Genomic DNA, 72089 nt, shown 5'->3' with positions numbered 1-72089 from the left:
CCACCTACTAAACACAGTGTATAATCAATAAAACATTTTTATTAAATGACATTAACATTCCGGGATAACTGTAACCTCTTTGTAAGGGGTCTGCCCACCCCTTACACTAGTAACTGTGCCTATACGTCCTGGTCTTGCTACCAGCCTGAGCCTTCCCGGTGGTCCCTGTCTATACTAGTAACTGTGCCTGTCCGTCCTGGTCGCGATACCAGCCTCAGCCTTCCCGGTGGTCTCAGTCCATACTAGTGCTCACTTCAGTTATCCTATTCAGTTATATGTAGTTTTTTTTCTGAATGTGAACACAGCTCCGCCCCTTTCGGCCATGTTTTTTCCATCTCCTATATAAGAAAGTCCTTAGTTACCCCTCTCCACCCACAGCAGTTTTTAATTGCAATGAGATGACACACAGTTAGGGTCACAGAGCTAGGGACCCCAATATAGAGATATACCTTGACGAGGTAGTGGGGCTCAGTTACATTGATCAATGCGATTGCTAAATATCTCCTTTTTCCTAATATTCATGGCAGGTATGCAATTCATTATTCACATGTTCAAGTTAGCAAGTAGCATTTTTCATTGTATTTTTCCAATATTTTTCCATATGCTTGAGGCATTATACCATTATCTAAGTTTGATGTGCAGCCTTATCCTCCTTCAGTCTATACTAGTGACTTTACTTGTCCTTCCTAGTCTTGATACCAGCCTCAGCCGTTCCGATGGTTACTGTTTATCCTAGTGACTGTACCTGCCCGTCTTGGTCTTGCTACCAGCCTCAGCCATCCTGATGGTTCCTGTCTATACTAGTGACTGTACCTGGCCGTGCTCCCTGCCTCAGCCATCTTGGTGCTTCCTGCCTATACTAGTGACTGTGCCTGTCCATGCTACCTGCCTCAGCAATCCTGGTGGTCCCTGGCTATACTAGAGACTCTGCCTGTTTGCATCTCTGACTGTCCTTGTCCTGGTGGTCAGCTGCCTCACTTCTGGTCACTGCCCTGGGACTGGCACCTGGCGTCTGCCTTTCAGTGGGAGGTTAGTCAAGCCCCTCTAACTAAAGGGTAAGCTCGGGTCCCATTTGTGGTCCAGTGGGTCCACTTCAGCTCACCGCTTTACCATCTCAGGCAGCGAGCGTTCCACCAAACTTGACACTATTTTTTTTATTATTATTTTAGAGGTTAAAGAAAAAATGTGAAAAATTATAAAAAAAAAAATAGTTTTTGATGTCACCATTTTCTGAGACCTGTATCATTTTCATCTTTTCAGTCGGTTGGGCTATGTAGGGGCTCTAGCTCAGATTACCAGTTGAACCATGACCGATCCGAGTACTTTCACCGTACCAATATGTGACCTTATTACAGGCATGAGAATGGGGCTTTAATTTATTTTCTAGATTTTTTTTTTCTGCCCATTACTGTACAATATAATATATTCGCAGATATTCCTCTTGAATCACAAGATGTATAATGCAGCTGTGCTACCAAGTCCATTAAAAATAAAACATATTAAGATTAAACAATTCATCTTGTATAATTGCCGTTCTTCCGCTGCCACTTTGCTAATTAGCGCGTATCAAGCAGCGAGAGCAAATAAACCCTGAACTTCTTAAAAACGTGTAATTGACTTGTAGGACGAGCCGCCTTGATGTTCCAACAGTTTCCTGCTAATAGTTTTCTGCTGCTCGCGTTGGCCGTATGACATCTTTTCGGAGAGCGACTGTAGACGGCAAAAAAAAAAAACCTGAACTGCCTCTGCATTAATCATCTGCTTGAGGTGTCCTGCTTCTTCTCGAAGAAAATAATAGTATTTGGAAACCCCAGAAGAGACCAAGTGCAAAGTGCAATGGAAATAAAAAAAAAATGGAAGGTAAAGTTTAGCAAAGTGAGAGGAAACTCTGGGGAAGAAAACAAATGTGCTTCATTTATTTCACCTGACAAAAGTATATATACACATATATATGTATATATATATATATATATATATATATATATATATATATATATATATATATATATATGCACAGTATGTACAGTATGTGTGTATATATAGATATAACGAATAGATATAAATGTAATTATGTCTGTCTCCCCCTCTGTATATATCTCTCTGTCTCTCTCTTTATCTGTCTGTCTCTTTCCCTGTCTGTTTCTGACTGTCTCTTTCTCCATCTGTCTCAATCTCTTTCCCTGTCTGTCTATCTCTTTCCCTGTCTGTCTGTCTGTCTATCTATCTCTGTCACTTTCCCTGTCTGTCTCTTTCCCTCTCTTTCCCTGTCTGTCTCTTTCCCTCTGTCTCTTTCCTTGTGTCTCTTTGTCTCTTTACCTGTCTTTGTCTGTCTCTTACCCTGTCTGTCTCTTTTCCTCTCTTTCCCTGTTTGTCTGTCTCTTTGTCTGTGTCTGTCTCTTAACCTGTCTCTAGCTGGGTTTACACACTGAGACTTTCTAGCGATCCAACCTGCGATCTCAACCTAGCCGGGATCGCTACAAAGTCTCTGGTGAGCTGTCAAACAGGCAGACCCGGCCAACGACCTAACAGCAATCCGGACCTGCAGAGCGACTAGCTGGTCGTTGGGAACGTTTGAAAAAAGCAGGTGAACTTCACCCGACTTCATTTAATGCCGCGCGGCTCTGTCTGTGTGCCGTGTAAATAAATAAATAAATAATTAAAAAATCTGGCGTGCGGTCCCCCCCTATTTTAATACCAGCCAGATAAAGCAATACGGCTGCAGGCTGGTATTCTCAGGATGGGGAGCCCCACGTTATGGGGAGCCCCCCAGCCTAACAATATCAGTCAGCAGCCGCCCAGAATTGCCGCATTCATTATATGCGACAGTTCTGGGACTGTACCCGGCTCTTCCCGATTTGCCCTGGTGCGTTGGCAAATCGGGGTAATAAGGAGTTATTGGCAGCCCATAGCTGACAATAAGTCCTAGATTAATCATGTCAGGCGTCTCCCCGAGATTCCTTCCATGATTAATCTGTAAATTACAGTAAATAAGCACACACACACGACAAATCCTTTATTAGAAATTAAAAACACAAACACATTCCCTCATTACCAATTTATTACCCACAACAAAGCCCTCCATGTCCGGCGTAATCCACGGTCCTTCAACGTCGCATCCAGCTCTGCTGCATGCAGGTGACAGGAGCAGCAGAAGACACAGCCGCTCCGGTCACCTCCACGCAGCTAATGAAGACAGCCTTGTGATCGGCTGAGCTGTCACTGAGGTTACCTGGATCCAGCGGTGGATGCAGCGGTGGCCGCGGGTAACCTCAGTGACAGTTCAGCTGATCGCGCTACTCACCGCCGCTCCTGTCAGCTCCACAATGAGGTGAGTAGCGCGATCAGCTGAGCTGTCACTGAGGTTAATCGCGGCCACCGCTGGATCCAGTGGCAGCCACCGGGTAACCTCAGTGACAGCAGCTGATCGCGTTACTCACCTCATTTGCTGGTGATTTTCCCCCCCTCTCTCATACTCACCGATCCCCGATCACCGGCGCTGCACAGCGTTCACACTGCTCCGGCGGCTTTTCCTTTTTTGAAAAAGCCGGCCGCTCATTAAACAATCTCGTATTCCCTGCTTTCCCCGCCCACCGGCAAATGTGATTGGTTGCAGTGAGACACGCCCACACGCTGAGTGACAGCTGTGTCACTGCACCCAATCACAGCAGCCAGTGGGCGTGTCTATACTGTGCAGTAAAATAAATAAATAAATAATTAAAAAATCCGGCGTGCGGTCCCCCCTATTTTAATACCAGCCAGATAAAGCCATACGGCTGCAGGCTGGTATTCTCAGGATGGGGAGCCCCACGTTATGGGGAGCCCCCCAGCCTAACAATATCAGCCAGCAGACGCCCAGAATTGCCGCATACATTAGATGCGACAGTTCTGGGGCTGTACCCGGCTCTTCCCGATTTTGCCCTGGTGCGTTGGCAAATCGGGGTAATAAGGAGTTATTGGCAGCCCATAGCTGCCAATAAGTCCTAGATTAATCATGTCAGGCGTCTCCCCGAGATTCCTTCCATGATTAATCTGTAAATTACAGTAAATAAACACACACACCCGAAAAATCCTTTATTAGAAATTAAAAACACAAACACATTCCCTCATTACCAATTTATTACTCACAACAAAGCCCTCCATGTCCGGCGTAATCCACGGTCCTCCAGCGTCGCATCCAGCTCTGCTGCATGCAGGTGACAGGAGCAGCAGAAGACACAGCCGCTCCAGACAGCCATGGATTCCCCCTTGGGGAGGAGGGGCGACATGACCAAGGGGGAGTTAGGGAGTGATGGGGTTAATAGGGACAGTTTGCTTGGCAGGCCTAATATGGCATTAAGGGGTGGTTTTAGCTTGGGAGGAAGAGGAGGAGTAGGGAAAGGGTTAGTCTGGGAGAGGAGGGGGTTACCTCCTCTTCTTCTTCCGGACGCCAAGAGATCAGCAGCACGAGTCACCATGGCTGATCTCCAGGAACTTCAGCGCCTGATTGCAGCAGCCATTGCAGCGCACGGGCCCCTGGCAGTGCAGACCCACATCAGGGCTGCCGGGGTTAACCCGTCGGCGCTTGCCCCTCGCTCCCCCAGCCGTGGTGTGCGCCAGTCGCGGCCCCCCCGCAGGTATTCCCCGGGTGCGGGGGGGGCGAGGAGGAGATGCCAGAGCCCCTCCAGGGACCCTCCGCAGCGGGCCGAGCAGCAGCGGATCTGCGTTCCAGCCGCGGTTCCAGCAATCTGCGTTCCAGCCGCGGTGGTCGGGAGGTGGGAGTGGCCAGCGTGGGGCCTACTTCCGGTCCCGGCCTCCGGGCTGGATTTCCAGTGACAGCAGCGGCTTCAGGTCGGCAGCGCGCTCGGCGAGGGATGGAAGCCAGCAGTTCCCCCTGCAGTCGGCGGGGGGACCGAGGGGCTGCAGGCGGCGGTAGGTCCAGCGCCAGGGGGAGGTCTGTGGTGCCTGACCCTGGCGCGGCAGTGAGCAGGGGTGACGGCGTGAGCCATGCGGCGACCGCCCGGTCACTCAGGACCGCTGTGCAGCCCCCGGATGTGGCGGTGTCCCGTGGGAGCGGGAGGACCCAGCGGCAGGAGGCCTGCGGCGGCCCAGGAGGGCCAGAGGCGGCGACGGCTGGGATCCAGAGCCGGGCGTCCATCAGTCCGCGTCCAGAGTCCCCTGGCAGTCGGCGAGGGGGTGGGCGCGGGCGCAAGAGGTCGAGGCCTGGGGTGCCGGCGCGGGGGACAGGACGGTCTCCTGGGCTGTCGCCCCAGGGCAAGAGACGGAGCGGGGACAGTACTGCCCACGCGGCGGCCCGGTTTGGCGGCCGTGGTGGGGGGGGGTGCCGCGGCGGCGCCCCCCGGATGTCGGATGGAAGAAGATGTCAGCGGCGAGGATGAGGAGGTCGTGCTGTCGGAAGAGTCGGATGGTCGGCAGACGGAGGACAGCGAGGCTGCGGTATCGGGGGACGCTGAGCCGCGGTTGGGTGAGACGGCAGCGGGGGCGGCAGGGGCTGCGCTGGCGGGGAGTGTCGGGGGCGGGAGGGCGGCTGTGGACACGGCAGCGCCTGGCGGAGTAGCAGTGTGGAGCCAGTTGTTGGGGCTGTTGCAGGGGTTGGCGGCGGTTGCCGGGGCTGGGGGGGGGGCGGCGCAGGCGCCGGCGGCGGCGTGGGTGGGGACGACAGGTCGGGGGGCGGCGGTGGGAGGGGGGGACGGATCGGGCGCGGCGGAAGGGGGGGGCGCAGGGGGGAGTGCGGCGGAGGGGGCAAAGGAAAAAGAAAAGGAGAAGGAAGATGAGGTGGTGCGCCTAGATGATAGGGCTAAAAGCGAAGTTTATGTTTGTTTTGAGGGCCCGCTGGGGGCTCATTTAAAGAAGGAGGTGCGGGAAAAAATTTGGAAAGGGGAATATGTGGAGATTTTTTTCTCTGCTTCCCCTGGAGAAATTTAATTTGGATAGGGTTAAGCCGAGCGACTCCAAAAAGGAGAAGGACGAGGAGGAAAAGCGCCGTTATAGGCTTATTCCTCGGACTTTTGCAAACTGGTTGCAAGCGTTTGCGATTTTGGCGAGCGTGGTCGGGGAAAAGGAGTCGGAGCATTGTTCGGCCTTGTTTGGTTACATGGATGCGATAGGGGAGGCTTATCGGGTTTATGGCGGGCTGGCGTGGCTGCGTTACGACGAGCAATTCCGGCAGCGGAAGGCGTTGCGGCCGGATATGCGATGGGACCATAAGGATATTTCCTTATGGATGCGACTGATGTCGGCACCGACTCAGCCCTTTCGGGGGGGTGCCGGGGGACCGGGGGCCGGGTCCCCGGCAAGTCAGAAAAAAGGTTTCTGTGGCAATATAATGAGGGGCAGTGCAGGTTTGGAGCGGCATGCCGGTTTAAGCATGAATGCTCAGGTTGTGGGGGAGGCCATAGCCTGTCCAAGTGCTTTAAAAAGGGGAAAGGAAAAGCGGGTGACGGGGTTGGAAAAAGGGATGACGCCGGTGAAGGTAGAAGCGATGGCCCCCTTTTTAAATAGGTATCCGGACGGCGAGGCAGCGGCGTTGTTATGGTTTGGTTTTTCTGACGGTTTCCGTATCCCGTCGGCTGTTAGTCCATCGCCCCCGCCGTACCGTAATTTACGTTCTGCTCGGGATCATGCGGATGTGGTGGATGAGAAGCTGAGAAAGGAGGTGGTTTTGGGCAGAATGGGCGGTCCTTATGACGCCCCGCCGTGTTCGAAGTTGGTGGTTTCGCCGTTGGGGGTTGTGCCGAAGAAAGAGCTGAACAAATTTCGGCTTATCCATCATTTGTCTTACCCAGAGGGGTTATCGGTGAATGATGGCATTGCACCGGAGTTAGCGGCGGTATATTATGTGTCGTTCGACAAGGCGTTGGACCTGGTCAGGGCTGCGGGTCGGGGTGCGTTGATGGCAAAGGCTGATGTGGAAGCGGCGTTTCGGTTGTTACCGGTTCATCCAGATAGTCAGCATTTGTTAGGTTGCTGGTGGGATGGCAGTTATTATGTTGATCGCTGTTTGCCAATGGGTTGTTCAATTTCGTGTTCGTATTTTGAGGCGTTTAGTTCGTTTGTAGAGTGGGTGGTTCGGGATGTGTCTGGGCTTATGTCCATTATTCACTATTTGGACGATTTTCTTTGTGTTGGGCCGGCGGGTTCAATGGTTTGTGCGGGGTTGTTATTTGCGTTGCAGAAAGTCGCAGACAGCTTCGGAATTCCCTTGGCCCCCGATAAGACGGAAGGCCCGGCGCCTGTGATGCGTTTTTTGGGGATTGAGATTGATTCTATTGCCATGGAATGTAGGTTGCCGGAGGAGAAGGTTCGTGATTTGAGGGCCGCGGTGGCAGGGGTGAAGGCGGCAAAGAAGGTGCGGCTTAAGGTGGTGCAGTCCTTGCTTGGGAAATTGAATTTCGCTTGCAGGATTATGCCGATGGGGAGAGTTTTTGCGAGACGTTTGGCAACGGCGACGGCAGGTGTGCGGTCGCCGACACATTTCGTGCGAATCACGAAGGCGATCAAGGACGATCTTTTGGTATGGGATCAATTTTTGCAGTGTTTGAATGGCCGGGCCCTGGTGATGGAGAAGGTGGCGTCTAACGGGGCGTTACAGCTGTTCACCGATGCGGCTGGGTCGGCAGGGTTTGGGGCCGTGTTTCGAGGTCACTGGTGTGTGGGTCGGTGGCCACAGGCGTGGCGGGAGAGCGGTTTGGTCAGGAATTTGGCTCTGTTGGAGCTATTTCCTATCGTGGTAGCAGTGGAGCTGTGGGGGTCGCGTTTTGCCGGGAGGAAGGTTTGCTTCCATTGTGATAACCAGGCGGTGGTGTTTGCTATTAACAACTTGTCGGCTAAGTCGGAGCCAGTGGTGGTGTTTTTGCGGCATTTAGTGTTGAGATGTCTGCAGCTGAATGTACAGGTGGTGGCAAAGCACGTTCCGGGAGTTGACAATGGGGTGGCTGACGCTTTGTCTCGTTTTCAGTTCAGCAGGTTTCGGGCGCTACTGCCTTGGGCGGACGAAGTCGGAGTGGAGTGTCCCGTGGATTTATGGAATCTGGTGAGGCGGTGATCTCAGAATTGATTCGGAATTCGGTGACTGAGGTGACTTGGTGCCGATATGCTAAGGTGTGGGCTGAATGGGAGGAGTTGCTGGGTCGGATGTTTGATGGGGTAAGCGTGGATTACTTGGTGGCATTACTGGCGTTGGTGAGTGTGGATTTCTCGGCCGGGCGATCGGCGTCGGCCGTGGCGCATCGGGTGGCGGCGGTGGCGTTTTGGTTAAAAATGAGAGGGGAACAAGATGTTTCGCAGGATTTTCGGGTTCGACGGGCCTTGCGGGGGTTCCGCCGCGGTGTGCGGGAGAGGGACAAGAGGCGTCCCGTATCGTTTGGTTTGTTGAGGCGGTTGGTGGGGGGCCTGAGCGGCATTTGTGAGTCGGTTTACGAGACTGTTTTGTTTACAACAGCTTTCGGTCTTGCTTTTTATGGGGCTTTCCGGATCGGTGAGTTGGTAAGCCCGTCCAGGGTGACAGGCGGCGGGTTGCTGCTTGAGGATGTGCGAGTGGGCGGTGATCAGGTGGAGTGCCGGATTAGTCGGTCGAAAACGGATCAGCTGGGTCGGGGTAGGTTGGTGGTGTTATACGCGGTCCCGGGGGAGGAGTTGTGTCCAGTACGTTTGGTGGAGCAATTCATGGCCGTGAGGGGGGGTTTACCGGGCCCATTTTTGCGGCACGTGGATGGGTCCTTTTTATCAAGGTTCCAGTTTGTAGCGGTTCTGCGGCGAAGTTTGCAGAATGTGGGGGAGCGCCCGGAGGATTTTGGGTCGCATTCCTTTCGGATAGGGGCAGCTACGGAGGCCGCTCGTTGGGGGCTTGGAGATGAGGTGGTAAAGCGTATTGGTAGATGGGAATCTTCTTGTTTTCGGCGGTACGTGAGGCCGCAGCTGTTGTAGCATTATGGTAACTTTGGTCTAGGTACAGGTGGTTTGGCGGTTTGGAAGTGGTTTATATATGTAAAAAAAAAAAAAAAAAAAAAAGAGGGGGTAATGTACAAGTGTTAGAGGACGGAGGTAGAATGGGTTTTTTCTGAGAGGCGTTGATGGTGGTGATGTTATTGGTTTTTAATTTCTGTTTTCGTTGTCTTTCTTTGTTGTAGGGATGTGCCTAATCTGGATTCTGGGGCATTCCTTCGTGTTCTGGGGTGCTCGGCGGGCGGCGGTTCGCCCGAATGGTCGGCAGCTAGGGCTGGATCGTGGGCAGGCGACTGTTCGGTGGATCGGTGTTCGGGGCATGGAGTGGGGCAGGGTGGTCCCAGAATTTGGTCGTTATTGTAAGGTTGACCGGCCTCCGGATGTGCTGGTATTACACGTGGGAGGTAATGATCTGGGAGTCCGGGCGTCACGGGATCTGATCCGGGATATAAAGATTGACTTACTGCGGTTGTGGAAGCAGTACACGGGTTTGATTGTCGTGTGGTCAGACATAGTGACCAGGTTGTCATGGAGGGGGGCTCGGTCGGTGGAAAAGGTCAATAAGGCCAGGGCCCAGGTGAATCGGGTGGTTGCCAGGTTTGTGATCAGGAACGGTGGGATTGTGGTGAGGCACAGGGAGTTGGAGCCGGCAGATTGGCGGTTTCGGAGGGGTGACGGAGTGCACCTCAACGACATTGGAGTGGATTTATGGGCATGGGGCCTGCAGGATGGTGTTGAGCGAGCTTTTGGTGTGTGGCGGGTCCAGGCCACGTAAGGTGTCACGTGGTCTGTCCTGTGGCGGGGGGGTAGGTCTGGTCCAGAGGTTGGAAGTGACTGGTAACTGGACCGGGAGTCATTGTCTCGGTATGGTGGCTCTCGGTTCCGGGATGTGGCAGGCACGGGGTTCTGCCAAAGTGTGGGGGTGTTAATCCGTGGGTGATTGGCACCTCGTCTCTGGGTCGGTGTGTTGCGGCCAGGGGCAAGGGGAGTAGTAGTTATGGACTGGGCCTGCCCCCGGGAGGGTCATGTAATTGGCATTGTCTATTGTTATCTGTGTGTTGTTTTGGGTCGCCCGTTGGACGGCGTCCCTAAGGTGCTTAGTTTGTGAACAATAGGCAATAAAAGGCTGCTGTGGCCATTTTGAACCAAGTCGCATGCAGTCCGTGTGTTTATTTATAGTATAAGGGGTTTGGTAACACAGACATCACGACCGGAGAATACTCCCTCAGCTGGTCATGTTACCTCCACGCAGCTAATGAAGAGAGCCGTGTGATCGGCTGAGCTGTCACTAAGTTTACCTGGATCCAGCGGTGGATGCAGCGGTGGCCGCGATTAACCTCAGTGACAGCTCAGCCGATCACAAGGCTGTCTTCATTAGCTGCGTGGAGGTGACCGGAGCGGCTGTGTCTTCTGCTGCTCCTGTCACCTGCATGCAGCAGAGCTGGATGCGACGTTGAAGGACCGTGGATTACGCCGGACATGGAGGGCTTTGTTGTGGGTAATAAATTGATAATGAGGGAATGTGTTTGTGTTTTTAATTTCTAATAAAGGATTTTTCGGGTGTGTGTGTTTATTTACTGTAATTTACAGATTAATCATGGAAGGAATCTCGGGGAGACGCCTGACATGATTAATCTAGGACTTTTTGGCAGCTATGGGCTGCCAATAACTCCTTATTACCCCGATTTGCCAACGCACCAGAGCAAATCGGGAAGAGCCGAGTACAGTCCCAGAACTGTCGCATCTAATGTATGCGGCAATTCTGGGCGGCTGCTGACTGATATTGTTAGGCTGGGGGGCTCCCCATAACGTGGAGCTCCCCATCCTGAGAATACCAGCCTGCAGCCGTATGGCTTTATCTGGCTGGTATTAAAATAGGGGGGGACCGCACGCCGGATTTTTTAATTATTTATTTATTTATTTATTTATTTTACTGCACAGTATAGACACGCCCACCGGCTGCTGTGATTGGGTGCAGTGACACAGCTGTCACTCAGCGTGTGGGCGTGTCTCACTGCAACCAATCACATTTGCCGGTGGGCGGGGAAAAGCAGGGAATACGAGATTGTTTAATGAGCGGCCGGCTTTTTCAAAAAAGGAAAAGCCGCTGGAGCAGTGTGAACGCCGTGTAGCGCCGGTGATCGGGGATCGGTGAGTATGAGAGAGGGGGGGACACTTCAGTCACTCGGGGGATTAGCGGTCACCGGTGAATCCTTCACAGGTGACCGCTAATCAGGACGCTACACAGACAGAGCCGCGGAGTCGCTGTAAAGTCCCCTTTACACACTGAGACTTTCTAGCGATCATGCTGCACAGCGGGAAACAAAAGACCAAAGAATGGTCCTGAACGATTTGTAGCGATCACAACTTAACAGCAGGGGCCAGGTCGCTGATATGTTTCACACACTGCAATGTCGCTGGGGAGGTCGCTGTAACGTCACAAAACCGGTGACGTTACAGCGATGTCGTTTGCAATGTTGCAGTGTGTAAAGCCACCTTCTCTCTTTCCCTGTCTGTCTCTTTCCCTGTCTGTCTCTTTCCCTGTCTGTCTCTTTCCCTGTCTGTCTCTTTCCCTGTCTGTCTCTTTCCCTGTCTGTCTCTTTCCCTGTCAGTCTGTCTCTTTGTCTGTCTCTTTGTGTCTGTCTCTTTGTGTCTGTCTCTTACTCTGGCTGTGTCTGTTTCTTACCCTGTCTGTGTCTGCCTCTCCCTGTCTGTGTCTGTCTCTTTCCCTGGCTGCATTGGGACACGCCAACATTCCATATAAGGGCGTGGCTGCGCATTCTTCTGAAGTTCTGGCTGCATTGTGGCTCCCCGCTCCATTCGCTTTAATGGAGTCAGGTTTTTTGGTGAATAACTGTAAAGCGCGGGGTTAAAATTTCCCCTCAAAACATAGCCTGTGACGCTCTCGGAGTCCAGAAGTGTGAGTGTGTAAAATTTTGTGGCTGTAGCTGCGACGGTGCAGATGCCAATCCCGGACATACACACACACACATATTCAGCTTTATATATTAGATATATGAGTGTGTGTTTGTATATACACCATGTGCAGAATTATTAGGCAAGTTGTATTTTAGAGGATTTTTTTTACTATTGATCAACAACTATGTTCTCAATCAACCCAAAAGACTCTTAAAATATCAAATCTTAATATTTTTGGAAGTTGGAGTGGGTTTTTTTTTAGATTTGGCTATCTTAGGAGGATATCTGTTTGTGCAGGTAACTACTACTGTGCAGAATTATTACGCAACTTAATAAAAACGAAATATATTCCCATCTCACTTGTTTATTTTCACCAGGTAAACCAATATAACTGCACAAAATTGCAGACTGCAAGACATCTCACAATTTTGGACTTTTCAGAGCCCGTCTCAAATCTCTCTTCTGACCCATTTTTGCCAAAGGAAATGAAGTTGCCTAATAATTAAATGGAACCTGTCACCAGAATTTTCGCTATTAAACTAAAAGAATCCCATCCGGCAGCTCAAGGGCTGCATTCTATAAAGGTTCATCTTACTACTGGCCCCCTTTCAGACCTAAATAACAACTTTATAAAATATTACCTTTTACTATGGGAATGAGCCTTGCTGGCCCCTTGGGCGGGCTGTATCTTGTCTGTTATCCCCCTCCTGCCGCTATTCGCCGCCCCCCAGTGTTCATTTACATAGATGAGGCCGCCACCCTCATGTGCCTAGGTGCTCCTGAAGTCTCGCGCATGCGCAGTGGCACTATCGCGGGACTGAGCACTTTTCAAATCGCGAGCACCGGTGATGTTATTGCACAGGCGCGAGATTATGGACGGCGCTGTGAAGGTCATCACCAGCGTCATCCAAGTACCCACCCATAATCTCGCGCCTGCGCAATAACATCACCGACGCTCACGATTTGAAAACTGCTCAGTCCCGCGATAGTGCCACTGCGCATGCGCAACACTTCAGGAGCACCTAGGAAAATGAGGGTGGCGGCCTCATCTATGTAAATGAACACTGGGGGACAACGAACAGCGGCAGGAGGGGGGATAACAGACGATATACAGCCCACCCCCTGGGGCAAGCAAACTTCATTACCATAGCAAAAGGTAATATTTTATAAAGTTGTTATTTAGGTCTGAAAGGGGGCCAGTAGTAAGATGAACCTTTATAGAATTCAGCCCATGAGCTGCCGGAGGGGATTCTTTTAGTTTAATAGCGAAAATTCTGGTGACAGGTTCCTTTTAATTAATAGGCAACTTCATTTCCTTTGGCAAAAATGGGTCAGAAGAGAGATTTGAGACGGGCTCTGAAAAGTCCAAAATTGTGAGATGTCTTGCAGTCTGCAATTTTGTGCAGTTATATTGGTTTACCTGGTGAAAATAAACAAGTGAGATGGGTATATGTTTGGTTTTTATAAGTTGCCTAATAATTCTGCACAGTAATAGTTACCTGCACAAACAGATCTCCTCCTAAGGCTAAGTTCACATTTCCGTTGTTTTGCATCAGTCACATGCGTTGCTTGACGCATGTGACTGATGCGCTGTACAACGGATGAGAAAGAACAGAATTCTTTGTCGGACTCCATTGTGTGCGGGGGGCGGAGCGCGAGGGGGCGGAGTTTGGGGTGGGTGGAGCCGAGCGAAGCCGTGGCACTGAAGGCAACAACTGTTGGAGTAATTATTTGAAAATGGAGGAACCACAAGATGACTGTCAATCTTACTTGGTCTGGAGCTCCATGCAATATCCCACCTCATGGGGTAAGGATGATTCTGAGAAAGATCAGGACTCAGCCCAGAACTACACAGAAGAACCTGGTCAATGACCTGAAGAGAACTGGGACTACTGTCTCAAAGATTACCGTTAGTAATACACTACACTACGCCATCGTGGATTAAAATCCAGCAGGGCGCACAAGGTCCCCATGTTCATGCTAGAAGATGTCCAGGCTAGCATTGAGAGCAAAGATTTATGGGACTTTTGTCTGGTGTCCACATTAGTACTCCATGGAAGCCAGATGAGGGCAGTGTGACCTTACTTGACTGGCTCTCAAATGCATCTTGGATGCCTCTTGTGATTACTAAGCTTCATGTGACATCATGATATGCGTTGTGCCTTGAGATAATCATAAGAGGATGTCAGAATTGAAGTACTAGATGAAGAAGATGGCACCATCCTGGTTCAGCTGTCATAGGGTATGAGGGTCTTGCAAATATTTGTGCTTCACTCTATTTGCAACCTTAGTTCTGTGAGAAAAATTCAAGGTGTTCTCCAGGCCGGCACAGGTGCAAAAGAAAAGCTCCCAAAAATAATAGATTAGTAGATGGATATTGGCAAAAATTCAACACTCATCCCTTGACCTGTGTGTGTACAAAGGAAGAGACCTGTTAAGACTAAGCCCTACCACTCACATAAGGACAAACAAACCAGGAAAGGTGTTTAAAACTGCATTCAACAGGACTCTATTCAGACTAGGAGGAGCCCTAAAACTGACCTTGATTTGTTCCTACCTGACCGTGGAGGTTGGCACCCTAAGATTACATAATGGCACCCCCACTCAACGTTGGCTGACCCGAGTGTCCTAATTTACACCCTCAACTATAAACAAAGTGTAACACAAAACAACAGTAACCATAAAGGAAGTGCACACAAGCAGAGGGTGAGACTCAAGGCTAAGAACGTATTCACACAGTTATACAGGGAAGACAGAGGAAAATGGGAAGAAACCCAAAAGACTTACAGAATATGTGAAAACCCACTAAATCATATAAGTAACAGAATGGGAAGAGCTCACGAACAAACTGCAGGGAAAAGCAAGATAATCCTTAAATGAAGAGTGGGGAATCCAAAGATCCATATATTTTGAAAAATAGGCAGCAATGAGGCATGTGCATGGTAAGTATAAATAGCCCCTCTCAAGATGTGATAGGGCAAACAAAATGAGGAAGGGAAACACCGCAATAGAAATAAAAAGTAGGGCAACAAAATGAGGCATTGAAACACTTCAATACAAATAAAAAGGAAAGACAAGAGGACTATCTGCAATAGGACAGAGACAAAAGAGGCTGTGGTCCCACAGTGATGGAAAATGACCCCAAAATGAGCAAGTGAAATACCTCAATAGAAATAAAAAAGGAAAGGAAAGACCTAAGAACTACCAGCAATTGGAAAGAGACAAAATAGGCTGTGGTCCAACAGTGTGGGAAACTGACCATAAAATGAGGAAGTAAAATATCTCAATAGCAATTAAAAACAAAACACAAAGGAAAGGAAAGATAAGAGAACTATCAGCAATTGGAAAGAGACAAAACAGGCTGTGGTTCAACAGTGACGGAAACTGACCATAAAATGAGCAAGTGAAATACCTCAATAGAAATAAAAAAGGAAAGGAAAGCTAAGAGAACTATCAGCAATGGGACAGAGACAAAACAGGCTGTGGTCCCACAATGAGGGAAACCGACCAATAAAATGAGGAAGTGAAATATCTCAATACAAATATAAAATGAACTTAAAGGAAAAGAAAGATAAGATAATTATCAACAATTGGAAAGAGTAAAAACAGGCTGTGGTTCAACAGTGAGGGAAACTTACCATAAAATGAGCAAGTGAAATACCTCAATAGAAATAAAAAAGGAAAGGAAAGATAAGAGAACTATCAGCAATAGGACAGAGACAAAACAGGCTGTCGTCCAACATAGAGGGAAACCGACCACACAGCCAGAGGTCACTGGATCGATCTCCGTAGTTGACCCATGATAAAACCAAAGAGGTCAGTGTGGGAGAAGCCGGTGGTGAACCGCATCAGCCTAGAAACTTAGTAAGTGGCCAGCTTTTCCTCTTAAAAGTCAGTGTTTTGGGGTATAACATGCCTGGCTGCAACAGTGTCTGATTCTTATTTCCCATAGTTTGGACGGCAAAAATCTAATGACCGGGTCCAATTAAATCCATAGTTTACACCCGCTCATAAATGGTGCTCTAAGCAGCTGCCTACTTTGCCTACCCCTTCTTCTAGTTTTTATGCCCTCCCCTGATTTTAGGCCAGATTTTTAATCATCTTTGTACAATTATCTATCATTCGGATATTTTACAAATATTTTTTGTGACATTGCGGCACCATAGTACATGTTGAACGATAGCGTATATTTCCAATGGAAAGTGTCATTACGAAGGGATGCCAGACCTCTATGTAAATACGAGTTAATGAAGGCGCAGCAGATTTACATTCACCGCCTGCATTATTTATCTGTGAAATCTTTGAAAACTCAATTATGTCAATTGAAGATGAAAGAAGCTGAGAGGAGTTGATGCAACTTTAATTGTGCATTATCCACCGAGCGCCGAGCCGGAGTCGATCCACCATTAGAAGATGGTAAATAAACAAACAAATTACCAGGCGGTGAAACCCCATCAGTGGGGATTGTAATAATGACTGCTCGCAAAATCAAGTATGAACTTCCTTATAGTTAAAGGGGTTGTCTTATGAAGTAATGATGTCGCGGGATCTACTAATTAACATGGGGCCAAGGTTATTAAGCTCCTAATTTCTTAGACCACTGTCCTTACCAGGTTGTCAAACCAAAATCAACGGGACAAATGTGTGTGGCTAAAGTTCTAGGGTTGTCCAGATAAAAAAATGTATCACCTGTATATACATGATAACTTACTAATTGGTGGATGTCCTGCCGCTGGGATCCACACTGAGGGGCAGATTTGGGATTTTTACACCCTACGTGGAAATTTTCATCCCCATTAATCAAATGGTGTGGCAGGTCGGACATCTGTGGTCGCAGTCCTCTGGGGCGGATGGTGTCGCTGCTAGGATAGATCAGCTTCCTGCAGGTGAAGCTAGGCCCCAGCGAGGATGATGAAGGTGGTCATTGGCGCCGAAGCACGGGGTGACGGCGACTGCAATAATAGACTGACACAGTGGCTTCGGTTGAAGGTCTTTACTCACTGTCCTTGGGTTGCCCGGAGGTGCCAGCCTCCACCGTGATGGGCTCCAACCGATCCCGGATCCTTCGGAGGTCAGTACCGGTGCGGTAGTCTTTAGGCCCATCCCCCTTGCGCTTTTAGTGTTCGATGCCTGTGGCCTGAAGCTACTTGGTGACCCTTCTTGTAATTCGGCTCCTGTCCCGAGTGCGGGTGGCGCGTATCCGCTATGGGGCCTGACTATGATCACAACTCCGGACCCTATGTGCCACTGTGCTCCAGAATTTTGTGGTGGCCAGAGAGACCTGGAATCCCCCTGTCCGGCAGATTCTGGTTGGCTAACGTAGAGTATTTTCTACCCTAAGGCTTTGCACCCTGCACTGCACCATTCCAAGGGAGCAATGAAGCTCTCCGCTCAGCAACTGTGTTTACTCCTTTGTTCTACAGGAGCTACCGGTGATGAGCTCCTGTCCTGTCGCCTCCTGGAATTCGACTCGCTTCTCTTGCGTGTGTGTCTGACTCCTTCACCCCCCCTGGTGGCTGCTCCTCCCCTGGGTCCCTATCGCTAGTGGATGGAAGCCCCAGTGTTTGGATAGCAATCTTAAGACCCGACCCTAGCCCAGTCCCCACCTGCACCGACCTCCTTCGGACCCAGGATAAGTACCGCACCTTAAGTGAGGTGCAGTACCCTGTGGCGACTGAAGCCTCAGGGGCACCACACACACAGCTTTGAAGTTACAGTCAGTGGCACACAGCTTTGAAGTTACAGTCAGTGGCACACAGCTTGATGGTCACAGTCAGTGATACACAGCTTGGTGATCACAGTCAGTGGTCACAGTCAGTGATGCACAGCTTGGTGATCAGTCAGTGGTCACAGTCAGTGATGCACAGCTTGGTGATCAGTCAGTGGTCACAGTCAGTGATGCACAGCTTGGTGATCAGTCAGTGGTCACAGTCAGTGATGCACAGCTTGGTGATCAGTCAGTGGTCACAGTCAGTGATGCACAGCTTGGTGATCAGTCAGTGGTCACAGTCAGTGATGCACAGCTTGGTGATCAGTCAGTGGTCACAGTCAGTGGTGCACAGCTTGGAAGTTACAGTCAGTGATGCACAACTTAGTGGTTGCAGTCAACGATACAGCCATGTTACTAATTGTATAGGTGACTGAATGTGAAAATATAAAGACTTAAGTCGGGTGTTTCCCGCTAGATCCTGTTACAAACATTGGAAAGGAAGGTGCTATGGTTCCCTAACGTTTTGGACCATTAGTCACTACCAAGTTGCCCAACTGCTCACTTTTCATGGTTTCAATGTTGTCCTGATTTTTTTTTGATCCAAAAGTTACTGTTGATTGCCTTCCGATTATAAGACTTGACACGCACGTCTTAAGAAGGCCTGGTTTAAAAATAAAACAAAGCTTGCAAGCTATTATCTGCTCCACCGATGTCCCCACCGCTCGCTAATCTCCGTTCAGTTCTACTGATTCCACTGGCTCCGAATCATTCCGTTCTCTTCTCGGATATTCCCAGGACACAACTGCAATTTCATTTATTTTTGTTCCAAACCTTCAGTTTGCTTAACATTGTGTGGACTAGAAAATCATGAGCAGAATGAGATAGAGCTGTGGACATAAGGGACGATACATGCAGAAATATTGACATTGACCAAGATATTTCATTCTGTGACACTGGTGTCATGGACAGAAGCCAAAATATCAATGTGACCGATCCGGATTGAATAGGTATAATGCAAGGCTGGAATATGAATGAATGGGGCACTAGGTAGGATGCAGCCATGTAGACAGGTCGTAGGCAGCAGAGACACTCATTCCAGCGATGTCTCACTTAGCTTACTGTGTGCTGCAGTTGTGATAGAATCACAGTTTTCTCTGTTGCAGCTCTAGCAGAGCTCTGAATGCTGAGCTTTGTATAACCCCGCCCACACCTCTGGCAGCTTTCTGTGTACACTGTACATAGGCAGAAAGTTACTAATCACTGGTGGGGGGGGGGGTCTGGACCAGGAGGTACAAGAAACCTAGTACTGTTGTGATAACCTCCTGCTGATAAAACACTGATTTTTTTAAAGCAGCAAAACACAGCCTACTGTGTTTCATCAATAATAAGACACTGTCTTATATTATTTATGCGCTAGGACTTATTTTCGTGGTAGGGCTTATGTCCGGGGAAACACAGGTTGGGGGTAAGTTTACCACCCAAAAAAAGCAGAACCCTCTCCCCAGGAGAATCATACTTATCAGATCCCAGACATCTGTGTCGCTCAGAGGTCCTCCTGCGATCCTCCACGGGAGCTCCTAGGAGGTATGCTCCCTGTGGTCCTCCCCTGCTTCTGGCAGACACTCACACACACATCAGATCACACACACACAACATCAGGTAATGCTGTATTGTTCCAGCCGGCAGGGAGACCTGGGACGCAGTGCAGTAGAGCACGAGGGCCTGCGGTGGAATGCATGGAGGACCTGCAGTGGAACACATCATTATGTTTCACCACAGGTCCTCGCGTTCCGCTGTGTCCCAGGTCCCCCGAGCAGTACGTTATTACCGGATGTGTGTGTGTGCGTGTGTGCGTTCCACAGCAAGCCCTCGATGCGTTCCACCGCAGGTCCTCATTGTGATCCACCGCAGGTCCTCCCATTTGCGGTCTGATAAGTATGATTGCGGGGTCTTCTGTCTTCTTTTTTCTCTCGTTTTGGGGTGTTTGCTTTCTATAATGAAGTGTTACACAGTATTCTTTAACCTTTTTAGCTGCATGGACACTTCATTATTGAACTGCACCTAGGGCTTATATTCGGGGTAGGTCTTATATTTAAACCTTACTCCGAAAAGTTCAAAAATTCCTGCTTGGGCTTATTTTCGGGAAAACACGGTAGTAAGATACATATCACTGGAATCAGGGTCTCAGCCCTCACATCATCCTGCTCTCAGATTACATATCAAAAACCTGCTGACAGAATCCCTTTTAATATGCCATTCAGCAGTAGCCACTTCACAGGAACCTGGGCAATGGTTGATAATGAGCTCCGTATAATGCTGAACAACCAAATGTGTAACATATAGAGGACTTGATTCCAGTAAGGAGGGTCCATAAAAGTGGTTCCTGACCAGGGGAACCCTATTGTGTTGTCCAGTTGCCTTGAAGAGTTATACCCTGAAAACAAATTATCCTTCATACATAGGATCCATACTATAGCCTCGTCCTATAACGAGCCACGGATCTCAAATACATGATTGTACCGCCCCTGCAGTGGTTCAACCGCTCAGATCCGGGTGTCGCTACACGCTTGGGTTTTCAGTGGGCTGCTTTGGTTGGAAAGCCCTATCCCCCTCGTTGCTCTAGTGCCACCAATCTCTGAGCTTCGTGGGGACAATCCATAAAGGCCCTATCCTCCGCAGGTTAATTACCAGGTTGCTTGAAGCCTCTCCCCGAACTAGGCTCCAGTACCCTGAAGTGCTTTTGTGGCGCCCTGGACAAGCCAGGGGCCACAGAGCACAACACCCACACACCCCACACTCCCGGTCAGGCACACCGAAGTCAGACACAAAACCCTTGTTGCCTTCCTCCAGGGGCTGATGTTCACACCAGGGGGTGGGCCAGGCGGTTGGCCCCGCCCACCGAGGAGTTCACAGTCCTGGAGGCGGGAAAAGTAGACAGTTTAGCTTTGGAGGTGAAAGTGAAAGGAAGGAGAGTGGTAGTGGAGCAACTAACTGACAGCGTCCGGGTGTGTGGCCCGGGCGGTACAGCAAGGTTGGCAGACGGTGGTGACCGTCTGCAGGAGTGGCCTAACGGAGTCTGCCGTAAGGACCGTGGACGGGCGGTGGCCCGACGGTACCGGACCGGTACACAAAGAGAAGCCAGCACCATCTGGCAGGGGCTTACGGACCCTGGCAAGGCTAGGAGTCGCCGTGAGTTTGCCGAATTCGTTAGTGAAGGGAACCTCCTGGGTTTCCCAGCAGCCAAGTCCCGACAGAAAAAAATATAAAAATAACACCGCAGCCGTCTGTGGGACCCGTCCATCCAGCCGTGTGTTTTACCGAGAACTGTGTCCTCATCATTGGCTGAGTGAGTACCACCGTGCCGTGCGGCACAGCGCTGCCCCCGCGACCCTGCACCAGGGTCCGCGACCCCACCAGGCCCTGTAACCTGCCTGCCATCCACCCCTACCCCCATCACCGGGCCCCGGGTCAACTAACCCCCTACCCACGGAGGGGAGAACTAACAACAAGGCTGCTCCCTGTCACCGCTCCCAGGATCCCCGTCTAGAGCAGCGGTGGTGTCACCAATATCACCACAACCGTGGGTTGCGTCACGGACAATATCCAATCCCCTCAACCAAATCCCCTTTTCACTCACGGGCGAGGAACGCCGCTCGGGTCCCTGGGATCCGGCCCACCGCTCGAGCCACCACCGAGCAGCAGCAGCAGCCGGACCCGAGCAGTGGGAGAGCGCAGCGTCCCCTCCTCAGCCCGCGACACTTTCGGTCTACCGACTGTCCTCCAAGACTAAGTCCAGGTACCCAGTCCCAATACCCCGCGACCGGGTCTCTGACTCCTCTGGGTCCAGACCACTGTCTGCAACCCAATCTTCTCCTTCCCGGGAGCCACCCGCTCCCTCCTAGCTCCTCACTGCTCGAGGGCTACCATTCAACTCCCTCTCACTTCGCTCCCCTCGAGCCAACTACCTTCTCACCTTCCACCTCCCTACCTGACTCCTAGATGGGCAGCCCTATTCCAGCTTAGCAGCCCACTGGTGTGCCTGACAGGGTGTGGTGCAAGGTGTGATTGGGATTTTTGCTGCTGATGGAGGCAGTACTGCAAGTTGGGAACCCAGAACCAAGAGGGGCTGAGTCCTGCACTGGGATATAAAGAGCGTGCGGTGCAGTACCCTGTGACGACCTGACTAGTCCAGGGGCGTCACATGATCGGGGCAGATTTCAACTGGTGTCCTAAAACCATTGACTCCACTGCAGTTGCATTGTGATCTGTGAGTTATTTTTCCACTTTGTTTTTGCCTTACTTTTATATAACTTTAATATCCCTCCAAGTACCATAGAGGTCATTGGCCCAGACTACGGTGGCCCACACGGGTCATCCACCCTGCAGCAATTAACACAGCACAAACTATTGGAAAGATGTCGTGAAGCAACAGAAGGAAGAAGAATACATTAATCAGCTAATATACAAACATCAGGAAAGAAGTTCTCACCCCGGTCACCTTACACTCGAAGTACAAATGCAAATATAGCATTGATTAATGAGAGCTTATAATTAGTGTCCTATTGGCGTAATAAACTGAAAGGAGAGTCCTTCACTGCGTGACATCGTGTCAGGAGACAACCCCGGCCATACACAGTCATCATTATCCCTGAAAGTACAATTTCCTAGGTTTTAACCCTTTAAAAACTTCAAATAGCTTTATTTAGAATGTCTAATTTTTTAAATTCAAATTTGTAGTCACAAAGATTTCAAATATTCCAACCTGACTTCCCCAGTAACCACTTCCCGACTGGGCAAATTTGTTTTTTTGGGCTTTTTTTCTTACCCCTTTTCCAAATATTGATAACTTATTTATTACTGCGTCGAAAGTCTTGCTTGATGAGTTGTAGAGTTCGTTTAAACCTTCATTTTACCTTATAATGCACTGAAAAATAACAAAAATGTGGGGTGAAATGTGAGAAAAACACTATTCCGTCATTGTTGGATTTTTTCTTTTTTTTCTTTTTTTTTTTATTACTCTCATTGTGCGATAAAAACGACCTGGCGATGTGATTCTTTAATTCTGAAGTGCTGCGGAATATGTTGGCGATATATAAATAAAATTAATTATTATTATTATTATTATTATTATTATTATTCAGGTCAGGGCGGTTACAGAGATATCAAGCTTGAAAATATTTTTTTCATGTTTTAGTTGCATTTGTTTTTTATCGATGGAGCTGCAGTATGGCTGTTTTTTTTTGCATGGCGAGCTGTAGGGTTAGACATTAACAGTATCCCATGCACCACTCCTCCACCACTCGTGCTGCTTAGTGCAGTTCTCCAACAGCTGCAACTTTGTAGAGAATCCAAAAAATTCCAAGGCACCGAGAAGCTCCTCTCCGTTTATACATCTTTATTTGTCCAGCATACAAAAGAAATAGTTGAAAAAAAACCCCAACGTTTCGGCCAACAGAGGGCCTTTTTCAAGCCGTATGTAATTTTTACGGCTTGAAAAAGGCCCTTTGTCGGCCGAAACGTTGTTTTTTTGCACCTTTTCTTTTGTATGCTGGGACAAATAAATATTGAGGTCCTGCACAGGTGCACTGCAATACCTTGATCTACCCTGCTCAGTGGAGGTGCACTCGTTTGAGTATCCCAGCATTCATTGTTGATTCTCAAAGTAAATGTAATCAATTAGGAAGGAGGTAAAAGAAAGCAGGGAGAGAGACTAGAGAAGAAATGGTAAAGATTTTTTAATTAAGGTGTATTAGAAAAGAGATTAAATTATTACAATAAATAGTCACTTAGAATTAAAATCAATATTACCTTCGGACCACACCTTTTAATATCTGTTACTGCGAATCCCTGTTTGCTCCTAGCTGCAACAGTCTCTTTAGACCATGCTTGCCGTACAGAGGTTACAAACAGGTCATTTCTTTTTCAGTGACTTGTTTCCACTGTTCAAAATGTCCTCTTCTAACAGAGGAGACAGATGATGGGGTCAAGGAATCATAGACAGGGAGGGAAAGACTCAGGCGGTGAGGCCGGGGAATCATAGACAGGGAGGAGAAGACTTATGGTATGGAGCTGGGGAATCATAGGCAGGGAAGAAAAGACTCAGGTGGTGGGGCCAGGGAATCATAGATGGTGAGGAGAAGACTCAGGTGCTGGGGAATTATAGATAGGGAGGAGAAGACACAGGCGGTGGAGCTAGGGAATCATAGACAGGGAGGAAAAGACTCAGGCGATGGGGCCGGGGAATTATAGACAGGGCAGAGAAGACTCAGGGGATGGAGCTGGGGAATCATAGGCAGGGAAGAAAAGACTCAGCTGGTGGGGCCGGGGAATCATAGACGGGGAGGAAAAGACTCAGGCGGTGGGGCCGGGGAATTATAGATAGGGAGGAGAAGACTGAGGCGGTGCGGCCAAGAAATCATTGACAGGGAGGAAAAGACTCAGGCGGTGGGGCCGGGGAATCATAGACAGGGAGGAGAATAATCAGATGGTGGGGCCGGGGAATCATAAACAGGGAGGGGAAGACTCAGGTGGTGGGGCTGAGGAATCATAGACAGGGAGGAGGAGACTCAGGCGGTGGGGCTGGGGAATCATAAACAGGGAGGAGAAGACTCAGGCGGTGGAGCCGGAGAATCATAGACAGGGAGGGGAAGACTCAGGCTGTGGGGTCGGGAAATCACAGACAGGGAGGAAAAGACTCACAGCCCCTGTGCACCGAAGTTTAATAAGCAGAAAACTTCAAATGGTGATTAAAGAACAGCAAAGTGGATTTCTTCACTAAAGGTATCAATGTAACAGCGCCATCACAGCCATGTCTTTATATTACAAAATCGTGCCAACAGGTTATCTTTAACGCTGCATATACAATGCAAGATTATCATGAATGATAATCTTGCAGTCTAATCAGGCCGCCGATCACTCGATGAGTGAGCTAGTGAAATAATCTTTTGTTTCCACGAAACAGCTACATTCTCAGCAGCTCATTGTCCATGGACAACTAAGAACAATAGCAGCCTAGGTGCACAGAGTGATCTGTTACCGATTGTTCAGGGCCCATCACTAAGTGCCTGTATGATCCTTCTATTAAATAACCACTGAGCGGTAAATATATTCCAATCAATGATTGTTTAAACCTTCATTATTGGGTAATATAAAGCACCGCTCCAGCATTTTGCTTTTTCTTCTTTGCTGGAGTGACGCTTTAAATCTAGTTCCCGTGCCCCTGTCATATACTCACCTTGCGATGGTTTCACTTGTTTTTCAATGCGGCTCTGGTCCCGCGGCACCAACTTGTGACTGTAACTTCTGACTGATGAAAGTCAGAAGTTACATTTCATGCTCCCAATGCATCTCCAGTAGAGCTAGAACAAGGCCAGAATGAGACTAGAATGAGACCAGAACAAATCCAGAACGAGACCACAATGTGGCCAGAATGAGACCAGAGTGAGACTAGAACAAGGCCAGAATGAGACCAGAATGAGGCCAGAACAAGACAATAAAGAGACCAGAACGAGGCTAGAACGAGACCAGAATGAGGCCAGAACGAGACCAGAACGACACTAGAATGAGACCAGAACAAGACCAGAATGAGGCCAGAATGAGACCAGAACAACGCTAGAATGAGACCAGAACAAATCCAGAACGAGACCAGAACGAGACCAGAACGAGACCAGAACGAGACCAGAACGAGACCAGAACGAGACCAGAACGAGACCAGAACGAGACCAGAACGAGACCAGAATGAGACCAGAACGAGGCTAGAACGACGCTAGAATGAGACCAGAACGAGACTAGAATGAGACCAGAACGAGGCTAGAACGACGCTAGAATGAGACCAGAACGAGACTAGAATGAGACCAGAATGAGACTAGAACGAGACCAGAACAAGATCAGAATGAGGCCAGAATGAGGCCAAAATGAGGCTCTCGTAGAAAAACTGGAGCTGCCATCAAGTCACAAATCACAGGAGACCGACCGGAACAGCGGAGATAGAAGATGAAGCCACTGGTAGTTGAGTATATGACAGTGATCAGGGGACTTAAGATTTAAAGGGCCACTCCAGCTGTGCAACATTAACAACAATAGAGTGGTGCATTAAAAATACTTGTGTCCACAACATATGGTGCCAAAGCAGAGGACAATACTGATCAACAAGCGAGCGATCAGACAGGACAATCTCACCCTGATCATGTTACTCTGTTAAGTACATAGTACAATGATTAACAATGAATTCTGATGAGTGTCTTCTCTTATTCCTTGTGACAAGGTGACATGGCGGCGGGTGGCGCAGGCACAAAAACTAATATGTTACACAATTTAAAGGTAATTTACATTTCCTTGTCTTACACCTGGGTAACATTTCATTACCATACTAGTAATGAGCAAAAATATACAAAGTAAGGAAAATAGACCATGTTACATCTACAGAACTTTCCTGACCTTCCATTCTACATCCATAGACAATAATGTGGAGATGGTCCATTTGTAGCTATAGCAGCTTCTGCCCTTCTGGGATGGTTTTCGGCAAAATTTTGGAATGTCTGGGAGAGATTTTGCCCCTTCATCCAGAAGAGCATTTGTGAGGTGATACTCATGTTGGGGAGAGGCCAAGGTCATAGTGTCTGGTCTAGCATACCTACTTGTTGGATAGGGTTGAGGTTCGGGGTTTGTATGGCCGATCATGTTTTTCTACCAAACACCCCCAACCATGTCTTTATGGATCTTGTGCATTGTGCACAGTCATGGGGAACAGAAAAGGGTCTTCCCCAAACTGTTGCCACAATGTTGAAAACTAGAATTGTCGAAAATGTCTTGTGCTGAAGTGTTAAGATTTCCCTTCACTGGAAATAAAAGGCCAAATCCTGAAAACATCCCATAGTTTTATTCCTCCTTCACCAAACTGTACAGTGGGCACAATGCAGCCAGGCAGGGGTAGCGCCGTCGTCTCTGCAGAGATGCAAACTTACTCACCGCCCCGGCCGAGTTGTGTCCTTCCCCAAACTTCCCCGGCCATCCACATGTGCGGCTGCCTTTTTCCCCTCCCGAGCCATGTACATGCCGCACAGGGTTCCCAGGAGGGCACCTAAGACGTGCGCATCGGCCCTCCTCTTGAAGGGCTGGCATGCTATTTCCAGGAAATGCCTCTCAGCCTATGGCTGAGAGACACAATCTATTTAAGGCACCCTCCCATTAGGGGAGGTGCCTGCATTAAGTTCCCAGTTAGTGTCCTGTCTGTCTGGCTAGTTGTCAGATCCCGATACCTCTGTGTCAGTCACTTGTACCTGAGTCTGCCTTCCCATACCTATCATTCCCTGTGGTGCCTACTATTTCTGTCTAAACCCACCTGTTCAGCCTGCCTCAGTCACCCTGCCTGTACCTCTCTTTCTGAGTCTGTCACCTGTCCTGGGGGACAGCTACCACTTTCCCAGTCACTGCCAAGAGAGTGGTACCTGGCACCTGTCTCTCGGTGGGCAGTTAGTTAAGCCCTTCCCAATAAAGGTAAGTCCGGGTCCCTCCTGTGGTCCAGTGTGTCCACTGATCCCGCTTGTTACCTCTACACCGGTCGCGAGCGTTACAGCAGGTACCTTCCTTCTGGCATTCACCAAACCCAGACTCGTCATTCAGACACCAGATAGAGCAGTGTGATCCATCACTGCACGGAACATATCTACTCCAGACTCCAGTGGTGGCGGCTTTACAACGCTCCATGCAACGCTTGGCATTGTGCTTGGTGATGTATGGCCCGGCATTGTGCTTGGTGATGTATGGCTCAGCATTGTGCTTGGTGATGTACGGCTCGGCATTGTGCTTGGTGATGTACGGCTCGGCATTGTGCTTGGTGATGTATGGCTCAGCATTGTGCTTGGTGATGTACGGCTCAGCATTGTGCTTGGTAATGTACGGATCAGCATTGTGCTTGGTAATGTACGGCTCAGCATTGTGCTTGGTGATGTACGGCTCAGCATTGTGCTTGGTGATGTACGGCTCGGCATTGTGCTTGGTGATGTACGGCTCGGCATTGTGCTTGGTGATGTACAGCTCGGCATTGTGCTTGGTAATGTACGGATCAGCATTGTGCTTGGTAATGTACGGCTCTGCATTGTGCTTGGTGATGTACGGCTCGGCATTGTGCTTGGTGATGTACGGCTCGGCATTGTGCTTGGTGATGGACGGATCGGCATTGTGCTTGGTGATGTACGGCTCGGCATTGTGCTTGGTGATGTACGGCTCGGCATTGTGCTTGGTGATGTACGGCTCGGCATTGTGCTTGGTGATGTACGGCTCGGCATTGTGCTTGGTGATGTACGGCTCGGCATTGTGCTTGGTGATGTATGGCTGCAGCTGCTCGGCCATGAAGCTCCCGGCGGGTGCAATGATTGTGCTGATGCTACCAGTGAAGGTCTGGACTCTGCAGTTATGGAGTCAGCAGAGTGTTGGTGACTTTTCTGCCCTTCGCTCCTCGGCACTCGGCCCCCCCGCTCTGTGATGTTATGGGGTCTCCACTTGCCGCGGTTCCTTTCATTTCGATGTACTACAAATTGAACTCCCAGAAATGTGAAATTACTGAGCCAGCTGAGATTCTCACTATAATTTCTACCAATTTCTGCCATTGAGTATAATTTATATTTTGAATGGCACCTTCCCATCCACTTTTTATAAAAATGTAGAGTAAGTTGGAAAAGTGCAAATTGTACATTGGCTAATACAAATATATACAGTTAGGTCCAGAAATATTTGGACAGTGACACAAGTTTTGTTATTTTAGCTGTTTACAAAAACATGTTCAGAAATACAATTATATATATAATATGGGCTGAAAGTGCACACTCCCAGCTGCAATATGAGAGTTTTCACATCCAAATCGGAGAAAGGGTTTAGGAATCATAGCTCTGTAATGCATAGCCTCCTCTTTTTCAAGGGACCAAAAGTAATTGGACAAGGGACTCTAAGGGCTGCAATTAACTCTGAAGGCGTCTCCCTCGTTAACCTGTAATCAATGAAGTAGTTAAAAGGTCTGGGGTTGATTACAGGTGTGTGGTTTTGCATTTGGAAGTTGTTGCTGTGATCAGACAACATGCAGTCTAAGGAACTCTCAATTGAGGTGAAGCAGAACATTCTGAGGCTGAAAAAAAAGAAAGAATCCATCAGAGAGATAGCAGACATGCTTGGAGTAGCAAAATAAACAGTCGGGTACATTCTGAGAAAAAAGGAATTGACTGGTGAGCTTGGGAACTCAAAAAGGCCTGGGCGTCCACGGATGACAACAGTGGTGGATGATCGCCGCATACTTTCTTTGGTGAAGAAGAACCCGTTCACAACATCAACTGAAGTCCAGAACACTCTCAGTGAAGTAGGTGTATCTGTCTCTAAGTCAACAGTAAAGAGAAGACTCCATGAAAGTAAATACAAAGGGTTCACATCTAGATGCAAACCATTCATCAATTCCAAAAATAGACAGGCCAGAGTTACATTTGCAGAAAAACACCTCATGAAGCCAGCTCAGTTCTGGAAAAGTATTCTATGGACAGATGAGACAAAGATCAACCTGTACCAGAATGATGGGAAGAAAAAAGTTTGGAGAAGAAGGGAACGGCACATGATCCAAGGCACACCACATCCTCTGTAAAACATGGTGGAGGCAACGTGATGGCATGGGCATGCATGGCTTTCAATGGCACTGGGTCACTTGTGTTTATTGATGACATAACAGCAGACAAGAGTAGCCGGATGAATTCTGAAGTGTACTGGGATATACTTTCAGCCCAGATTCAGCCAAATGCCGCAAAGTTGATCGGACGGCGCTTCATAGTACAGATGGACAATGACCCCAAGCATACAGCCAAAGCTACCCAGGAGTTCATGAGTGCAAAAAAGTGGAACATTCTGCAATGGCCAAGTCAATCACCAGATCTTAACCCAATTGAGCATGCATTTCACTTGCTCAAATCCAGACTTAAGACGGAAAGACCCACAAACAAGCAAGACCTGAAGGCTGCGGCTGTAAGGGCCTGGCAAAGCATTAAGAAGGAGGAAACCCAACGTTTGGTGATGTCCATGGGTTCCAGACTTAAGGCAGTGATTGCCTCCAAAGGATTCGCAACAAAATATTGAAAATAAAAATATTTTGTTTGGGTTTGGTTTATTTGTCCAATTACTTTTGACCTCCTAAAATGTGGAGTGTTTGTAAAGAAATGTGACAATTCCTACAATTTCTATCAGATATTTTTGTTCAAACCTTCAAATTAAACGTTACAATCTGCACTTGAATTCTGTTGTAGAGGTTTCATTTCAAATCCAATGTGGTGGCATGCAGAGCCCAACTCGCCAAAATTGTGTCACTGTCCAAAGATTTCTGGACCTAACTGTACATGTTTATTACACTGCAATTGTGTCCAAAGAACCAATCATATCTGTTCCCCAAAGAAAGGTGTAAGACTCCCTCTAGTGGTAGCTGTAGGTAACAAAGAAGAAAAGTAATGGATATTATAAAAAATAATGCTTGATGGTATTAATGAGGCCTTCCTTTATTCATGTAGTAATCTGATGAGCCATTACTGAGAAATCAAGCTTCAAAGCCAAATGTAAATTAGCCTGGAAGTGCATTGGAGCCGGGTCTTTGTATTCGAAGGGCATTGACACGCCCCTAAAAACCTCTGGTCTAATTTGCATGTGACATGAAAGCTTGATTTCTCAGCACTGGCACTCTGGATTTCCATAATACAGGTACCATTTTTACAGTTAACTAGCACCTATACAGATATGCCACTACTTTCAGATGTAAAATCATCCTGACAAATTCACTTTAAATACGGCTTTGAGCAGGGGTGTAACGATCACGGTGGCAGAGGGTGGGACCATGACTGGGCCTGTGCTGAAAGGGGCCCACCGATGACAGCAGCTTTTTCAGCTGAGTCCCTGAAACCACATACCCACCACCGGCCAATCAGAGGACAACAGCTGACGCCGGCATACGAGTCAGAGGCAGCGAATGGCAGTGATATTATGTGCTGTCCATCACTTATGTACCGCCCCGCGCTCGGCTGCAGCCGAGCCGCTCGGATCCGGGCTCGTTGGTGGGTGGCTCGAGTGCCTCCGGACCCGGGGTCACTTCGCTCTTAAAGGGGGTGCTAGCGCTTTTGGTGGGGGTTATGTAGGTGCACGGCCGGAGCCGTGCTTGAGTTCGTGACGCCACCCACGGGTCGTGGTGAAGTTGGACACCACCGCTGCGATTACTGGGCACCCAGGGGAGATGGTGGTAAAGCAAGATGTTAACCCCTCCGTGGGTAGGGGTGATGGCCCTGGACCCGATGGGGATAGCTGGGCAGTGCAGGGCGGTGCGCAGCCGGAGGGCACTGTTGTACTCACGGTTATTGTCTCACACAAGTCTCTGGTAAACAAAGTTGATGGTGGTCGGTGCCCGCAGCCGGCTGCGTCTGGTCCCCCACCCGGTTCGGTGGTCTTGGCCTTTTTCCTGCACCGTGTTGTGTATCTGTGGACTGCCTGTGATTCAGCGAAGGGAGTCCGCTCCCCGGCTTTGTGAATGTCGGGAGAGCCCTTTTGCCCGCAGACGCTGGCCCGTGGGATCTCTCTGCTTGTGCGGTGGCTTTCTATCCCCCTCGGTGGGCTGTTGTCTTCAGTCGGGACTTGGGTGGGAAAGGACCTTTAGGCGGGCTTTGCACGTTGCAACATCGGTAACAATGTGTTACCGATGCTGCAGCGATAGTCCCGCCCCCGTCGCACGTTCGATATATAGTGAAAGGTGCCGTAGCGATTATTATCGCTACGGCAGCTTTACACGCACATACCTGCCGTGCGACGTCCCTCTGGCCGGCGACCCGCCTCCTTCCTTAGGGGGCGGGTCGTGCGGCGTCACAGTGACGTCACACGGCAGGCGGCCAATTGAAGTGGAGGGTGTCGGAGATGAGCAGGATGTAAACATCCCGCCCACCTCCGTCCTTCTCATTGCAGCCGGGAGGCAGGTAAGGTGAAGTTCCTCGCTCCTGCGGCTTCACACACAGCGATGTGTGCGGCCGCAGGAACGAGGAACTACATCGTACCTGTCGCTCCCCCGGCATTATGGAAATGTCGGAGGCTGCAGCGATGATACGATGACGACGATTTTGCGCTCGTTCATCGTATCATCTAGGATTTACACACTACGACATCGCAAGTGACGCCGGATGTGCGTCACTTTCGATTTGACCCCACCGACATCGCACCTGCGATGTCGTAGTGTGCAAAGCCCGCCATAGTCCAGACCGCAATCAGTTAATTAACTCAGTCCAGGGGATTCTGGACCTCGTTTCAGGGTCTGAGTACCCCCCTGTGTGCTCCGGTTTCCGAGTCGGTTCCCCGGGTCGGTATCGGCGGGCCACTACCCTGTCCCGGTCCACCACGGTTCCACCGAGCCATCTTCCCGGCTCCTGCAGGCTAAGGCCACCATTTGCCTCCTAGCCAAAGGTGCCCGGGCTCCAACCCCGGCACCTGTCAGACTGTCACAGGCCTGACCTCCTCCACTGCTCAACACTAAAACTGATCTGAACTCAACTCACTGTGTTTCCTGCCTCAGGCCCTCTGAACTCCTCGGTGGGCGTGGCTAACCACCTGGCTCCACCCCCTGGTGTGTCTATCAAGCACTGAGAGAGGTAACTAGGTTTTAATGGTTGGCTGATGACACCTTATTGGGGGACAGGTGTAGTACGGGGGTCTATCTGTGACTACCTGGCTAGTCCAGGGCGTCACACTTACACATTAAAGATATCTGATGGCTTCTGCGCTGTTATAGAAGAGAACGCCAATTGTCGTGGGAACATGCGAAGATGAGAAGAATGAGGGGTTTTTACATTCGTTTGAGAAGAACCGCAGAGCATGGACATTATTACTGGAGGCGCCCAGGATAAAGGACATTATACCAGGATGGGGGAAATTATACCTGGTAGGGGACAATATACCAGGAAGAGGCCCAGGATAGAGGACATTATACCAGGATGGAGGGCATTACATCAGGAAGGGGTCCAGGATGGAGTACACTATACCATGATGGGAGGTATTACACCAGGATGGAGGACATTATACAAAGAGAGAAGACATTATACCAGGATGGGGGACATTATACAAGGATGTGGGACATTACACCAAGAAGGGGCCCAGGATGGAGTACATTATACCAGGATGGGGGACATTATACCAGGAAGGGACGCAGGATGGAAGACATTAAACAAAGAGGGTGGACATTATACCAGGATGGGGGACATTACACCAGGAAGAGGCCCACAATAGAGGACATTACACCAGGAAAGGAAGACATTATACCAGGATTGGAACCAGGATGCAGGACATTACACCAAGAAGGGGCCCAGGATAGAGTACATTATACCAGGATGGGGGACCTTACACCAGGATGGGGCACAGGATGAAGGACATTATACAAAGAGGGGGGATATTATATCAGGATGGGGGACATTATACCAGCAATTGACCCACAATAGAGGACATTATACCAGGAAATAGAAACATAATACCAGGAATGGACCCAGGATTCAGGACGTTAAACAAAGATGGGGAACATTATACCAGGAAAGGGAGACATTATTATAAGAAGGAGGTCAGGATGGAGAACTTTATAACAGAAATGGGAGACATTACACTAGGAACGGGGCCAGGATGGATGACATTATACCAGGAAAGGGGACCAGAATGGAGGACATTACTTTAGGATGGGGACATTATTACATGGGGGGTGGGACAGAACACGTATATATCTTCAAAGGATCTGGAACTCTACAAGGGCCCATACATTTCACGAACAGGTAGGTGGGGGCCCAGGTTCAAATTTTGCACTGAGGCCCATCAGACCCTCGTTACGCCACTGGCTCTGATGGCATTTTGTGATAAAATCAGCAGTTTTCAATTGTCTATTTCCCCTCTCCATCCCCCTAGACCCTTGATAGTTTTACATAAAATCTTAATATTTTATACAATTAATGAGCATCATTTTTCCAAGGGTTTTCTACACATTATTCTTCACTTTGGGAAATTCCATTTAAAAAAAACTGCTGTATATAAAATCTCAGCATCATTACTCCACCTAGTGGTCACATTACAGCATTGCAATATTTTTCTAGCATGTTTGTGAAGTCCCAAACCAGACTGCCTACTGAAAAGCAGGAACTAAACTGTACAGCTTCATATTAGATGATTTGGTTACTTTTTTTTCTATAGTTTTAATTCCCCTTAAAAAATAAGTTTTTCAAGACTATAAGATTGGCGGCCTTTTCCTAGGATAAGTGATCTGTGAAGCCCCACAAGTGCTGTGTCGGTGCATTACCTTCAGGGACTCCACGCAGCTGGATCTTGTCACAGGTAGGAAACCTTCTTCTAGGATTGTCGTGACGCCACTCTCAGAATTGCAGTCAGTGGGGACCGCCACTGCAGATTAAGGGATGCCTGGGGCTGATGGTGGGTGCAGTCAGTTGTCATAGCCTCCTGAGAGAAAGGCAAGCCCCAGGCCCTGTGTAGGTGTGTGGAACCACAAGGCGCAGAATAACTCAACACAAGCAGAATGTCTTTCAGGGGTTTTACTCACTGTTGATGGCAGGGTGAGTAACCCGGGCGTAGCTGGGATGAACCAGGCTGGAACCAGGTATCCTTCAGGCTGACTGATGAGGGTGGCTACCGACTCGCCTTCCTTAGCCCTTTACGTTTTGGGGTAACCCCGACTTTTAGTCCCTATGGGGGTCACCCAGGGAAGTTGCTGGTGCCTCTCTCCCCTTCGTTTTGGCCCGTTTGCTTGTAGCCTGGACCAGGACACTCCGGCAGCTTGCCTCCTGTGAACTATGGGCCCTAACTGTGGCTACGTGGCTGCGGACTCTGTAGTGTGGTCTTGGGGGTGTGAAGTACCCCCTCAAGCAGGTTTGGCAAAGGAAAGGTGGATCTATCCTTGCACTGGGACCTACTACCCGTTTGGGCCTGGTAACTCCCTGGCAGTCTCCTTACTTCCCACTCCGTTGCTCTCTCTTTAGCTGTGTGTGGATTTCGGGTAGCACTACTAGGTGACCGTTCTCCCCCGTCGGTAGTCACTGCGCGGACGCTGTTAGACTGCCACAGCTCCAGGGTTTGCTTCTGCTCTTCCTGAGCTGCACACTAAACCGGCTCACTCGTGGGACCTGCACTGCTGCTCCTGTCTGAGCTCCACTTCCATGCTCCTCACTCCTCCACACTCTGCTTCAGACTGCCCTCTCCTTCTCTTTTCCCTTTGTGCCTGCCTACGTCACCTAGCAACCAGGCTCTCTACCACACCCCTCGAGTGGAGATGGAGGCTTCGCACCGGCTTCGCCCCCTCCTGGGATCACCAGGGGTCCTCCCAAAGGTACATGTGTGAGACCTGATCACTATGCGCCTGTGTAGTCACACCTCGGTCAGCCTTCTGGATTACCTGTTTTGTACTGTCCCCAGCATGGGTGCAGTACTCAGTGGTGCCTGACCAGGTCAGGGGCGCCACAGATCAATATCGGGTGAGTGTCTGAAAAGCAACTGACTGAAGTGGCTGTGGCTTCGGCTTCTGGGAGCGCCACATCCACTTCTTTTCCAGGAAGAGAGTTATATGTTTGTTATACATTTGCCACTCGGTCCCATTTATTTGCAGTTTACCCTTGGCATTTATACAAATGTAGCATGGTTGCCAACAGAACCAAAACTGTCCAGAATTTTCAGGAAACGATGTAGTTTAGCTACAGCTGGAAAACCACAGGTTGGTGGCCATAGGACTACTTATGAGTTGGTTTACAAAAGGCCAGTTAGAATCTGGGAACAGTGTTTGGTCTTCTCTGAGAACGCTGTTTGGTCTTCTCTGGGAGCAAGGTTTGGTCTTCTCTCAGAACGGTGTTTGGTCTTCTCTGAGAACGGTGTTTGTTCTTCTCTGAGAACGGTGTTTGGTCTTCTCTGGGAACGCTGTTTGGTCTTCTCTGGGAGCAAGGTTTGGTCTTCTCTGGGAACGGTGTTTGGTCTTCTCTGAGAACGGTGTTTGGTCTTCTCTGGGAATGGTGTTTTGTATTCTCTGGGAACTGTGTTTGGTCTTCTCTGGGAACAAGGTTTGACCTTTTCTTGGAATGGTGTTTGGTCTTCTCTGGGAACGGTGTTTGGTCTTCTCTGGGAGCAAGATTTGGTCTTCTCTGAGAGTGGTGTTTCGTCTTCTCTGAGAACGGTGTTTGGTCTTTTCTGGGAACGCTGTTTGGTCTTCTCTGGGAGCAAGGTTTGGTCTTCTCTGAGAACGGTGTTTGGTCTTCTCTGGGAATGGGGTTTTGTCTTCTCTGGGAACGGTGTTTGGTCTTCTCTGGGAACAAGGTTTGACCTTTTCTGGGAACGGTGTTTGGTCTTCTTTGGGATCGGTGTTTGGTCATCTCTGGGAACACTGTTTGGTCATCTCTGGGAACAGTGTTTGTCCTTCTCTGGGAACGGTGTTTGGTCTTCCCTGGGAACTGTGTTCAGCCTTCTCTGGGAACGGTGTTCAATCTTCTCTGGGAACAGTGTTTGGTCTTCTCTGGGAACATTGTTTGGCCTTCTCTGCAAACGCTGTTTGGTCTTCAATGGGAACGGTGTTTGGTCTTCTCTGAGAACGGTATTCTGTTATCGCTGGGAACAGTCCTACTCCAACACACAAGAGACCCTTCTCCTACAAGTTTAGGCACTGATCCAGCACATCTTCTTTGGTTCTGGGCTTTTATATTGAACAACTGCATCACAACCATTATCTGACCCATCATCTTTTCAAAAATTTTCCCTCTAGGAAACACAGACTCAACTCCTCAGTTCCTATCTACTCTTAACAACCAGCAGATGATGACGTTCACTTGCAGATATTGAAAGATGCCAACTGAGTGTGTCTTCCTTTCACTACTCCCTTAAAGATGCGTGAGCATTCTTGTGGAGTTGGTGTAATGTTGGAACCGACCCTGCACTGTCCCTCTGTCTCCGTCCAGCATGGACCCAGAGGCACTCACCCTTGTTCTGCGCTGTCCTGTCCTCTGTCCCTCACAGTGGCTTCCAACTCCTAGAACCTGCACACAATGCGGTGGTCTCCTGGAAGCTTGCTTAGGGCACACACGCTCCTCGCCTCTTAAAGGAGCAGCGTACTTAATCTGGAAGTGCCTCCAGCTTATGGCTGAGAGGCACTAGGTACTTAAAGCATCTTCCCACTTAGGGAGGTGCCTGAGCAACGTGTGTAATCAGCCTGCCTGTATGTACTGCTATATAATAAAGTTCACTGCACTCTCCAATAGTTTTTCATGCAACAGTGAGATTTATTTAGAAATATAGATGGTGGACAGTAGAAGGCAAGGGGAAAAGCGAGTACTGCTAGTTGTCCTGTACCTGTTCTGTGAACCGAAATCTGTGTTCTTGAACCTGAATCTGTCCTGTCATGCAATAGCAGAACCCATTTTCCGGCCGTCTAGTCTGATACCCTAAGTCTGAACCTGCATTCCTGGCCCCTGGGGTCGGTTGCTGCAGAACTGTCTTGGAGTGGTACCTGGTGGCTACCTGCAGCACAAGTCTAACCTCACCATCAGGAGCTCCCGTGAAGAACCAGGTGGTCTTTTAGTCATACTTCTCCAAGGTAAGCCCCGACCCATGGCACAGTGGGTCCATACCCACCAGCGTGATAGTTGGAAAGTATGGTTTAGAGCAATAATGTGCATCGGCCATTTCCAATGATTGACCCAAGAAACCCTCCGATCAGACACTATCACAATATGTTTCTCACCAGGATTCCTCTTTAAGATGGGGGGCAATTACATATACATTCAATATCATCCATGGATTTAGTCAAAATCATGGTAACTTCATCTAACTTTCATGTCTCAACCTATGAGCTATAATGAACAGAGACAAGAAGGTGAGAAACGCTTCTAGAGGTTCGGTGACACCAATGGCCCGACAAGGGGCAGAATAATGAAGGCTGCGGGCCTCAGTTTTGCTTCTCTCTCTGAATTAATAGTGTAATTAGGGCTTGGTGAAATGCTCTGTAGAAGAGATTGAGGCATTCTTCCATGTCAAGGATTACAGAAATTAAAAGTGCCGGGTAGTTAAATGAAGGCTAAATAAATCTCATGAAACGCGTTGGGCCATAAGAAGAGTTTGATGGAGAATTTTACGTGAAATGTAAAAGTAATTTGGTGTAATTTATTACAATTAGGCATTGGGTCTAAATATAACCATTAAGGGGCGTGAGAGCGATTGAGGATGATGTTTCATTAGAAATGAAAATGATTAAAAAACAAAATTGCACAAATCTCCAGGTGGATTGTTTTTGATGAGTAAATTAATAATTTATAATGAGGATTTGTTGTTTTCTCCAAAGTGATCATGAAATTGGATTTCCCAGTACAAAAATGTAAGACCCCAAATGTGCCCTAATTTCACTATCACAGTCCGACAGACTTTCGAAAATCTACTTCATATACCGTATGTTATGCGACATGCAAAATCATCAATGAGTAGTCCGATGGGCGGGCCTGGACTTTACTCAGAGCCTCATACCAGCCCCTTTGCATAGTAGACATTGAGATTGAAATTTTAAGACCTAGTTCTATCATAGTTCCTCAAAAGGCCGGCGCATGCACATATTGATGGCATAGGGGACATCATCTACGCTGGAGATCAAACTTCGAGAACAACACACAATTTACTAAATGTTGTGGTCATTGTGTCGTCCTATGTGATTATATCCTAACGTGAGGAAAAACTCATAGCATTTGAAGCTTATTTCATAAATTGAATTTATTGTAAAGCACATAATAAAAATGTAAAAGAACACTGATCAAAAATAGAGAACACTTTCAGATACCTGCAAGTTATTGGTGTTAATCTGGCACCTGGTGCTAATTTCCTTAATTATTTGACAACATTATGTAACCGGCAGCCTAACTTTCCAGTTTACACTGACTTTCTAAAACTGCTGTGACTGAAACCCTCCGGCAGCAGGTTGTCCAGATGAAAGCCAAAGGGGTTACCCTATCAGCCATAGCAAGAGAAGTTGGTCGTTCCAACTCTGTGATTTCGAGAATATTACGTCTTTACAACATCTCAAACTCTTTCAAGTCCCCCAAGAAGGCTGGTCGCCCTCGAAAGACAAATGCAAGAGAGGACAGGATAATGTGGAGAATCTCCATTGGTAATCGTTTCAACACTACAGCTGGAATTGCTCGGCAGTTCAGCACTGAAAAGAGTAAGGATCTGTCTTGTCATACTGTGTCACGACATTTAAGAGCATTTGGACTGAAAGCTCTCATTAGGACAAAAGACTAGACTCATCTTTGATGAGGAACATGTTGTGTGGACAGAGGAGAAGTGTCCATAGTTCATTTTAGTGATGAAAGCAAGTTTAATATATTTGGGTCTGATGGGAAACATTATGTTTGTTGACAAACTGGGGAAAGACTGAACCCAAAGTGTGTTAAGAAATCAGTGGAAGGTGGTGGAGGAAGTGTCATGGTTTGGGGAATGTTTTCTGCAGCAGGAGTTGGACCTCTCATACAGCTACATGGCAGAGTGAATGCAAGTGTGTATCAGAACCTTCTTCACAACACGTGGTTCCTTACTTGTGTCCATCACTCAATCAGCAGCAATTTCCATGCAGGACAATGCTCCTGTCACACAGCAAAACGGGTAAAGCAGTTTCTTGAAACAGACAACATTGAAACAATGAAATGGCTAAAGCCCTGATCTAAACCCAATAGAAAACCTCTGGAAAATCCTTGGTGACAAAGTTATGGCCAAGAAACCCACAACAGTCAAAGAACTGCGGAAGAGACTGGAAGAAGAGTGGACTAAAATCCCAGCTGCAAGTCAAATTTATGTGTGAGATAGCCAAGATGATTGTCTATAAAATGATGGTGGTCTCACACTCAAAGCTGTAGTGTATGTTGAGATGTGGAGCCTGAAAGTCAAAAGGTCAAAACATTGTTACCCTTATGCTTGTCAGTGTATCTCTAACACTGAGAAATGGGAGTTGGGAGCAGAGAGAGATATCAGAACCAGGTGATCTCATCCAGATAAAGGACTTACAAACACTTAGCAGCGGCAAACGGTAGAAACATTTTATTGAAAACTATTTAGAAAGTTGCATAACTTTGCATTTAGAGAAATAAAAATGAACCATAATATAAATTCTGCGCAGGTATACAAAGCATTTTGGTTGGAACGGAAAAGAGGGGTAATTGTAATGATAAAATCTCTCCCAGTATCTCCACTAAGGCCTTGTTCTTTACAGATTGAAAAAGTCCATATTGGTTTATTAATGCAAGTGATAGAATTAACCAACTCTTTAGGTTTAAGGGGGTTAATTAAGAATTAACCTCAGTGAAAGTATATTAAATCAGCCAAGAAATACACGCTGATTAAAATATCATGACTTTCCCTCTCTCTGGCTGTAAGGCACTTCTTTGCAGCAGAAGCCCTTCCCCACTGCTGGGCTCACATAGGAAACTCCATCTTGGGTTGTCCGAATATCAAAAAAGAACAACGTTTTTTAGTAACATTGCAAAAAATAAACTCGACGGCAAAAAGATTATGCTGGGAAATTCTGGGATGTCTGAGACATTTTCTTAGCGAGTGATGTAGATATCATTCACTGTTCGGGGTTTGATCTCTTTCATACACTCGAAATATGTATTGAACTCCTTTTTCTTCATGAATTCCAGACGGAACACCCGGATATCTAAAAGACAGAGCAACGGTATTAACAGGAGCGGATCGATCGGAGTCGCAGGGACCGTGACCGGGCCCAGGGTTGCAGGGGGCCCGCCGGCCCCAACCGCTGCTTCAGCTTGATGTAAGTCCAAGGCCATACATCCATCTGAAATGTATCACAGTGCAGAGACTCGTAAACAGAAGCCGACAGCTTTCATCAGCGTTCCCCGTGACTGACAATGACGTCATGCATTGCCATAGCATGAACGCCGATGAAAGCTTCCGGCCACTGCATGCCAGGTATAGAGGAGCGGTGTGGGAGCCGGGGAGGTAGTGAGTACAGTATAGAGCAGGATGGGGACAGTTTATACTGGAGGAGCCCAGGAGAGGAATATATATATATATATCAGGAGGAGGACTGTATATATCAAGTGGAGCCCAGGAGAGGAACACATATACCAGCAAGAGGACAGTATATACCAAGAAGAGGACAGTATATACTAGGAGGGGCCCAGGAGAGGAACACCTATACCAGCAAGGGGACAGTATATACCAAGAAAAGGACAGTATATACCAGGAGGGGCCCAGGAGAGAAACATATATACCAATAGGAGGGAAGTATATATCAGCCGGGGCCCAGGAGAAAATCATATATACCAACAAGAGGACAGTATATACCAGGAAGAGGACAGTATGTGCTAGTTGGGGCCCAGGAGAGGAACATATATTCCAGGAGGAGGGCAGTATACATCAGGCGGGGCCCAGGAGAGAAACATATATACCAGCAAGAGGACAGTATATATCAGGAAGAGGACAGTATATACCAGGAGGGGCCTAGGAGAGGAACATATATACCAGGAGGAGGACAGTATATATCAGGAGGGCCCAGGAGAGGAACATATATACCAGCAAGAGGACAGTATATATCAGGAAGAGGACAGTATATACCAGGAGGGGCCCAGGAGAAGAACATATATTCCAGGAGGAGGGCAGTATATATCAGGCGGGGCCTAGGAGAGAAACATATATACCAGCAAGAGGACAGTATATATCAGGAAGAGGACAGTATATACCAGGAGGGGCCTAGGAGAGGAACATACATACCAGGAGGGGGGACAGTATACACCAGGGGAGGCCGAGGAGGGGGATTAGTATAGACCAGAAGGGGGACATATTTACTAGGATTAAGGACATTACAGGATGTGAGAATATATACCAGGATGGGGACCATATATACCAGGAATTAGCCCAGGATGGGGGGACATATTTATCAGGAAAGAGCCCAAGATGGGGTACATTAGAACAGGATGAGGGACATTACTACATAATTGGAGGGGACTCATATATCTTTATAGGATTTATAACGCTAAATGTATACATGCATATACATGCATCTCACGAACAAGCAGGGATGTGGGGGCCCAGGTCCAAATGTTGCACTGGGGCCCATCCAATTCTAGTTACACCACTATTGATTAACATTAATGTATAACCACTATGTAGTGAGCTCCCTCTAGTGATGGCTGCACGATTTTTTAAATGGACCACTTATCAAATTAATATATTGGGCCGATTCCTTTCTGCAATGCTGATTTAGACGATTTAGAACATTTCAGAGTCAGCAGCAGAATGGAGATCAGGCAGCTGCAGGAGCCAAAGGGAAGGCAGAAATGGATTGTTACCGTGTCTGCCTTCCTGATTGATCGAGGCTGCGCACGTCTAATCAGAATGTGGCGGGTAGTGTGCAATTCACATACTTATGGTCATGTGACCGCCCGCTCTCGCTGTCTACACCGGAGAATCCTGACAGCATGTGGTGCTCAATGAGCACAGGACAGGACATCCCCTTTAATTTTCATACATGGTATAAAACACTTCTACTTACTTCTCTCTTAATTTGAAGATGTTCTTGTCAAACTCTGGAAAGAAAGTGTCACATGGTAAATCTGCCATGATGTGTGTGAAGTAGATATGGCGACACCAAGAGTGTTTCATCATGTTCTGCGAAGAGAGGCAATAATACGTATATACTGTACATTATGGTGTGGTAGTGATCTGTGAGATACTGCCATTAAAATAAAAATATGATTATAATACAAAAATGATGGAGGTCGCTTGTTCCACAAATTATAGAACTCACATAATAATGAATGGAGAGAGCGGCATATGCCTATACATTACCGGATTCCCATTCTCGATGAAGATTCAAGAAAATATTCCCAGAGGTGGAACCTACATGATCCTTTCGACATTTATGGTTTATGCAGTTTATATGCCATAAGCTGTAAATATGGCGCAACTTTTTACCACCTGGGATGCAGGTGTCAATGCTGAGCCTGGCATCTAAGAAGTTGACTGAAGAAGGGGAATGCAGTGGTCACGTTAATGATGGACATGACATAACCCTTCAGATGCCGTGGCCTATGCTGACCCTGGCATCTAAGTGGTTGACTGAAGGAAGGGAATGCAGGGTCCACATTATTGATGGAGAGGACATAAGCCTTTAGATGCCATGGCTTATGCTGACCCAGGCATCTAAGTAGTTGACTGACGAAAGGTTGACTGAAGAAGAAGAATGTAATAGTCACATGAATGATGGACATGATATCACCTCTCAGATGGCATGGTCTATGCTGACCCTAGAATGTAAGTGGTTGACTGAGTGACTGAGGGAAGGGAATGCAGTGGTCATGTTAATAATGAATATGACATAACCCTTCAGATGTCGTGGCCTACAATGACCCTGGCATCTAAGTGGTTGATAGAGGGAGAGCATTCAGTAGTTATGTGAATGATAGAAATGATATCACCACTCAGATGATGCGTTATATGCTGACCCATCTTAGTGGTTGACTGGGGGAAGGGAATGCAGTGGTCCCGTTAATGATGGACATGATATGACCCTTCTGATGTCATGGCTTATGCTGACCCTGGCATCTAAGTGGTTGACTGAGAGAAGGGAATGCAGTGGTCACGTTAATGATGGACATGACATAACCCTTCAGATGCCGTAGCCTATGCTGACCCTGGAATCTAAGAAGTTGACTGAAGGAAGGGAATGCAGAGTCCACATTATTGATGGAGAGGATATAACCCTTTAGATGCCATGGCTTATGTTGACCCAGGCATCTAAGTAGTTGACTGAAGAAAGGGAATGCAATGGTCACCTTAATGATGGACATGACATAACACTTCAGATGCTGTGGCCTATGTTGACCCTGGCATCTAAGTGGTTGATTTGACTAAGGGAGATGAATGCAATGGTCATATTAATGGTGGACATGACATCATGGCAGGAACCACTGAAACAGCAGAGGTTTTAATAGGTTAGTAACACATTGCCAGTTCTTAAACTTAAAAAAAATCCTAAAAAACCCTGTAACATCAATAAAAATCTTTACATAACATAACCCTTCAGATGTCGTGGTCTGGGCTGACCCTGGCATCTAAGTGGTTGATAGAGGGAGAGCATTCAATACTTATGTGAATGATATAAATGATATCACCACTCAGATGATGCGTTATATGCTGACCCATCTTAGTGGTTGCCTGGGGAAGGGAATGCAGTGGTCAGGGTAATGGTGGACATGACATAACGCGTCAGCTGATGTGGTATCTAAATGGTTGACTGAGGGAGGGATGTAATGGTCATGTGAATGATGGACATACTGCATCATCTGGGTGGTGATATTATTTGCTGACCTATCTTGGTAATTGACTGAGGGAAGGGAATGTAGTGGTCATGTTAATGATGAACATGACATGACCCTTCAGAGGTAGTGGTCTATGCTGACCCTCGCATTTAAGTGGTTGACTGAGGGAGGGATACAGTGGTCACCTTAATGATGGACATGACATAACCCTTTAGATGCCATGGCCTATGCTGACGCTGGCATCTAAGCAGTTGACTTAAGGAAAGGAATGCAGGGGGGTCACATTAATGATGGAGATGGCATAACTGTTTAGATGTCATGGCCTATTCTGATCCAGGCATCTAAGTGGTTGACTGGTGGAGGGATGCGGTGGTTGTATTATTGGGAGACATGACACCATAGCAGTAACTACTGAAGCAGCGGAGGATTGAAGAAGTTAGTAATGCTTGTCTTAACACATTTCCAATTCTTAAGGCCCCGTCACACGCAACGACGTATCTAACGATATATCGTATTCCGTGACGCATATCCGGCATCGTTATCAACGCGTGTGACACCAACGAGCGACCATTAACGATGGAAAATACTCACCAAATCGTCCATCGTTGACACGTTGTTCATTTTCAAAAAATTCGTTGATTGTTGAGGTTGCAGGTTGTTCGTCGTTCCCGAGGCTGCACACAATCGCTACGTGTGACACCGCGGGAACGACGAACTACAGCTTACCTGCGGCCGCCGGCAATGAGGAAGAAGGAGGTGGGCGGCATGTTACGTTCGCTCATCTCCGCCCCTCCGCTTCTATTGGGCAGCCGCTTAGTGACGACGCTGTGACGCCGCACGAACCGCCCCCTTGGAAAGGAGGCGGTTCGCCGGCCACAGCGACGTCACTAGGCAGGTAAGTCCGTGTGATGGCTCCGAACGATATTGTGCGCCACGGGTAGCGATTTGCCCGTGACACACAAACGACGGGGGCGGGTACGCTCGCTAGCGATATCGCTGTGTGTGACGGGGCCTTTAGACTTAGATTAAAAAAAAAATTATCAATAAAAATTTTCACATTCTAAAAAGAAGATTAGTTTCCAGGTTTTGGGATGGCAACATGACACCCAGTACCTGTGACCTGAGCATGTTTCATGGCCGGTGTAAAGACCCCACAGAATCTCAGATCAGTGGTGAGGAGTACGTTTAGCTTTGGAGGTGATTTTTGGATTTCCAACTTTTGACCTGTTTTACTTTACATTTTCTATCTCCATACACTATCAGTGTCCTTGTATTGCACAGCAGCTCCCACTAGTGACCATTTCCACGGCACTTACCTTATAACACTCCACTCCTCCCAGCACCCATATAGTTTCCACTTCATCACAGAGAGGCGGACTGGACACCAGCTGCACAACGTCTTCTTCATCGCGGCAAATGTAATGTGTGAATTTCGGTAAATCGCTAGACATAAAACGGTACAAAAAAAAGAGAAAATGTCTGCTCGATCAGTCACATAAAAGCAGGTAAATTGCACAATTAAAAAAATAAGAGGATGACATGAAAATAATAATAAAAAAAAAGGATTTGGGGCATAAATAGCATTTTCTGGATTGAAAGAGCTCCCATCCCCCCCGGACTAAATCTAGATTGTCGGTCCTGGATTATTATAATATGGGTGCATTATATCATTGTAGCACCGGCATCCCTGTGGGGATGCCAACTTACTCACCGCCTTGGCCTGGTCGTGTCCTCCTTCGCACTCCCCAGGCCATCCACGTGCTGCTGCCTCCTTCCTCTCCCAGGGCCTGTGCAACAAGCTCAGGTCTCCCGGGAATATGCTTAGGGCACATGCATGAGCACCGGCCCTCCTCTTAAAGGGCGCTCTGTTTCCAGGAACTGCCTCTCAGCCTATGGCTGAGAGGCACTGTGTATTTAAGGCACCCTCCCATTAGAGGAGGTGCCTGCACAACATTCTCAGTTAGGGCGGCGTCACACGCTATGATATACAGGGCGATATGTCGTCGGGGTCACGGATTCCGTGATGCACATCCAGCATCGTTTGACATATCATAGCGTGTGACAGCTACGAGCAACTGTTAACGAGCAAAAATACTCACCTTATCGTTGCTCGTTGACACGTCGCTCATTTTCATAATGTCGTTCCTCCTTCTGCGCGCAGGTTGTTCATCGTTCCTGAGGCAGCACACATCGCTATGTGTGACACCTCGGGAACGACGAACTGCAGCTTACCTGCGGCCGCAGGCAATGCGGAAGGAAGGAGGTGGGCGGGATGTTCCGGCCGCTCATCTCCGCCCCTCCGCTTCTATTGGGCGGCTGCTGTGTGACGTCGCTGTGATGCCGAACGTCCCTTCCCCTTCAGGAAGAGGATGTTCGCCGCCCACAGCGAGGTTGTTTGGGAGGTAAGTACATGTGACAGGGGTTAACGACTTTGCGCGACACGGGCAAGAAATTGCCTGTGACGCACAAACGATGGGGGCGGGTGCGATCGCTCATGCGATCGCACAATATATCGTCCCGTGTAATGGGGCCTTTAGTGTCCTGTCTGTCTTGATAGTTGTCAGGTCCCATTATTCCTGTGTCCGTCACCTGTACCTGAGTCTGCCTTCCATATCTATTTGCCCATACCGTTTCCACCTTACCTGTCCGCACCTGCCTGCCTTTCTGCCCTGTTCATCCCACCTGTTCTTGTGTGTGTACCCCAATCTGTCTCCTGCCCTGGGGGTCAGCTGCTACAGTCCCGGTCACTGCCCTGGGAGTAGTCCCTGGCGTCTGCCTCGCGGTAGGCACTCAGTTAAGCCCCTTCCACTAAATGGTAAGCCCAGGTTTCCCCTATGGTCCAGTTGGTCCACTAATCCCACTCGCTGTCCTTACACTGACAGCGAGCGTTACAATCATTACATGCAATTGCTCCATTTATGCATCAAACATTTAGGAAAATTCATTTTCATGTAGAAAATTCCCTCGGAGAATGCGACTCTCCAGCCTGAGCCTGTTGAAAGGCAGCCATATACCTGAGCTGCCTGGTAAGAAGTGCGATGACGGTATTTGCCAGGGGTAATAGCTTCTCATCGAACGCCTCAAATGAACGTCGTCCCCAAACAAGAAGATTTTTTTTTCCTGCAACAAAGAAAAACTAACAAATTAATAAATCAGAAGAGTAAATTGTCTCCTGGATCGTCCAGAAGGCCACCTGGCCTCGGAGAACAGGAGGCCCCACCGCAACCTCCCGAAACTCCAAGGATTTAGCACTTCTTGCTTTTTGCACTGAACATTGAATGTTTTCACCCCTAAAAGTCAGATTTGCCATGAACAAGCATAAAATTAACAATCTTGGTACTGGCAACTAGTGATGAGCGAGCACTACAATGCTCGGGGGTGCTCAGTACTCGTAACTAGTGATGAGCGAGCACTACAATGCTCGGGGGTGCTCAGTACTCGTAACTAGTAATGAGTGGGCACTACTGTGACGACCCTGGACTATCAGGTCGTCACAGGGTATTGTACAATCTGCCCTTCCGTACAATATCCACCTTCTCCTTGGTTACGGGTCCCTAACTATATGGTGTTGCCTAAAACAGCTAATAAAATCCTAGGTACACTCTGCACCACACCCACCAGACACACCAGTGGACGGCCTGAGTGGAATAGGGTCGCCCACTTGGGGGGTTGGTTAAGGGGAGGTCAGGAGTAAGGCAGTGTAGTGTTGGTAGTGAAGGAGAGAGGAGGTGAGGAGCCGGGCTCCTTGGAAGCATCTAGGTAGCAGACGTTGGTCTGAGCCTAGTAGGAGCTGGACCCCCGGTCGCAGGGGATCGTGACAAGGGGCACGGAACTGTCGAGGAGGACAGCCGGCGGCCTTGTACCATCACCGGGCTGGGACCAGGGCACGACGGGGTACGTGGACCCTAGATCAGGGAGTAGCTTCAAACAACCTGACAATTTACCCGACTAGAACGGAGCCTTCAAGATCCGCTCTCCACCCGCTCCAAAATCGGGGTACTAGCGCAACAAGGGGGATAGGACTTTCCACTAAAACGGTCCAGGAAATCCCAAGCGTGAACCCTGAGAGCAAGCTCCCACAGTTAGCCATAGTGGGGAGCGGGACCCGAATAGTTCTATACTACCAGCCCAACAAAGAAGTGAACTCAGTACCAGGAGGAAGGTCACAGATCACCAGGCAGCACCATCGGGTACGGGACCCAAACTAGCTCCCCTCAGCGGCAGCGGTGTCCAGAACTTTGGTTTATCCAGTTGTTGGTGTCAGCTGTTTGGACTGAGTGAGTACGCAAGTGACCCCTTCACTCCCCACGGCACTCTCCCAACACCATCACCGAGTCCGGGGGCATTCCCCCTACCCGTAGAGGGTCCTAATATCCGGCTGCCCCACGCCATCACCCCCGGGTACTCCCAACTGCAGCGGTGGTACTCCACATTACCACACACCACGGATGGCGTCACAAACTCTAAAGACAATCCCCTGTAAATACCTCTTTCATTTGAGTGGCCGCACGACCCCTGGGTCCGGACACCCCTCAAGCCATTGCGGATCCGAGCAGCCCGGCTGTTGACACGAGGGGCGGCACACTACCATGCTCGGTACTCGTAACTAGTGATGAGCGGGCACTACCAGGCTCAGGTGCTCGGTACTCGTAACTAGTGATGAGCGGGCACTACCATGCTCAGGTGCTCGGTACTCGTAACTAGTGATGAGCGGGCACTACCATGCTCAGGTGCTCGGTACTCGTAACTTCGTAACTAGTGATGAGTGGACACTATCATGCTCAGGTGCTCAGTACTCATAACTAGTAATAAGCGGGCACTACCATGCTCGGGTGCTCAGTACTCGTAACTAGTGATCAGCGAGCACTACCATGCTCGGGTGCTCAGTACTCGGAACTAGTGATGAGCGGGCACTACCATGCTCAGGTGCTCAGTACTCGGAACTAGTGATGAGCGGGCACTACCATGCTCGGGTGCTCAGTACTCGTAACTAGTGATGAGCGGGCACTACCATGCTCGGGTGCTCTGTACTCGTAACTAGTGATGAGCGGGCACTACCATGCTCAGGTGCTCAGTACTCGTAACTAGTGATGAGCGAGCACTACCATGCTCGGGTGCTCGGTAGAGAGCTGGATAACCCTTTAAGTTTTGTATATGTACTTTGTACTAGTGCCATGTATTAGACTAGGGAGGTCCCACCCTGCTGCCTGTTCTGCGTCAAGAGCTGAGGTCCTCCACCGTGATTTATGGTAAGACCCCTCCTTTTGGTAACCCCATCCCTATACACTGTACAGTACAATTCTACATCTTACCCGGCTGCTTTACTGTAGTTATCGTGTCTAACAGATACTGGAATTCTTTCCTGCAAAAAAAAAGAAAAGATAATTCTGATCTGTTCTATAATCCAAGTTCCAGCAACCCCACTTTTCTAATGATCCACCAGAGGTGGAACAGCGCCATACGTGGCAAAGTGGCCATGGCTGGTACTGCAAACTATTGCAAAGCAGAACGCTTTCAGTACCTCTGCAGCCTCTACACATTGTACTGATCTGTGCCATTTCCGTGGCACCTTTAATCAGATTATTAGTGGGGTTCCAAGAGACGGACCCCCATAGATCCAATATTAAAACACCTTTTAAGGTGACATTCTGCGATTCTCGGCGCAGTTGTCTCCAACCCTGTGTCACCAAACCCCAAATTGGCACTGGCATTTCCTTAAATACCTAATTAGAAAACTATATTGGCATGCTGGGAGTTGTAGTTTTTGATCTGTTGAATTGCCAGTTTGGTGACTAATGCTTAGGCTGCTTTCACACATCCAATTGTAGCAGTGCGGCACAATCGGGCGCTCTGCTGAAAAAACGAAACCGTTTTTTTTTTTTTTGACGCCGGTTTCGTTTTTTCCAGCATTGACTTGCATTGGCGCCGCATTGTGCCGCATGGGCTTGCGTTCCATCCAGTTTTTGCCACATGCGGCAGATTTAGCCGATGCGGCGGCCGGATGGAACGTTCCCTAGCACGTTTTTTGCTCCGGCAAAAAAAAACCGCATCGCGCCGCATCCAGTCGATGCAACGCATTTTTCAATGCATGCCTATGGACGCCGGATGCGGCAAAAATCGCATCCGGCCGCCGCATGCGGTTTTGTCCACTGCGCATGCTCAGTAGCGTGCCGCAACCGGAAAAAAAACGGACGGGCCGCATGTAAAAAACTTATGCAAAGGATGCGGTGTTTTCACCGCATCCGTTGCATAGGTTTCACAGCCGGATTGAGCCGCACTGCTCAAACCGGATGTGTGAAAGCAGCCTTAGAGCATAGATCTTACGTTAGTCAATATATAACATGCTACTTACGGTAGATCCCACGGTAAGTGTCCCTTCCATCCAATCCCCATGTTGTTGCAGGCAGCAGCGATCAGCTTGATCGGTTTGGGGACAATCTGTGAATTTTCTTCAGACATATCCTGAACTGAAGAGACAAAAATTTGATATAATGTTAGAATAAAAGTTAAATTCAGTAATAATGATCTGTGCCACAACTAGAACTCCTGATGCCACCATGGGCGGTCATCTAAAAATACGGATAGCTGTGACATCTGCCCAGTAAACAGAGCAAAAGGCTGACCTCTATGTAGCATGTGAGCTGCAGGAAGTGAGCTCCCCCTAGTGGTGGCTGCAGGAAGTGACCTCACCCTAGTGCTAGTTGCAGGAAGTGAGCTCCCCCTAGTGCTAGTTGCAGGAAGGGACCTCACCCTAGTGGTGGCTGCAGGAAGTGAGCTCCCCCTAGTGGTGGCTGCAGGAAGTGAGTTCCCCCTAGTGCTAGTTGCAGGAAGTGAGCTCCCCCTAGTGGTGGCTGCAGGAAGTGAGCTCCCCCTAGTCGTAGCTGCAGGAAGTGAGCTCCCCCTAGTCGTGGCTGCAGGAAGTGAGTTCCCCCTAGTCGTGGCTGCAGGAAGTGAGTTCCCCCTAGTGCTAGTTGCAGGAAGTGAGCTCCCCCTAGTGGTGGCTGCAGGAAGTGAGCTCCCCCTAGTGGTGGCTGCAGGAAGTGAGCTCCCCCTAGTGGTGGCTGCAGGAAGTGAGCTCCCCCTAGTGGTGGCTGCAGGAAGTGAGCTCCTCCTAGTTGTGGCTGCAGGAAGTGAGCTCCCCCTAGTCGTGGCTGCAGGAAGTGAGTTCCCCCTAGTCGTGGCTGCAGGAAGTGGACTATCCCTAGTGATGGCTGCAGGAAGTGAACTATGCCTAGATGTAGCTTCGAGATGTGAGTTCGCCTTAGTGATGGCTACAGGACGTGAGTTCCTCTGAGTAGTGGCTGCTTTAAGTGAGCTTACCCTAGAAGTGGCTATAAATGAGCTATCCTTAGTGGTGTCTGCAGAAAGAGCTAAGCTTACCTTCTACAGCCACCACTAAGAAGCTACCATTAGGGGAAGTCACTTCCTTCAGCCACAACCAGGGTGAAGGCACTTCTTTAAACTACCACTAGGTGGAGCTCACTTTTTGCAGACACCACTATCTGGAGCTAATTTCCTGCATCCATCACTAGGGAAAGCCCCAAATAGTAGTGGCTGGATAAAGTGAGGATCCCATAAAGGTAGCTGCAGGAAGTGAGCCCCCTAGTGGTGGCTGCAGGAAGTGAGCTTCCCCTAGAGGTGATTGCAGGAAGTCAGATCCCCCTAGAGGTGATTGCAGGAAGTGAGCTCCCCCTAGTGGTGGCTGCAGGAAGTGGGTAAGCTACCACATCTGTCAAAAGATAGTGATGGCCTATTGTAAGGACAACAGTATCAAAATACCAGAAAATCCTTTTAATGTAGTCAATTCCCCTTTTGTAGTCCCACGTAACACACACACACACACACACACACACACACACACACACACACACACACACACACACACACACACACACACACACACATATATATATATATATATTATAATATTGCATTAGCTGATTATTGTATGCCACTTATCACCGAGATGTAGCAGAACTGAGTTGGTCATATTACTTTTTTCAACCATGTTATAGTTTGCATCATAGATCTCCAAGTAGGTTTACCTCCTGCAGTCCTATGTAAGGCAAAGGATAACACATAGTGGTGAGATGTTCCCGTAACATAAAAATGTTAATTTATTGTTTAGCTGTCTGGCTCCACCTTGTGATTGCAATACGTTTTACATCCAATTTAATTTAGATCCTCCTGCAGTCCTATGTAAGCCTACAGATAACACATTGCAGTAGCACAGGATGCTTTATGATAGTATCATAGAGAGGTGACAAAATTTAATTTGTTATATAACTCTTTAGAGCCATAATATTTCTGTATCATATGTGTCCAAGGTGAACCAGCAGTCCCATGTAAGACCACAGACAGCACTTTACAATATTTGGATGAGTTGTTTTAGTAGCATACAGTGGTAGCCAAGTTGAGTTTGCCATGTCATATAACTATTAGTGTCATCCAAGTAATTATATGTTAGGTTTAAATCCTGCAGTCCTATGTAAAACCACAGATAACACACGGCAATATCAGGATAAGCTGATTTAGTAGCATGTAGATATAGAATTACATACAGAACTGGATTTGTAATGATCATCTAGCTTTCTGCATCATATAATCCATGTAAATATATATATGGTAAGTTTATGTCCTGCAGTCCTATGTAAGACAACAGACTGAAGATGTCTGTATCACACAGGTGTAACAGACTTTAATTTGTTTGTTTTTTTTTACCATAAAACGATTTGCAACATATAATCCATGCAAATATAATATTTTAAATTTACATCCAGCAGTCCCATGTAAAACTACTGATGGCACCTTACAATATCAGAATGATAATTTTTAATAACATGCTGGTGTAGCAGAACTACATAATCATAATCTATATTAATTTGTGTAAGATGTAGCAGAATTGAATGTGTGATTTAATTATTTCTATCATATAATCCATGTAAATATATTATGGTAGGTTAATGTCCTGCAGTCCTATGTAAGACCACAGAAAAGACATTCTGGTATCAGGCTAGGACATGAAAGTAATATGCAGATAAACCAGAACTAAATGTGTGAAATAATATATTTGTATCATACAATCCATGTAAATATATGATAGTTTTACCTCATGCAGTCCTATGTAAGACCATAGACCGCACACTGCAGTATCGAAATCAAACATTTTACTAGCATTCAGATATAGCAGAACTGATTGTGTAAGAGTATATCTCCATGGATTATATCAGACGAAGTTTTATCACACATGCTACATCTGCATTTTATATCTTAATATTGTTGATAGTGTGGTCTTGCATAGGACTGCAGGACATCCACCTATCATATTATATTTACATGGATTATGTGATACAAATAGTTATATTCCACATTCAGTTCTGTTAAATATGCATCCTGTTGCGTCCTGATATTGCAAATTGCTATCTGTGGTCTTAGGTTTACTTATAGCAGTCCTATGTAAGACCACACTAACAGCACATTGCAATAACGGGAATAAACACTTTAGTAATATCTAGATATAAAAGAAATTAATGTGTGAGATATCTTTTTGTATCACAAAATCCATCTAAATATGATGATAGGTTACGTCTTGCAGTCCCATGTAAGACCAGAAACAGCACATTGCAATATCAGATGTAGCAGAGCTGAATGTGTGATATAACTGTTTGTACCATGTAATCCATGTAGATATAACATCACATATTCAGTTCTCCTACATCTGTATGTTACTCACATGTCACATCATTAAATTATAGTGTGATCCTGTGCTTTTACATAGGACTGCAAGATGTCAACCCACCATATTATATATACATGGATTATATGATACAAATAGCTATAATCTACACAATCTGTTAATAGTGATGAGCGAGCATGCTTGTAACTACTCGGTACTCGCACGAGTATCACTGTACTCGGGCTGCTCGGCGGGGACCGAGTAATCTCGCGATACTCGTGCTGTACTCGTGGTCTTCATTTCTGCATGTTGGCGCTCTTTTGAGAGCCAGCCCTCATGCAGGGATTGGCTGGCAGACCACTGCAATGCCACAGCCCTGTTAGTTGTGGAATTGCAGTGATTGGCCGGCCTGCACAGCGTGACCGAGCCTTTATATCGGCCGGCGCGCTGTGCTCTGCTCACAGCTATCCAGACTGTCAGTGCAGGGAGAGTGTCGCTGATTCAGGGAAAGCTTTGCGGCCCTTTATAGCTTTTTCAGTTGCAGGGCTGCAAACAGTGTGACCAAAAGTCCTTCTCAGGACTATTCTAGTTGTATACAGGCAGGCAGGGTATAGCCAGGTCGGAGTACAGTAGCAGAGTCCTTCTCAGGACTATTGTTGCTATATACAGGCAGGGTATAGCCAGGTCGGAATACAGGCTAGTGACCAGAAGAGTCCTTGTCAGGACTATTGTACCAGTATACAGGCAGGCAGGCAGGCAGGGTAGTGGTGACCGTATACCAGCCTTCATCATATCTGGGGCTGGTGTACACAGTGTAAAACAGTCCAGATAGTGTCTGACTTGTCTGTAATTGTCGCTCCCCAAAAAAACCTGTTAGGTTCTTATTGCGTCCGTGCTTGGTTTTTAAAACCGCACGTGTATGCCTGTTGGTGGCAGCGTACAGGTGCACTTGTGTGCAATTTCCACAAACTTTGATATAACGCACAAGTAGTGAATATACACGTCAGCAGTGCACAGCATTGCAAAATGCGCAAGGGCATTGGCAAGGAACAAGGAAGTGGACGTGATGGTGGTGCAGGCAGAGGCCGAGGTCGTGGGCAAGCTCTAATTTCGCCACAACAAAGGGCCACATCTAGTCGCTCGCACGTCCTGTCCCAAATTCTTGGGGACCGCAGCAGTACACCGCTCTTGAACCAAGACCAGTGTCAACAGGTTGTTAGTTGGATAGCAGATAATGCTTCCAGTCAGATTGGCACCACCACAAACACTCTGTCTTCCACACGGTCAAGTGTCAGTAGCCGTGATACTGCACCGCACATTTCTGAACCTGATCCTCCTTCCTACCACCAGGCTGAGTACACGTCCTCCTCGGACATTAATGATCCCACACTTGGACACTCGGAAGAGCTGTTCACGTTTCCATTCACACATTCTGGCCTCTCGCCAGCTCATATTGAAGTGGGTCATGAGGAGATCGTCTGTACAGATGGCCAAATATTTGAGCAGCCACGTTCTCACGAAGTTGGCAACGTGTCTCAACAAGTGGTGGACGATGATGAGACACAATTGTCAGGAAGTCAGGAGGAGGAGCAGGGTGCGGAAGAGGAAGACGACGTGGTGGATGATCCAGTAACTGACCCAACCTGGCAGGAGGATATGCAGAGCGAGGACAGCAGTGCACAGGGGGAGGGAGGCGTAGCATCACAACAGGCAGTAAGAAGCAGGGTGGTGGCCCCAGGCAGAAGTCAGGCAACCGTTCCCCGGAACAACACGACGACACAAGGTGCCTGTACAAATGTTAGGTCTTCCCGAGTCTGGCAGTTTTTTAAGTTGGATCCAGATGATTCAAAAAAGGCCATTTGCAACACCTGCCGTGCCCGCATCAGCAGGGGTACCAAAACTAGCAGCCTGACCACCACCAGCATGATCAGGCACATGTCAGCCAAGCACCCGACTTTGTGGGAAGTACAACAGAGTCGAGGAGCAGTGCTTGCTGATGTCACTGCTACGTCTTCGCTGGTTGTGCATGCGAGCCAATCCCCTGTCCATGCTGCCTGCGAACAAGCCTCCTCCACTCCTGCACCTGCAGTTGCCTACGCAGAAAGAACACCATCATCAAGCACGTCCTTGTCCCAGCGCAGCGTTCAGTTATCCATTCAGCAAACCTTTGAACGCAGGCGCAAATACACTGTCAACACCCCACATGCCACAGTTCTAAATGCTAACATTTCGCGACTGCTTGCGCTGGAAATGTTGCCTTTTAGGCTGGTGGAGACAGAAGCATTCCGTGACCTGATGGCGGCAGCTGTCCCACGTTATTCGGTCCCCAGCCGCCACTATTTCTCCCGGTGTGCCGTCCCCGCGTTGCATAACCACGTGTCACAAAACATCACACGTGCCCTGAACAACGCTGTTTCACCCAAGGTCCACCTAACCACAGACACGTGGACAAGTGCTTGTGGGCAAGGCCGCTACATCTCGTTGACGGCACACTGGGTTAATATTGTGGAAGCTGGGACCCAGTCTGAGCGAGGGACGGAACACGTCCTTCCCACACCAAGGTTTGCAGGCCCTACCTCAGTCAGTGTTTCACCCACACTCTACAGCTCCGGAATGTCATGCTCTTCAGCCTCCTCCTCCTGCGCATCCTCATCCACTTTACCCTCCACACCAGTCCCAAGCTGGAAGCACTGCAGCACTGCCTCGGCGAAGCGGCAACAGGCTGTGCTGAAGCTAATCTGCATAGGTGACAAACCCCACAATGCAGAAGAGCTGTGGACAGCTCTGAAACAGCAGGCAGATCACTGGCTCACACCTCTGAACCTAAAGCCAGGAAAGGTCGTGTGTGACAATGGCCGGAACCTGGTGGCGGCTTTGAGGCGAGGCCAGCTGACACATGTTCCATGCGTGGCCCATGTGCTCAACCTCGTGGTTCAGCGGTTTCTAAAGTCATACCCAGAGCTGTCTGATCTGCTGGTAAAAGTTCGCCGCCTGTCTGCACATTTTCGAAAGTCACCTACTGCTTCAGCCGGCCTTGCCGGCTTTCAGCGCAGTTTGCATCTTCCGGCTCACAGACTGGTGTGTGATGTCCCCACGCGTTGGAATTCAACTCTGCACATGTTGGTCAGGATATGTGAGCAGAAGAGGGCAGTTGTTGAGTACCTGCATCACCTAAGCCGTCGGGAAATGGGTCAAACTCCACACATAACACCTGAGGAGTGGAGATGGATGTCAGACCTATGTACCATCCTCCAAAACTTTGAGGACTCCACCAAGATGGTGAGTGGTGATGACGCCATTATTAGCGTCACCATACCGCTACTCTGCCTTCTAAAACGGTCTCTGCTGAAAAACAAACATGATGCATTGCAGGCGGAGCGCGATGAGTTGCAGCAAGAAACAGTAGTGGGTGTGGGTGATGATAACACACAGCCCAGCCTCGTCTCATCACAACGTGCAGTGGAGGACTATGACGAGGAGGAGGATGAAGACATGGAGCAACTCTCCGGCCAAATTGAGGATATGACATGCACACCAGTCATATCCTCGGTTCAGCGTGGCTGGCCAGAGGACAGGGTAGATGAGGAGGAGGAGGAGGAGGAGGAGGACAGCATGTTCAGTCATCTTGTTGGTCAGGCTACTGAAGTCCTGGCTGTTAAGAGTCTGGCGCACATGGCTGACTTTATGGTAAGCTGCCTGTCTCGTGACCCTCGCGTTAAGAACATCTTGGCCGACAATCATTACTGGTTGGTAACACTGTTAGACCCACGCTACAAGGAGAACTTTTTGTCTCTTATTCCCGTGGAGGAGAGGTCAACCAAAATGCAGCAGTTCCGGAAGGCCATAGTCACGGAAGTAGGCAAAGCATTCCCCTCACAAAACGCTAGCGGCATAGGTCATGAATCAGTGGACAACCGAGGCGTACAGCCGAGAGAGGCACAAGTCCAATCCGCCAGAGGTAGGGGAACAGTCTTTAAGATGTGGGACAGTTTTCTCAGCCCCTCACGTACCACAGCCCCTGAGGTGCGGGGTAGTGCCACAAGAAATCCTAAGTTTGCCCAGATGCTGAAGGAGTACCTTGCAGATCGAACAACTGTACTCCGACATTCCTCTGTGCCTTACAATTATTGGGTATCCAAGCTGGACACGTGGCATGAATTGGCTCTCTACGCCTTGGAAGTCCTGGCCTGCCCTGCTGCTAGCGTTTTGTCAGAGCGTGTTTTTAGTGCCGCAGGTGGAATCATTACAGATAAACGTACCCGCATGTCAACTGAAAATGCTGACAGGCTGACTCTGATCAAGATGAACAAGGGTTGGATTGGGCCAGACTTCACCACACCACCAGCAAATGAGAGCGGAATTTAAAGTTTGCCATGTACCTCCACTCACCCATGGGTACACACTTCTGGACTTTGGATAATCGCTGGACTGCTCCTCCTTCTCCTCATGCGCCACCATGATGATGACCGTTACAAATTGCAATACTTAGGCCTTTGTTTCAGGTATACCCCCAGTGGTAAATTTTTTCGCCCATTCTTTGCAGAATGGACATTACAACGACAGGAGACCCGCTCCTTTGCAATGGGAACAATGTTTTGAGGCCCTCATGCACGTCTCTACCCAGGGACAACGTGGAGCCTCCCAATTTTTGGCTGCCCTGCCTAAGGGCTATACTATAATACACCCACTTCCTGACAATGGACACTTAATGTTTTGAGGCCCTCATGCACGTCTCTACCCAGGGACAACGTGGAGCCTCCCAATTTTTGGCTGCCCTGCCTAAGGGCTATACTACAATAGACCCACTTCCTTCCAATGGGCACTTCAGGTTTACAGGCCCTCATGCACGTCTCTATCCAGGGACAACGTGGAGCCTCCCATTTTTTGGCTGCCCTGCCTAAGGGCTATACTATAATACACCCACTTCCTGACAATGGACACTTAATGTTTTGAGGCCCTCATGCACGTCTCTATCCAGGGACAACGTGGAGCCTCCCAATTTTTGGCTGCCCTGGCAAAGGGCTATACTAAAATAGACCCACTTCCTTACAATGGGCACTTCAGGTTTACAGGCCATCATGCACGTCTCTATCCAGGGACAATGTGGAGCCTCACAATTTTTGGCTGCCCTGCCTAAGGGCTTTACTACAATAGACCCACTTCCTTCCAATGGGCACTTCAGGTTTACAGGCCCTCATGCACGTCTCTATCCAGGGACAATGTGGAGCCTCCCAATTTTTGGCTGCCCTGCCTAAGGGCTATACTACAATAGACCCACTTCCTTACAATGGGCACTTCAGGTTTACAGGCCATCATGCACGTCTCTATCCAGGGACAATGTGGAGCCTCCCAATTTTTGGCTGCCCTGCCTAAGGGCTATACTACAATAGACCCACTTCCTTACAATGGGCACTTCAGGTTTACAGGCCCTCATGCACGTCTGTATGCAGGGGCATTGGTGAACCTCACAATTTTGGACTGCCCTGGCAAAGGAAAATACTACAAAGACTCACTTCCTCAAAATGGGTGTGGCGCCCCTGACCTGGTCAGGCACCACTGAGTACTGCACCCATGCTGGGGACAGTACAATACAGGTAATCCAGATGGCTGACCGAGGTGTGACTACACAGGCGCATAGTGATCAGGTCTCACACATGTACCTTTGAGAGGACCCCTGGGGATCCCAGGAGGGGGAAAAGCCTTCACCTCCACTGGAATAGTGGAGGGGGCCAAAAGCCTCCATCTCCTCTCAAGGGGTGTGGTAAGAGAGCCTGGTTGCTAGGTGGCGTAGGCAGGCACAAAGGGAAAAGAGAAGGAGGAGAAAACAGTCTGCAGCAGAGGGTGGAGGAGTGAGGAGCATGGAAGTGGAGCTCAGACAGGAGCAGCGGTGAAGGTCCCAGATGTGAGCCGGTTCAGAGCAGAGTCCAGGGAGCTCCGAGGAGAGCTGACCCCTTCCCCTGGGCTGCTGTAGTCTGACAGCGTCCGCGCAGTGGCTACCGACGGGGGAGAACGGTCACCTAGGAGTGCTACCCGAAACCCATCTCCAGCTAGAGAGAGAGCACAGAGTGGGAAGTAAGGAGACTGCTAGGGAGAACCAGGCCCAAACGGGCGGCAGATCCCGGAGCGGGGATAGATCCACCTTTCCCTGCTAAACCTGCCGGTGTGGGGCCCTCAAAGCCCACACCACAACACCTAAAAGCCGCAGCCACGTAGCCACAGTTAGGGCCCACAGTTCACAGGAGGCAAGCAGCTGGAGTGATCTGGCCCAGGCCACAAGCAAACGGCAAACGAAGGGGAGAGAGGCTTCAGCAACTTCCCTGGGTGACCCCCATAGGGACTAAAAGTCGGGGTTACCCCAAACCACCAAGGGCTAAGGAAGGCGAGTTGGTAGTCACCATCAGAAGTCAGCCTGAAGGATACCTGGTTCCCGCCTGGTTCATCCCAGCTACGCCCGGGTTACTCACCCTGCCACCTGAAGTGAGTAAAACCCCTGAAAGACATTCTGCGTGTGTGGAGTTATTCTGCGCCTTGTGGTTCCACGCACCTACACAGGGTCCTGGGGCTTGCCTCACTCTCAGGAGGCTATTCCAACTAACTGCACTCACCATCAGCCCCAGGCGTCCCTCAACCTGCAGTGGCGGTCCCCACTGACCGCAATACTGAGAGTGGCGTCACGACAAATAGAAGATTCCCTACCTGTAACAAGATCCAGCCGAGTGGAGTCCCTGAAGGTAATGCACCGACACAACACCTGTGGGGCTTCACATGGGCACATTAGACTCAAGAGGCCTTCATGTACGTCTCTTCTCAGGGACATCGGAGTGCCACACAATGTTTTCACGTAAAATCTTTCATGTATTAATCTCAAAAAGTAACATACACCAGCTCTATCTCACTATTGGGTATGTGCCCTTAACATTTCCGCCATGAGAAATCATTTTGGGGTCATTTTGGAAGGTTTTCTGGTGAGTCCGTAAAAATGGCGTAAAACGCGGACAAAATTGTTCACAGCTGTGACTTTTCAGTGATAAATGCTTCAAGGGGTCTTCCCCATGCTGTTGCCATGTCATTTGAGCACTCTTCTGAGACTTTTGTGACATTTTTAGGGTTTCTCCATGCTGCCGGGGGGTCATTTCACAAAAATACTCGGGTCTCCCATAGGATAACATTGGGCTCGTTGCTCGGGCCGAGTACACGAGTATCTTGGGAGGCTCGGCCCGAGCTTCGAGCACCCGAGCTTTTTAGTACTCGCTCATCACTATCTGTTAAATCTCCATGTTACTAATATGACTAATCCTGATATTTGCATCATATAATCCATGTAAATATAATATGGTAGGCTTACGTCCTGCAGTCCCATGTAAGACCACACACAGCATACTGCAATATCAGGCTGTAACAACCATATGTAGGACAGCTGCATTTTTCATAAGGACTTGAATAATATAATCTATGTAAATATAGTATGGTATGCTTACATCCTGCAGTCCCATGTAAGACCACAGATAGCACATTGCAATATTAGTCTGTAACGGCCAGATGTAGCAGAGCTGAATGTGTCATATAAGGATTTGTATCATATAATATGGCAGGTCTTGCAGTCCCATGTAAGACCACAGATAGCACATTGCAATATTATACTGTAACGGCCAGATGTAGGAGAGATGAATGTGTCATATAAGGATTTGCATCATATAATCCATGTAAATATAATATGGCAGGTCCTGCAGTCCCATGTAAGACTACAGATAGCACATTCCAATATTAGCCTGTAACGTCTAGATGTAGCAGCGCTGAATGAGTCATATAAGGATTTGTATCATATAATATGGCAGGTCCTGCAGTCCCATGTAAAACCACAAATAGCACATTACAATGTCAGGCTGTTACGTGCAGATGTAGCAGAGCTGAATGTGTCATATAAGGATTTGTAACTTATAATATAGCTGGTCCTGCAGTCCCATGTGAGATCACAGATAGCACATTGCAATATTAGCCTGTAACAGCCAGATGTAGCAGAGCTGAATGAGTTATATAAGGATTTGTATCATATAATATGGCAGGTCCTGCAGTCCCATGTAAGACCACAGATAGCACATTGCAATATTAGCCTGTAACATGCATATGTAGCAGAGCTGAATGAGTCATATAAGGATTTGAATCATACAATATGGCAGGTGCTGCAGTCCCATGTAAGACCACAGATAGCGCATTGCAATGTCAGTCTGTAACGTCTAGATGTAGCAGAGCTGAATGAGTCATATAAGGATTTGTATCATATACTATGGCAGGTTCAGCAGTCCTATGTAAGACCACAGATAGCGCATTGCAATATTAGCTTGTAACGTGCAGATGTAGCAGAGCTGAATGAGTCATATAAGGATTTGTATCATATACTATGACAGGTTCAGCAGTTCCATGTAAGACTAGATATAGCACATTGCAATATTAGCTTGTAACGTGCAGATGTAGCAGAGCTGAATGTGTTATATAACTATTATTATGATAAAATCCAAGTGATTATGTGATAAATTCACTTTCTCTTACACCACAAACTCCCCTCTGCTACATCTGCATCCTCATAGATGCCGGCCTGGCTGATCCGGCGAGGTGACATCATCATTCTCCCCATAGATGTCACATTACACAGATACACTCTCAGGCTGTCACTACATCCCTTATTAAAAGGAGAAGTGCCTAGAGGATTCCCACCTGCGGCCAGCAGCCCCCATACAATGATACAGACCTGTGTGTGCAGTCCTGTGTAAGCCGAGGGTCGGGATTGGGAAGTGAATGGCAGCAGATGCAGAGGACAAGGGATGGAGCATGGATATAAAGGCCGGAGGTGGGGCCTCGCTCTCCCCATTCACAAAACAGCCTTTTATTTCAAGCTTGAAAGCAGGAAAATCAAGTTACAGCTTTAAAGAAAACAGCTGATTCCTAAATTGCAACATTTCAGCGAATTCTCCGCTCTCGACCTGTCTGACGGGTTCCACATGACAGTAATCACATATTAAATTTATAACGTTCCCCTATGGCATCTAAGAGCACTCATTTATTTACAGCAAATTCCCTCTTCTGTTCTGATCGATTTTATAACATATTTTATGGCTTCAATTTTGTGATACGGAGCTCCAAATACATAGAATTAAAGCATAACGTGCTCAATACCTGTAGTTGCCACTAGAGGGAGCTATTAGAGGGATATCAAGTATGCAGTTAGCTCCTAGGCTCCCTCTAGTGGTGGCTGCAGGTGGACAGAATTAGATTATGTCAATGTAGCTGATTTGGAGCTAAGTATCAAGAAAATGGAGTTCTCACCACTGTAAAGATCAATTAAGAAAGTAATCAGAACAGAATTTGGAACCTATTAAAATTAGGAAAATGATATAATTATTTTTGAGCACAGGGGTTTCCTATATATATATATATATATATATATATATATATATATATATATATATATATATATATATATATATATATATATATATATATATATATATATATTATATATATATATATATATATATATATAATATATATATATAATTATATATATATATATATATATATATAATTATATATATTATATATATACATATTATAAAATGTAAAATATATATATGTATATACTGTATATATATATATATATATATATATATATATATATATATATATATATCTATATATATATATATATATATCTATATATATATATATATGTAAATATATATGCAGGGTGGTCCAAAAGTAGGTGGGCAGTATGTGTAATAGGGTTATAAAGGGGGGATTTAACAAACATGGTGTAAAGTGAAACTGACTCAGTTGCCCTTAGCAACCAATCAGATTCCACTTTTCATTATTCACAGACTCTTTGGAAAATGAAAGGTGGAATCTGATTGGTTGCTAAGGGCAACTGAGTCACTTTTACTTTACACCATGTTATTATTTTCTGGCCACCTACTTTTGGACCACCCTGTATATATATAAGATATGTATAATAACTAGTGATGAGCGAATAGTTTGGTGTCCGGGGATCTTATTGAGCGTTTGATGCTCAGCACAACGCGAGTACCAAAGTATTAAGCAAGTCATTGGAGAACTCTTTCTTCCAAAAAATGCTTAAGTTCCCCATTGACTTCAATTGTACTCGGGTACTTAAGTGGCGCACATCTGAGCATCAAATGCTAGTTAAGAGAGTACCCAAATACCGAAATATTCGCTCATAGATTTGTCAAAATTAGGCTATTCTCTATTTATCTCTACTTTGAAGGGAATCTGTTCGCAGGTTTTTTCTATGTAGAGTAGTATGATGTAGGGACTAAGAAGTACTTTACACGCTGCGACATCGCTGCCGAAAAATCGTCGGGGCCACGTCGTTAGTGACGCACATCCAGCGCCGGTAGCGACATCGCAGTGTGTGACACAAATTAAGCGACGATCAACGAGCACAAAAACGTGAAAAATCGTTGCTCGTTGACACGACGTTTATTTCCTTAATATCGTTGCTGCTGCAGGTACGATGTTGTTTGTCGTTCTTGTGGCAGCACACATCGCTATGTGTGACACCGCGGGAACGAGGAACCTCACCTTACCTGTGTCCACCGGAAAAGGAGAACGGAAGGAGGTGGGCGGCATGTTCCGGCCACTCATCTCCTCCCCTCCTTTTCTATTGGGCGGCGGTTGAGTGACGTCGCTGTGACGCTGAACGAACCTCCCCCTTAGAAAGGAGGCGGTTTGCCGGGCACAGCGACGTCGCAGAGCAGGTATGTGCATGTTAAGCTGCCGTACCGATAATGTTCGCTACGGCAGCTATCACCACATATCGCATGTGCGACGGGGGCGGGTTCTATCGCGCTCGACATTACTAGCAATCACTAGCGATGTTGCAGCGTGTAAAGTACCTCTAAGACCCTGATTCCAGCAGTGTACGAGGCTATGTTTTTGTTTAATTAAAATCAGTGTTTTATCAACAGAAGATTATCACTACAGGACTAGCTGCTTCATGCCTCCTAGTCCAACCACGCCCCCACCACGGATTAGCAGCTCTATGTCAATGTACAGAGCACACAGAAAGCTGCCAATCAGTGGTGTAGGCGGGGTTATACAGAGCTCAGCATTCTGAGCTCTGCTACATCTGCAGCAGAGAAAAATATAATTATATCACTACTAGTTCTGTGGCCTTATAAAAGAAGATGTCTATGCACATTTACAATTGGGAATTTGGGAAAGCTCATACGAGTGTGATCAGTATTTGTGCCCAGTCTGATACTTTTTTTTTTGTATTGGGATATATTAGTTATACTGACATCCACCACATTTGTCTGACCCCTTTTGCTAAACATGAACGCCATATAGTACCACATTTTTACTGCTGGGGTGATATTGGTTCATTTCCAAGGGTAATCAGTTTCCTTCCTTTACTTACTGAAGGATATTATGAGGAAAACTCCTGCTCCTCACAATGCAAGGAGAGATCAGTAGAGTCAGTGCACTTCGGGTAGTTATGAGTGCCCCAAGGGAGCTGTGGGGCTTTACAAACCCTACAACATGAGTTTTAGGGGGACTGTAGGTTTTATTAATTGATTCTGTAATGCAAGTCACTACTTAAGGATAGTACAGATGGAAGAGTAATCAGACAAGTCGAGGTCTGGTAAAAGGAGGACACGTATGGACACAGGGAGTACACAGAAGCGTAGTCAGGTCATAATCCGAGGGTCAGAATTCCAGGAGGACACATAATAGATTCAGGGAGAAAACTGAGATGTGGTCAGGTAACGGTCCGAGGTCAAAAGCCAGGAGGTCACGACAGGAATAGGGAGAGGGCAGAGAGAAGTCAAACAATGATCTGGGGTCAAGAAATAAAGATCAGAACACATGCAGAAACACAGGCCAACAAGACAACTACAGAACCAGAATGTACAACTGGAAGGTTCTGGGAGAGCATGCTCAGTAAAGAAGCAGAGCCATTACCAGGAAGATGGAACAGCTGGGTAATCAGCACCTCCCAGAACCAGAATGGAATCCTGTGCTGTCAATCAACCTGCCAGCCAGTAGCCCAGGAAAACACAGCAGAGCATCTCCTAATGTGCAAGATGCTCTGCACAGAGGAATCATGACAGATTCCATCTAAAGACCTAAAAGAACTGTCTAAGGAAGGAGAACAAAAACCACATGTGACCATAAGGACGCATGCTGGTAAAGAACAAGAATATCCATGAATGTTTCAGATGGGAATGACATTTCAGTGGGCAAAGCGGTCGTCAGAAAATGATCTATTGTCTAAATCAGGTTTTTTGTCTTCTTTGTATTTATAAAAAAAATAAATTGTGATCTTGTACTTTTCACAGTGGCCACTGGGGCTATTTAAGACTCATATTCCTGTGCTTTCAGGAAGAGTTTTCAGCAGACTCCTTATCATCAGAGGCAGGATTACAATGATACACAGCTGATAACACAGGATCCACTTGTACGAGGTGGTCCTATTCCCCCCCCACTCCCCCTATACTGTTTTATGTCAAGTGTGTTTTGTATGTGCTGCGCGCACTGCTGTGGGAGGATGCGGTTTCCCCGAATGTAGCAGGCCAGAGCTGTGCATTCGCCGGTGCCGCCTAGCGCTGAGGCCTGGTAAAACCAAATGTATGTATGTTATATTTTAGCTGCTATAACTATGTTGTGGTTGTGTAAAGTGTAATGTATTGTGTGCTGTACATGTGTTATTGGTCGAATATAGCAGACTGGACAATGTTGAGTGGGATGTAGTATGAGATAAAGGTCATGTCAGGTGGGAGGCGTAACAGATGGCCAGAGGATTTTCTAGAGAGATGGGTCTCTAAGGAGTCAGTTGTGCAGTGGGGCTCCTGGAGTAAATGTCGCGGGCGGAGGAGGGGACGCCGCGCTCTCCCTACTGCTGCTCGGGTCCGGCTGGCACCGCGGCTGCTGCTGCCGCTGCTCGGTGGCTCGAGCGATGGGCCGGATCCCGGGGACTCGAGCGGCGCTCCTCGCCCGTGAGTGAAAACGGGATTGGTTTTGGGATTGCTGGGGTGAGTTTATTGTCCGTGACGCCACCCACGGTTGTGGTGATTTATTAACACCACCACTGCTCTGTATGGGGATCCCAGGCAGGATGGTATGGAGCAGCCAGTTGTTATGTTGCCCCTCCGTGGGTAGGGGTTGGTGATCCCGGGGCCCAGTGAGGAGGTGGGTGATGCAGGGCCTGGTGGGCGCAGGGATGCGGGGGCAGCGCTGTGCCTTGCGGCACTGTGGTACTCACTCAGCCTGAGACGATGACACAGTTCTCGGTAAACAAACGGCTGGTTGGTCGGTTCCCACGGACGGCTGCACTTGCTTTCCCCAGTAGGTGACGGTGACGGTCCCTCTGTCCTGCACCCCTGTTGATATTGGTTGCGATGGGTTCCCACCGGTAACCCGCTCCCCGGCTTGGATATGGGCCGGAGGAGCCCTACTTTGCCCGCAGGCGCTGGCCCTGAGAAACTGGTGCCTTGGCGGTGGCGGTGTCTCTCCTCAATGGTTGGACTTTTGCCTTCAATCGGGACTTGGTTGTTGGGAGACAGACGTCCCCTTCACTGACGGATTTGGCAAATTATGGCGACTCCTAGCCTTGCCAGGATCCGAGAGGCCCCTGCCCTGGTGCTGACTGTCCTTTGTATACTGCTCCAGACCGCCGGGCCACTACCCGTCCGCGGTCCTTCCAGCAACCTCCGAGCAGTCCCACTCCAGACATCACCGCTGTCTGCTGACCTTGCTGACACTGTCCAGGCACACAGCCACGGACCAACTTCAGGCTTTACTACTGTTGCTTGTTACTTTACTTGACTTCAGCTTCGCTCTTCTACCACTTCACTGTTTTCCTCCTTACACTTTCACTTCCCTACTCGACTCATCTCTGTTCTCAACTCCTCCACTCCACTGCCTGGTTCTTCCCGCCTCCAGGGCTGTGAACTCCTCGGTGGGCGGAGCCAACCGCCTGGCCCACCCCCTGGTGTGAACATCAGCCCCTGGAGGAAGGCAACAAGGATTTTGGGTTAGCTTAGATGTTCCTAACTGGGGTGTAGGGTGTGGTGGTGTTGTGACCTGTGACCCCTGGCTTGCCCAGGGCGTCACATAAACATGTGACCTTTCGATCTTTGGTCCATCAGGGAACCTAGAGATATCCTTCAAGTGTACGGAGCCTATGGCTCACCTTGGGACGAGCTTAGAAGAGTCAAGGACCTAGATGGATGTCCAGAGTGAGAGTTCCTCGGGACAGACCTAGGGAAGTGACTAGAAGCCATCTGAGGCAGTGGGAGGATCACAGGTAGCTACAGAAAAAAGAGCAGGGGGAAAGCAGAGGCATAAGCCCGGCAGCTGTAAGACTAGGTCCCAGTCCGTGGGATAGGCCAGGCGGAGTACCCCGAGAAACAGCGGCAGCAGATCCGGCTAAGTGTGGCCATGTCTGTTGTGAAGGTGGAAGAAATAATAAACCAAGAGTTCTCTATTTCTGTGTCTAGCTACTACATTTAGGATGGTGACCGGTTGCGGGCTGATGGACGCTGTTCTGAAGATTACAGTAGTGTCACACACCCCACCCAAAGTGGTCTACAAGCACCGGTTCTCTCTAGCGAAGGAGTGTGGAGCCCTCACGGCCCGATATCCGCACCTTCGTTCACACCAATCACCTTATGGATAAGGACTGCCGAACTGCTCCCCGAAGCCTCCCGTTGGAAAATATTAGATTTTTACCTATCCAATTCTTTGTTCCGACCATGATACGTGACGCTTCTTATCTCCTTCCTCTACAGGAACAGCAGGGATCATTCACAAAATGGATTCATCACTACAATTTTGAGAGGACTTTGCACTTCCCAATCTTAGGTTATATCATGGATCCAAGGAGCTAAAAAGGTTCCTTATCCCAACTAGTAAGACAGATCTTACAAATTCTATTCTCAGGTCATTCCAGTACTCTGTATCCAGAGGAGCCCCCCGACCAGCAGTCATCTGACTCACCTCTGGGTATGGGTGACCTCCGCTCCCCGGTAATGAGCATGAGCAGTGTGACCTGAACCAATTTCCCTTTATCTCTGTCATTCTCTTTGCAGAACTCCAGCGCTGTCATAAAACACGCAAAGACTTCATTCAGAAAGAGTTACGCAACACCACATGTCGTAACGGGAAATATAATGATTAACAGGACTATGTGGAAATGCACCAGAACTCCTACAATGGCAGCTGCTTTCAATGCAATATGTTCCTAATTAGAAAATAACTGATGGTAATTTCAGCGATCAGTTGTGATCTGTGGGGAAATTTGGCAGCAACCGTGTTATTTCCCTGCAGCGCCCCCACAGGAAAAATGAGGCATTACACTGTTTCCATCCAAACCAAATGGCTGACTATGTCAAGCAGTGACAGGGGACCTTTTTTCAGTCAAGTGTCATTTGGAAATTTTTACCATCATTTGATAGAGGGAAAGAGACAGACAGGGAAAGTGACAGAATGTGTGTGTGTGTGTGTGTGTGTGTGTGTGTGTGTGTGTGTGTGTGTGCGCGCGTGTGTATGTCCGGGATTGGCATCTACACCGTCGCAGCTACAGCCACAAAATTTTGCACACTCACATTTCTGGACCCCGAGAGCGTCATAGGCTATGTTTTGAGGGGAAATTTTAACCCCGCGCTTTACAGTTATTCACCAAAAAACCTGCCTCCATTAAAGTGAACGGAGCTGGGAGTCACAGTGCAGCGAGAACTTCAGAAGAATGCGCAGCCACGCCCTTAAATGAAATGTTGGCGTGTCACAATGCAGCCAGGGAAAGAGACAGACACAGACAGGGAAAGAGACAGACACAGACAGGGTAAGAAACAGACATAGGCAGGGTAAGAGACAGACACAAAGACAGACCCAGACAAAGAGACAGACTGACAGGGAAAGAGAGAGACAGGTTAAGAGACACACATAGATAGGTAAAGAGACAAACACAGACAAAGAGACAGAGACAGACACAGGGAGACAGACAGACGGGAAAGAAACAGACAGGGAAAGAGACAGACAAAGACAGGTAAAGAGACAGACACAGGGAAAGAGACAGAAGGAAAGAGACAGACAGGGAAAGAGAGGGAAAGAGGCAGACAGGGAAAGTGACAGAGATAGATAGACAGACAGGGAAAGAGATAGCTAGACAGGGAAAGAGATTGAGACAGATGGAGAAAGAGACAGAGACAGTCAGAGACACACAGGGAAAGAGACAGACAAAGAGAGAGAGAGAGACAGAGAGATATATACAGAGGGGGAGACAGACATTATAATTACATTTATATCTATTTGTTTTGTGGTTTTTGTGTGCAGAATACATTTTTGTTAATACATTCTATTTTGTTAACAGCAGTTATTAACCCGGGCGAAGCCAGGTAGTACAGCTAGTATTTTATAAAGTTGTTATTTAGGTCTGAAAGGGGGGCCAGTAGTAAGATGAACCTTTCTAGAAAGCAGCCCAGGAGCTGCAGAAGGAGATTCTTTTAGTTTAATAGCGAAAATTCTGGTGACAGGTTCCCTTTAACTGCTCCTGACTCGCCCACCCCAGGGCTATGGGACACCCGGTGCCGGGCCGGACTAGTCCGGGGGTAGTCAGTGGTGGCGGGGCCCGACTCCGTGGCCCTGGTGGGTGTCAGTTAAAATATGGCTGGCGACTTGGTGGTGATTAAAGTTTGTGTTCGTGACGCCACCTGTGGTATGCGGCTATTAAGCCGCCGCTGTTGTGTAAGGCCTCCGGGGTGATGATATGGCAGCAATGATGGTACTGCTCCCCACAGGTGGAGCAATGCCCCGGGGCACACTGTTGGTGCTCGTGAGAGTCTATGCAGATGAAATAACAGAGGCAACACCAAGGGTGCAGTTTCAAGTTCTTTACTCACAATTCTTGTCAAGGCCGGCAGGAGCCCTTGGACTGCTGGGACCACTGTCAGGGACCTCCGCCGTTTCTGGGTGATTCTTGGAGCAAAACCCGGTACCCTTCTCTTAAGTGTCTCTGTCTTCAGCTGTCTTCCTAAGCCTTGCCCTTTTGTAGGATAAACCTGGCTTGGCCTCCACAACAGCCTCCAGGCTGGGGGGTCACCTGTCGGCTGATTACCCCTTTTCTAGAAGTTCTGCTATGGGCTGTGGCCCGGGGAGCTTACAACATTCCCTGGGCCTCGGTTTTTACTGTTTGGAGATGATTTTGCGCTCCTCCGGTTTCTAGGGACCGTCCCCTGTTGCAGCTTGATCCCTCCACCGATGTTCCTGTGGAACAAGCCACCGCAGCTCTACAGCTACCCGTGGCCCTGGGACCCCTTCTGTTCTCTGCTTGGTGTCACCTGGACCCTCTGAGTCCCAGGATCTTCACCAGGAAGCGTCTCTTTGTTCGTTTCAGCTCCTGACTGACTTGGAGCTCTCTTTCCTTCCACTTCTCCTCCTTGCCTGCCTCCTGCAGACCTCCTCCTCCTTCACCACACTCTCTCTATCTCAGTCTGCTCACACTAGACTTTCCTTTCTGTGTCTACTCTCATGTGGCTCCTCCCACCTCCCCAGTTGCTCTGATCTACCCTATAGGAGCAGGGATGGGTCTTACGGCCCCTCCCAGCATGCAGCATGGGAGGATTTCTGCTACTATCCCTGGTCCCAGTGTGTTCCTAGCAATGGGTGTAGTGTGGATTTACCAGGGGACCGGTGTTCACTCCTTTCCTCACCCAGAATGGGCATCACACCGCTGGATGGGGTGCAATGACCTGTGGCGACGGAAGCCTCAGGGGCGCCACACTCCCCCACAGCAAATTCCAGCACGTCCTCGGGCTGAAAAGACAACAAAACATGTGGAAAAACTGCAAAAACATTTTTGTTATGCATAACAATAAAACAGTTAAACATTTCTTCCCTTTATGGGAGGCACAAGTATTTGAACGTTGCAACCTTCTTATAAAGAAACATCTAAGTGTGCACTTTCAGTCTATTGCACAGTTTGGGCACTTCCCCCATAATTCTGGTAGGGGGCACAACTGGTGCAACTATATACATGGTTGGCTACAACAAGTCCAGTAGCCTGGCAGTTCGTTCAGCTTTCTCAAGCTACAACGGAAAAAAACAAAACCAGCCACTAAGTCCAGTGGCCTGGTTACACAGGACACATTACACATTCACCGGGGACCACATTCCAGTTCCGTGGCCCGGTACACATAAACATGGGGGGGTGACTTCTTCAAAAAGAACAAGGGGCAGTAAGGCAGGGAAGGGTGTCATCTTCAAAAAGAACATTAGGGCAGCACAAAAGGGACATCTTCACAAAGAATGAGGGGCAGACAGGGGCTATTTACAGTTCAGCATCATTTCTTCATTCTTCATTCACGAGGGTAGATCCTAGGATCCCACTCTGGCATTGCTCCAGGCAACAGGTATGCCGAGGAAATCATAGTCTGGGTCTCCCTGGTGCTGGTCACTGACCTTCTGCGAGGCGCTGCAGCCTGGGTAGAAGTGGGGC

The 72089-nt window shown here is 48.2% G+C and overlaps 1 protein-coding gene across 1 annotated transcript; it reads right to left on the bottom strand.

Annotated features, from left to right (window-relative positions):
- Positions 1–39645: 39645 nt before the first annotated feature.
- LOC142301169 (dihydrofolate reductase-like) lies at positions 39646–62433 on the bottom strand. The gene is made up of 7 exons (XM_075342199.1): positions 62328–62433; positions 50258–50372; positions 49218–49267; positions 46920–47025; positions 45222–45348; positions 42138–42253; positions 39646–40280 (listed from the first exon to the last, which is right to left on the bottom strand). Exons 1-7 carry the CDS (start codon positions 62407–62409, stop codon positions 40187–40189), a joined length of 690 nt encoding a protein of 229 aa, XP_075198314.1. The 5' UTR covers positions 62410–62433; the 3' UTR covers positions 39646–40186.
- Positions 62434–72089: the final 9656 nt, after the last annotated feature.

The sequence above is a fragment of the Anomaloglossus baeobatrachus genome, chromosome 4 (genome assembly GCF_048569485.1).
Source record: "Anomaloglossus baeobatrachus isolate aAnoBae1 chromosome 4, aAnoBae1.hap1, whole genome shotgun sequence".
Lineage (NCBI taxonomy): Eukaryota > Metazoa > Chordata > Amphibia > Anura > Aromobatidae > Anomaloglossus > Anomaloglossus baeobatrachus.
This window is presented reverse-complemented; position numbering and strand designations above follow the sequence as displayed.

What these genes read in the sequence shown, in the direction of transcription:
- LOC142301169 (XM_075342199.1), bottom strand. Translation starts at nt 62,409, where the DNA reads ATGCTCCATCCCTTGTCCTCTGCATCTGCTGCCATTCACTTCCCAATC. An exon ending in ACACAGGACTGCACACACAG is followed by an intron (nt 50,373 to 62,327) that starts GTCTGTATCATT and finishes TTGTCTCTTCAG; the next exon opens with TTCAGGATATGTCTGAAGAA. An exon ending in CTTCTTACCAGGCAGCTCAG is followed by an intron (nt 45,349 to 46,919) that starts GTATATGGCTGC and finishes TTTTATGTCTAG; the next exon opens with CGATTTACCGAAATTCACAC.